Source organism: Rhea pennata, chromosome 18 (assembly GCF_028389875.1).
Source record: "Rhea pennata isolate bPtePen1 chromosome 18, bPtePen1.pri, whole genome shotgun sequence".
NCBI lineage: Eukaryota > Metazoa > Chordata > Aves > Rheiformes > Rheidae > Rhea > Rhea pennata.
The window spans coordinates 12,106,853-12,173,731 of NC_084680.1; the positions used below are offsets into that span (position 1 = coordinate 12,106,853).

A 66,879-nucleotide genomic window follows, 5' to 3' on the forward strand; every position below is an offset into this window, starting at 1 on the left:
ATAACCAAAGGAGAGCTACAGGCGAGGCAGATAGTTCAGATTCAATAATTACACTCGGAGATGCAATCTGGAAGCGCGTACAGGTACGCGTTATCATTGCTTTCAGTGCAACTTCTAAGCCAAATCCTGCTGAATTGGTTCTCCCCAGGCGCTGGCAGCCTTTTGCTGGTATCCCGCGCCAGACGGTGTCCCGAGAAGTCCCTGTCGCTACTCAGAAAAGGACCCTCTGGGACCCAGATCTCGCCCGTTCCCATGCAGACGGGAGCCGGCAGCAGCGGGGCTGCCAGCAGCAGCAATACTCCGCCTGTGGCACGCTGGCCACGAAGTCTCCTAAATCACTATCTGCATTTTAAAACTGCGGATAGAACAGAACCGTTCTCACAGAAAATGGGCACTTTACTGTGAACAGGCTGAATTCGTGTTGCTGTGGTAAATTTTGTAATTTTCTTAATCTTAGTTTTTGCATCATAGCTGAAGCATGAATGGCAGCTTTATCTAACCAAGATAATGGCATGAGAGGTTTATTTTTAATATGAAAATATTTACCTCCCTCGACGATTTTTCTGCTATGCTTTTCTTGAAATTAATATGCTGAACGAAGTCTTTTTTTAAAAAAAGAAGGGTAAAAATTATCACTATGTTGCATGAACTTTCTTTTTTCCTAAGAGAAGGGTAAAAATTTCTCCTTTTATTGAACGAGAAGCGGGTAACCGAGAATTTGAAACATCATGTGATGCAGCTGTGAGCACGATCGCATATTGCACAGCCCGTCTCGGCTTCAGAGCGATTTAACGTTGGGGGAGGGAGGGGAAAAAAAAAAAAAAAAAAAAAGAAGGAGGCTTAGAGCACGATCCTGTAAAAACTCACGCGGCCGCTCAGCGCCGCCGATGGTGCGGCCGCTCCGCCGGGGCGCGGCGCCCAGGTGGGTCCCGCGGTGAGGGGCGGCGGCGGCGGTGGTGGCGGGTTCGCTCCCGGCCGGGGGGGGGGGGGGGCGCGGAAATTAGTAACGATACGGGGAAAAATAAGGAGAAACGGTAAGTGCAAAAAATAAAATACGGGGGAAATCGAGAAAACACGGGGAAAGCACGGGAAATAATCGCGGGAGGGTGGGGAGAGAGGCAGAGCGCGGGGGGCGCGCGCGTGCGGGGGGCGGCGGTGCCGGTGCCGGTGCCGGGCCGAGCGCGGTGCCGGTGCCGGTGCCGGTGCCGGTGCGCGTCGCCCCGCGGCCCCGCCCGTCGCTCCCCCCCTCCCGCCCCGCGGCGGCGGCGGGGCCGGGCCCGCCGGGGCCGCCTGTCTGCGGCGCTCGGCGCTGCTGGGCGAGGTCAGGGAAAGTCCATGTGAGGAGCCGCTGGAATCACTTCCTGCCGCCGCCGCCGCCGCCGGGCCCCGCCGCCGCCGGGCCCCGCCGCGCCGCGCCGCCGCCAGGCCCCGGGGCCGCCGCCGCCGCCGCCGCCGCGCGCCCCTGGGGCAGCGCGCCCGCAGGTAAGCGCGGCCCGGGGGGGCCCCGCCGCCGCCGCCGCCGCCGCCGCCGCCGCGCTGCCCTCCCCTCCCCTCCCCTCGGGCCCCGGCGGCGCGGCTGCCCGCAGGCCCCGGCCGAGGAAACCCCTGGCGGGGCAAGCGCCGGGCCGGGGCGAAGCTGCGCCGCGGCCGCGGCCGGGGGCTCGTCCTGGCGGCCCGCTCCGCGGAGCGCCCGCCCGCCTAGTTTCTGCTGTCCTCCCGGGGCGTGTTCGCCTAGCAAAACGGACGTGAAAATCGCGTTATTATTAGCAGCACCTTTCGGAGAGGCCGCAGTGCTTGCTTGCTTTATTTATTTTAATGGCTAGACGCGTACCCGGGCTGATACTTTCCCTCCCAGGGGAGGAAAAATCTGCTGCTCAAAGGGGAGATCTTAAAGAACAAACGCACAAAAAAAAAAAAAAAAAAAAAAAACCCACCGCCCCAACTAAACGCCTAAATTCCGAGTTTAGCAACGCCGGGCGGGCTGGGACGGGCGCTGCTCCCCCCGCGCTCTGCCGGCAGTGCCCGGTGCGGGGTCAGCGACGCCGGCTGCTCCTCTGCGCCCTGATGCAGAAGTGTGGAAAAATTTGGGTCCGCTGCCGGGCTGTTGTTGGATAAGTGCCTCCCTACATGCTGGCGTGCTACAGTTCATACTGCAGTATGCAGCATGCTGTAGTTAAAGTACGTTTGCTGTGCTCAAGGACTTCTCCAAACATCTTCCCTGCTGTAGGGAAATAAAATGACAGCAGTACGTTGTGTACTGCGCCACGCGAGGCTCGCCCGTACGTATCAGCAGCGAAGTACAGGATCACTTAAAGCGAAGTCTCCATTACATGCTGCTTCATTAATTTGAATATTCGCTTGTGCGTTTCCTCCTTTGGAGAGGCATTTGCGAGATTGCGGGCAGCCTGATGTGCTCCCAGCTTGCCAAATGCCGGGCTCCTGTCCTGGGTAATTGATGCTCTGGCATGCTGTTTTACCTTTTCCAACTAAAATATTAAACAGTAGTAGGAGTCGAAATCGGTAAACAAACCTGAATTATTGCTGTCCGCTCAGGGGCATATTGGCTGCTCAAAGTTAATATTCTCCTGCATGAAGAAGAGGTTTTGCTAGAGCAAAACGTGCCGGCTGCGGCTGGGGGAGGTGCACGTCCTCTGTGCCTGCGCCGAAGGAGCCGGGGAGCCTGCCCTGCTCAAGAGCATCGTATTCAGGCATAGCTAAAAACAAAGTGCGCGCCTTATTAATCCTCTGAAAGCCTGCTATTAAATAAAACTTTCCAACTAAAAGGGATAAAGCCGAACCTTTCCTTATTAGCTGAATTAATGCTGTTCAGCCAGCCTAGGACAATAAGTGCATGACCTCGAGGCGCGGATAATGGAGGTAATGATAGTTTGATCCAAAGTAAGCTGCAAATATAAAATAATTAGGGATATTGTTGTCCTTATTCTGAGAATAAATGTCATTCCATAGACCACTGAAGATGGATATAACTGTTGTAGTTCTCTTTTCCTGAGGAGATTTTATAATTAAGGCTTCATGGGAGTAAATTGCAGTTTTTTAACATTAAAGGGGAAGAATGGATTTATAAAACCTAAAATTTCTCAGAAAAGAAAAAAATAAACCTTCCAAAACTCACTAAAATAGCGCAAGTGGTCGAATGAAAATCGGGTCTCAGTAAGCACAGGCAGAGCAGGGCTGCACGTGGCTCCAAGGGGCCCGTTTTGGTTGATGGAGTAACTGGTACATTGGGCAGCTCTGCAAACCCCGCGACGCCTTGGGCTGCGGGTCCCGGAAAGCGTTGCCTTGGCGGTTTTGCTTTCTTTTGCGCCAAACTTCCCACGATTAGCGCAGGGCTGGTCGTTCCTCGGGAGCCTTTGCTTTCCGCCTCTCTTGCTCCAGCGCTGCCTTACGGGGTGGAGTTGTAAACGCAGCAAATACAGGATATTTTCAGCAAAAGCCAGAGCAGCAGCGGCCGGGTGGTTTCCGCTGGCCTGGCGTCGGGGTGACCTCGCGCTCTCGAGCTCGGAGCAGCCGGCGCGCGGGGCCCGCGTTGCTCTCGCGGCGGGTGGAGGTGAAGACCTCCGCGCCGGGTCCTTCGTCGCCTTCGTGGTGGCCCTCGGTAGACCTGGGTGTCGAGGTGTCCTCCGGCTTCTCCAAGGCAGGACGGCGGGTGCGTTGCCGTCTGGCTCCCGTCCCAGCTTCGCAGCGTGCCCGCGTCCCGCCGCGCTGCGGTGGTCTGGCCCGTCCCCGCTCCCCTGGCGGGCGGCTGCTGGGCCCGGGGGGCGGCGGGGGGCGATCTCCCTTTGGGTGGGCCGGTGCCCGCGAGCGGTCGGCTCCCCTTCGGGCAGCGGGTGTCGTGCCGGCGTCGAGCTCTCCCCGGCTGCTGCGGTGCTTCCCTCCAACGCGCTTTGACAACAGCTGCGTACGCTGCTCCGGCAAAGAGAAGTCCTCTCTACTTGGCGATGAGCGAGCCCTTCTGCAAAGCGCAGGTACGTCCTTTCCGGAGGAGGTTTCAGTCGAAACGAGGAGTGGAAGTGCCAAGCGATGAGGCAGTGTTTGCGGCGGTGCCAGCAGGCGCGAGGCGAGGAGTGCCAAGACACGTCGCGCGCGAGTCTGCTCGGCTCCGTGTTTGCAGCCCCGGAGAGCCTTGGGTTGGCTTCAGAGAAGCCTCCAGACTTGTGTGCGCTTCGCCGGCTCGGGATGCAAACCATCTCCGCTTGCAATGGAAATATTTATTTTAGACCGTCTTATTATAAAGTCAGATTTCCCTGCCAGGCCTTCTGGAGGGTTTGCGCTGTGCTCTGTACCTCTGCAGATAGCAGCCTTGCTTGAAAGCCGCCTTTATTCACATCGTGGCACTTCAGCTGCTCGCTGGCTCTCCGATACGCCGGGCGGGGGGGGGCCTAAAGGCTTGCACGGGGCCGTCGGCTTGGGGATAAACACAGCAAAACAGCCGGGCAAAACGATGGGGCGGCTCGCGGGCGGCTCGCTCCCTACAGTGCCCGCGTTTGAAAATCCCCAGGCCTGACAAAACGGGGTTAGAAAGAGCCTCCGCCGGGGCTTTGTGTCTGCCCGGGTTTCAGGAGCCGAAGCAGCTCTTTGGCGGGACTGTCAGCGGGGGAACGGATGGGCCGTGCTGGGCTGGAGTGCCAGAGCCGTCGCGATGCTAAAGCGCGGGGGACAGCGGTACTGCAAGGCAAGGCTGCGCTTTCATAGTTGTATCTATGTTTTTTTTATATTTCTTTGAATTTAGTTGAATGAAATTAAAGAAATAAAATATAAGCAGTCGAGTGGGGGGAATTAAGTGAAATCCTAAGTTCCCCGAGTACCTCAAGGCCAGTGCGAGCATCGCCGGTTGCTGCCGTTTGCCCCGGCCACTTTCCGCTGCCGCTGGAGTTCAGACAAACTAGTTTTGACGGGAACACCTACGGGGGGTGGTGCTGAGGGTAGTGATTTTTATTCCTTATTTATTTTATTTTAACCAGGCCTACATAGAAATTGAGAAATAGGTTGAGCATGCTAAAGAGGGTGAGGCTGCTGGCTTTCTCTACCTGACTTTATTTGCAAAGTGACGGGGATTTTGACAGGCTTTGTGTCTTTTTTAGCAAATCAAGTGTCATGCCAGGTTTGCCTGTGGATGAGATCATTTGCAAAATATGTTTCCCAGCTTGCTTCAGGCATAATTCATTGTGTCAACTGCAATTGCTCATTTGCTAGGAACTGTGATTCATTAGCAATTTTTTTTTAAGTTCAACTTGTTTTTAAGCAAATGTTTGGAGGCAGAACGGAAATTTAAAAGAAAATACTAAATCCTACAGTGTGCATACTCACAAATGTTGCTTGGGGGGGAGGGTGTTAAAAAGGCAGGGTGACCGGGGCGGGGGGGCGCTGAGCGGTCGGCGGCGCCCGGGGGCGGAGGAGCTCGCTCGGGCCAAACCGGGCGACGTCGGGGTCGCTCTGACCCGTCGCCTGCGCGATGCGGATGAAAGCAGCGCTCGGGCGTGTGTTTGGCGCTCGGCGTGTTCGCAGGCCGCCGCAAGCGTTTTTATTCGGGCTCTTCCAAGGGCCGCAGATCAGCCTTTTAACAACAATTTATACGTCAAGTACTCTTTTGTGTGTGTGTGCATTGCGTTTCCTATCGAGACGAATGCTTCAGCACAGTTTTCCCCCCTGTGCAATGGTTGTCTGCAAAGCACTTTTTTTCTGTTTTATTACCATTCCCCCCCCCGCCCCGAGGGTTTGTGCATCACCGTCGTCTTGCCCCGAGGAGCGCCGGGGCCGCTGGCGCGGTTCCCACGCTGCCCGCCGCCCTGGGCAGGAGCCGCCGGAGCCGGAGCGGAGCGGAGGGAAGGGAGGCGACTCCGTCGGGGTGGCCATATATAGGCATCGGGGCGAGATGAAATCCGCGCTCGCCCCGTCCTCCCCGCGGCGATAAAGCCAAGGAAGAGGAAGGACGAGCTGGGTGGCGGCGGGGGTCCTCGCCGTGCTGGGACGGACGCTGGCGCGGCTCGGCTCCCAAAGCGGAGGGAGCCGCTTGTCCCGGCGTCGAGGCTCCCGTCGCGGCCGGGACGGGATGCCCGGAGCCGGGGCCGGCCGCTTCCCGCGACGCCTCCTCGCCGGGCACCCTCCGGCGTTGCGGCCGCCGGCCCCGCTCTCGCCTGGTCGAAGCCCCGCTCGCCTCGCAGAGCTCGTTTCTAGCGTGCGTGTGTCGGGGGGGTTAAATCGCTCCGACTCCGTCTCGCCCCTTCTGACGGCTCTGGATGGGCCGTGGAGCAAAACCCGACGGTTTTGGCGTCGGTTCTGTATCCTCAGCATCGCGGGCCGGGGACAGCAGCGAAAGCCTCCTCCGACTCTGCTGCTGCAGTGTATCGCTCTAACTAAACTAGGTGAATTGCCAGGCCTGAAGCGAGCTTTTTTTGGTAAATCTGCCCGGGTTACGCTCTCAGGACCCCCCCAGCGCGTGCGTGGGGGCGGGAGAGCCGGCGTGCAGCTGTAGCGCGGCGTGTTTGACATTCCTGCGCTTGCTGTGACGGTAACACGGCTTTCTGCGTTTCACTCATTTCCCATTACCGCACTAAGTTCCATCAGTTAATTTTTCTATGTCAGTATTTTTGTTGTCAGCAGTTTTTTTTCCCCCCTTTATTTTATTTTTTTTTTGAAGCATATAAAACTATCGGTGCGAAAGAAGATTAAAAAGATACATTACAATTAAAATGTTAATGAAAGCTGCATCATACAACTTTTGAGGCTTTTTTTTTTTTTTTTGGTCTTATGTCCATTAACTCGGTGATTCTTATTCTATACTGACCCCTGCTGAGGGAGCGGTGCTATAATTGGATTTAGAAAAGGCGGGGGGGGGGGGGGGGAGAAAAGGGAGGGCGAGAAGCTTTCTGGAAAGCCGAGGTCGGAGGCTTTACGCGCGGGCGCCCGCGGCCGGGGAGCAGGGAGGCGGCAGCTGCGCCGACCCGCGAGCCCGCTCCGGCCCGGCGCGGGCGGAGGAGCGCCGCGCGCCAGGGCGAGCCGCGAGCCGTCGCGTAGGGTGCTTGCGAGGCCCTTGGACGAAGCGGTGGGAGGACGGCAAGCAGCGATTTCCCACTATGGCTTCTTGTTTTTCCACATCTCTCCAAAATAGTATTTCTAGAGCCTAAGTGATCTTTTTAACAGGTTTTCTGCAGCTTACCCAATACTTGGATTAGGTAACTGGTAACGTGCCAGCGATGTAGATACGTGCAAGAGCAAGGTTTCGTGCCCCCAGGTAAAACCCAAAGTTTGAGGCCTGCAAGGTTAACCTGCGTTTGGCAGTGGGCTGGAAAGCCGCCGCAGAAGACAGAAGGAGAGAGCAGCAGGGTATGGCGTTGCGTTTGAGCTGCGTGCGCCTCGCTGTGCTGGAGCTGCGTGACGATCCCCCGGGTGAGGTATCTGGTGGCCTCCAGAAGAGGGAGATCCCATGGGCACGCTGGCCAGGAAGCTCACCGAGCTGGATCTGCAAGCAACACACAGCGTAAGAAGCTCAACCAAATCCGGTGAAGAGCGTAGAGATGACCGCCAAGGAAGGAGGTGGGAGCAATGGCGCTGGTACTGCGTGCTCCTCTTCCCCCCCCGGGCATTGCCGCTTCCCTTGTTCTCTCTCCAATCTCCCAAAACGGTGGTGGACATCTGCAGGCAGAGAGCAAAGAAATCACTGCTTGAAATTCCCACCTGATTTCCGTAGTGTGTGCTGGCAGTTGTAGGCCAAATACAAGGGGGAATAACAAAGCAGCCTGAAACGTTCCCAAACGTGTGTGTCTGGCATGGCAAGTAAGTGGAACTTCCAGTAAGGTAAACTTCTGTGTAGCAAACCTAAAAAGAAGCACGCAAGAATAAATATCTGGGTGTTGCAATAAAATCTGAAAATCTTGGAAGAGTCACTTCAGGCAAGCTCATAACTGGTAAAACATTGTAAAAATTCATGTTGGGCTCAATCCACGTGCGGTGCTTGGGTTATGGCATTGAGGGCAGTTCTGGTTTATTCCAGGGTCAGGGCAGAGAGAGCTAGAGGTGCCTCCTTGCTGACGGAGGTGTCTTGGCTCCGATCCGGCTTGCAGAGCCGCCGCTGGTGGTGGTGACCCTTCCGCCCGCAGACCGCAGTGCCGATTCCAGCATGCAGTTGGCTTTGACACTCTGGCTTGGTATTGCTGAGGTTTCTGGTCCCCTGTCCTCAAGGATTGCCGAAACGGCTTTGGAAGACCTTTATTCTCCTGCCGCGCTCTGCAGCGGGCACCGCCGTGCAGAAGCGGCGTGGGAGCCGAGCGCGTCGCCTGCTACGAGTCTGTCCCAGCTGTGAGTAACGTCAGCTTATATCTTGCCGTCTACAGTGCGTTTATTAGGGTTGGTCCCTCTCCCCGTGCTTGGCCAGGCTGCCCGATGGGCCTTGCTTTTGGCTTTGAAAAGTGTCCCTGTGCGTTTTTGGGGGAGGTGGTGGCACTTCTGAAGCAAGCAGCTGCAAAGTAACTGAGCCACTGGATACTTTCATGAGTATTGCAATCAAATTCAGGATGTTTCCTTACTTACCTTCTCCTTAAAATCCCAAAGCGGCTGTCTCGTAGTTTGTGTGTGGCCTGGAGGGAGAGGAGGGCTTTAATCTTTCTCCCACAACACTTGCTGACTGATCTGGATTAGGCGGAAGAAACCGTGCGGAAGGGAGGCCTTAGCTTCTCGCACTTTGGAGGAACTCTGAAGCTCGTGCCTGTGGCGCAGGAAGGGAATACATGTTTGAGAAGATGCGGAAGAGCTAAGTGACAAAATCGCTACACGTCCTCTGAGGCAGCGAGCGCACATACTTTGCAGCTAAACGTTGCTGGCAGCAATTGCATTGCGCCGATCGCTCTCTGCCTGCAGGTAGACCAGGAACTGCTTGGTTTCTTCCTGGCCTGCAGATCTTACTGAGACCACTAATTCTTTACCAAACACCATTGGATACGTTTTTTTTTTTATTATTTTCCACTCCAGTGCAGCCTGCAAGAAGCAGCGCGCTGGCTGGGGCTCGGCCAGGCCAGCCAGGCTCTGCGTAATGACTTTATGGCAGGAGCTCTGCTGGCTCACTGCAGCTCTTGCCCAAGCGATGAGAAAAGCTCTCCCGCAGGCTATCAGATATCGCGTGTCTGACACCTTGATGAGGCTCCTGATCTGCATCCAGAACAGAAGCTGCTGCTTGCCACGTCTGGGGTCGGCCCCCGTGGCTGTGCGCGGCCCAGCCTGGCACCAGCATGGCAGTGGACGTTATTCTTTGGCTTGGCCACCAGCAAAATAGGGGAAACTATTTGTTAAAGTCGTGATTTATCTGTATCACCTTGAAATACAACCCTACCACCACCAGAAGGTGTTTTTCCTCAGATTCATATGGCAATTTATAGACAGTTCAATTGCATTTATTCACAAAGCAACACAAATTAATGCTGAGCGTCCATCCAAGAGGAACCACGCTGCTAGAGCCTTCTTCGCCTGTACAGCCCAGCCACGTGCTTTTGAGGTGGTTTGGATGCCTGACTGCAGGACTTGGGTGTCTGTCCATCTCCCCCACCCTCCAGCCTCCCAGTGATGTTTCTCTCTCTGTCTCCTGAATGTTACATAAAATACAACATGCAGCATTGACTATAGAAATACTGGGTTCAGCAGCCTGGGCTTGAGGCATTTCCAGCACCTTGTCATCTACCAAGTTCACATGCAGAAGACATGCCATGTTTGCATGGACTTTGGCTAAAATATGGTGTCCAGGGGCTACTGTGTTGGGCACGCAGGAGATAGGGATGCGCCTGGAGAATCGCCTTTGGCAGTGCCACCCACCAGCAGGATATGGCAATTCTGGGAGGAAAGGGAGAGGTATTTACTTGGAATTGTTGAAGAAGTCGTATTTTTGCACTGTTGCAGGTGTCACTGAGTTTCCCTGGCCAGGCAGTGCTCCACAGCGTTTGTGTAATCATGGAAAGGGGTCGGTTTTCATTTTGTACTCAGAGGCTTGAGATGGGCAAATGCATTGACCACACTGCTGTTTGTGGAGACCCTTGCACCAATTGTTTTTCTGTAGATGCATCAGGAAATGTTTGAAGTCCTCATGCTGGCTGCTTTCACATCCTTGTGTTGCATTCTTCACCTCTAGCTTTCATTTAATGGCTGCTTGACCAGGCTCTGTTAAAGAAATTTTGCAACTGCAGAAGAATCTTGTACCTCGTCTCCAAAGCAGATGTGAGGGTGCTGCTGGTTGGTTCAGCATCTGTATTTCTGGCAGTGAGATGGCAGAGTTTGGGAAGACATTCAAGGAAGCCTGTTATGGGACAAAGGAACCATCCAAAACTTGTTTAAAGGTATGAAAAGAAGATCATGGGATAGAGAATTGCTGGAGGATGAGCCTGAGCACCTGCAGGTCCCCGTCAGGCGTGCCGGGATTTTGCAGGACACCGTGAAACGCTTGGCCAGGCAGCATGCTGAGCAGCATGATGATGGGAGAGATGTGGCCCCAGGGCCAGAGCATTTATAGTACGACCTGTTGTGCGAAGGCTCAGTGCCTCGAGGCTCTGCAAGGTCCAAGCGTGTACAACGTTGCCGATAACCAGCATCGCCAAAAAATAAACGTCTGCAAAAACGTTCCCCTGAGAAGTTCCTAGCCTGTGTGCGGTCCGAGAACTTGCAACGCTGGTTCTTCCCCTGCCAGTGCTGGTGAACGTAGCCGAACAAATTCGACGAGTTGCCAGAAGACGAGAGAAAGAGCCGCAGGCCTCAGCTGGGATGTCTGTACTGAGTGCGGCCGGCGAACGGGGGCAGCTGGCCACGCGGAGCTGCGCGGAGGTGGAAGATGCTCTGTTCTCCGTGCCTCGACTGCACGGATCTGGTATTGGAAACTTAGACTTGGCTTTGTAGGTGGGAAGGGGGAAAAAATCTCAAAATTGAGTTATAGCCTGTTGTAGGTGTCGTGGGGGTGGGCAGTGCTGGCCGGACTACGCGTATTGCCCGCTCTGATGCTGAGGGTGGCACGGGCAGGGGCTGGGGAGGCCGAACCTCCCGGGCATCCCGCGGCCTCCTCCCAGACCCTGAAACACGCCTCTAACCGCGGGAGCGACACGTCTGAACGGCGTGCAGGAGCTTTCGCGGCGTAGCTGCAGCGCGTGGCTTCTGAGTGGTCCCGCTGTCTCGTGCCAGGCTGCGTCCTGAGCGCCTGCCCGAGTTTCTTTCACGGTTTTGTTCTGGTTTGGGAAAGGTAAGCTCAGTTTTGAACCGCCTTGTCTGTGGTTACCAAGTCTCAGTCGCATATTAAGCGTTTAATGCCCGGCGCGTCGGCTTCCCGCCGCGTCCCCGTTTCGGTGCGGGCTGAGGGGCGCAGCCTCTGCCCGCGTCTCGCGGGACGTTACCCCGTCCGGCGCCCGTCCCGGGGCGCTTCTCCGCGCCGCCGGCTCCCGGCCCAGCGGGGCGTTAGCGGTGGGCTGGGGTCGGCAGCGCCTGGCTGCCTGCGAGGGCTCCCGCGGAGGGTTTCTTCTGCCGCCGGTCCTGGCCCGTCTAATTGTGTTACATCGTAATTTCTTGGTGCTTGCTTAACTCGTGCTGCGCATCAGAAGCTCTTGTGAAACCCAATGTGCCGGAGCACCAGCACAGGAAAAAGCTCTGCCTTCTGCGAAGCCAGACTGTTGCAGTGTAATTTGTTTTGTAAGATTTTTGAAAGCCAATGTTGCAATATGTAACAGTAGAATAGTGGGAAGATGGTCAGGTGGTTCCTAGGACTTCAACAGACAGATTTCATGTCTGTGTGTTTTTGCAACACCTTTCTATAAAGGGAAACATAATTTAAAATATGATTACTTAGTGTTGTAACAGTCTTCTCAAACGTTTTTGCATTATGCAGAGATCATTATCAGAGGCTGATATTAACTTGCAAAGAATATTATGCAAATCATTCTCCTGTTCTTCTAAAAAGAAATTTCCTTCATAATGCAAAGCGTGACATAAAAAAATTGTGCAGAAGCTTTTGGCAAAATTACATTCAGAAGATGTAACAGTTTTTCTGCTTACTAGCACAATCTATTTGTGCCTTTCTACTGGATTTTCTCAACTCAAGCTGATAAAGTATGAATTTTAAAATAAGGCTTGGGTGGGGGAGCAATATTGTAATCCCTGGGTTCAGGAGCAGACAGGGAGAGTTTTCATTTTTAGGTCATTGTTTCAAATCTGTACTAATAGTCACTATAAGCTCTGTTTAATTTTCATCACTTTTTGAAGGATTTGGTGGTTTTCTACCAGACTTGCGAGGGGCAGATGCCCACGGCACCACTGTACCCGTGGGCAGCAGTGTGCACGCAGCTGGACCGATGTTTTACAGATGCTTTAGGTACAGTCTAAATTTTATCAGTTTAGAGTTGTTCCTTCTAACACAGAAACCAGACTCTGCTAAAATTGAGAGGATCGGTTTAGGTATCAGAGTTTGCTGTTATTATAGATAGATTGATTGTTTAAAATAGACCTTAGTAAATGTTGTAACTGGCTTAAATTACTGAAATATTTACAGGTTTGCAGTACAAGTTGAAGAGGCTCATTCACTGCAGAACCCAATTTTTTTAGGCACTTAAGATAGTTTTTCAAAACTGTAGCCTTTGCGCTGGAATTTCTTTAGGCATTTCGCAACATAAATATGATTGAGAAAGGTCAGTGATACTCGGCTATTCAGATATATATTGAATTACAGCATCATGTGAAGGCAGAGATAGTTTTCACTAGCATGGGAAATTTTCGGACTGTTTTATATGTCTGGTTAGATAACTTGACAATTTAAAAATCAAACCAAATTGGGTAAATAAGCTGGAGGTCATAGTTAGCGTTCATCAAGCGGCCGAGGCTGGATGCCCGGGCGCTGGCTCGCTCCACCGCCGGGCGCCCGGCAGGTGCCGGCGTTTCTGCCACGGCAGCGCCTTTACCTGTTGCCTCGGACAGTGGATTTCCCTTTTTCCCCCTGTTTTGCCCCGGCCTCGCCGCGCACGAGGGATGCGGGAGGCGGCGGCAGGCTGCGTTTGGCCGGGAGCGTTCCTTTCGGGGCTCGGAGCTGCTCCTGCCGCAGGCGAGCCCAGCCTCGGCGCGAAAGGCAGCGTGTGAAGAGGGTTTCAGCTGATTTTGTGGCGTTTCTTCGGAGAGCGTTTGCAGCACTAATCGGCCCGATCCTCGTCTGCCTTTTCCCCCATTTCCCAGTTAACTCGCTATTCGAGCGTGCCTGTGAACGGCGTCTTTTATCCACTGCTGCTCCCCTCTAGGTTTTGAATTCCCGCATGCCGCGCTGCAGCCACGTTTCCATCATTGCGCATTCAAAAAAGCAGAACAGAGGCTAACGTGATTTTTTTTCCCCCTATCTTTTAGTATCTGGAGGAGGAAAACCCTTCCCCAACAGAGCCAGCGTTGCAATAGGCTATGTAAATTATGAGCAAGAAAAATAACTGTTCGTACCCCGGGTAATTTGTGAGTATGTGTAATAAAAGGTGTCTGGGAAGTGAATTATAGTGATGTTTAGCACCGGCCGTGCTAGAGGGAATTGCAGGATGGCCCTTGTGCAAGTGTGGTGTTAGTTCAGTGAACACTTCTTGTGCATCTCTGAATTTTGTCTTTAGGAGAATTCTTCGCATGGTGAAATTCAGTGCATCTGGGTGGAAGCTTGAGCCAGCCTGTCGGGCAGGAGCCAGCGGGGCCGCTGGGGCCACGGGAACGGGCTCTTTCCCGGGTTTTGGGCAGTGGGGCCGGGCCGACCGGCTCCCTGCGCGGCGCCGGCACCGCGAGCTGCGCCAAGCACGCTTCGCTTAGAAACGGCCCCAAATTAAAGACCAGGCTTAAGCCCGAAGAAACCAAAGCAGATATTGCAACCTTGAAGAATCTTGTCCGACTTAAAAGATTTAATTAAAATTCCGGCTTGATTGATGGCATTTTGTTTTGATATGAGCGTCTTCATTTCTTTTGAAAAAGAATTAAATGAAACCCTTGGTATGTGTGGGTTTTTTTTTTTTTTTTTTTTTTTTATTTTTGCATATTTATTCTCGAACTTGACGCATTAGAAAATAATTGAGTAAAACAAAATCCACCAGGCTTCAAATTACCTCTAGCTTAATGTTTTATTTAAAAGGTTTGCTAACTGCCATTCTTTGTAATGAATTGGGTCATGCAGCTCCAAAGAGTGCCGTGGGTTTTCGTTCTGATTTTATTTATTTATTTATTTATTTACGTTGCACCATGAGGCTGCCGGGCCGCGGCGCCTCCTTGTCTTCCCAGCTCGCGGGATCTCCGCTCGCTCTCAGTGTCGCTAGCACGAAGGAATAGACCGGGTTTGGAGGGCTGGATTTGGGTGTTTTCTGTAATAACTTTAAAGTGCAATTTTGAAAATTCAGCGTCCTGCCGTCGCAGATCCCTGTGAACGTTTGCGGCAGGGGAGACCTTGCACAGCCGAGCGGAGGTTGTGGAGGTGTAAGTACGAGTCTCCAGGCTCGTATGGGCTTTGGTTTGAATCCAAGCTAAATTTTCCAAAAAAATCAATGCAGAAGTTATCCAAAAGGAGTTAATTTTGTTTAATAACTTATGTGAAAACCTTTTGCCTGTTGAGAACGCAGTAGCAGCACCGACGACTTCAAAGATGTCTTTTTTTGTGGTAGGGTGAATTAATTAATTAAAATTGGCATTTAGCAGATCTTCATTTAAGTAATCCATGTAATCGTGACTTTATAATTTTATATTTCTAAGTTCTTTTTGCGAAGGAAAGATGGCTAATTCTTATCCGTAAAGAAAAATTAGAGCATGTTGATTTGCAGCTAAATACGTATTAAAGTTGGAATTCCATTGCTCGCCCGAAGAGACCATCCGTATACCTATTTATTGAAGGTATTATGTAGGCTAAGCACATTTTTGACATGCAGGTTACTTGGTTTAGAAGTGGCGTGATACGATCCAGCGACCACCTGCTCTGCGTGAGGTTGGCGCCCACTGGGCTCCCGCGTAATTATGAACTGGATTTTGAGGGAAAATAATTTTAAAGAAGAGAGAAGAAAAGGAAAAACAAGGAAGCAGGTGGAATTTTAGGGCCAGCGTGTGAGCTACTGAGCTCGGAGAAACAGAGAGGAGGCCGAGTGAAAAACTCGGTTGTTTTCTCAGCTGGACGTTTGACTTGCAGGTGCCCTCATGTACCCCTAAGCTTTGCTACCAGCCGCGTGTGCGGATGGACGGACGGACCCCCATGCTCCGGCGTGGAAGCCGCTGCCAGGCGGGCGCTGCAGGCCAGAGCCTGCCCGGCTGCGCCTTGGGGTGTGCAGAGCCCAGGACCCCTCTATTTCTGGAGAGCTCAAGCCCTTCTACCTGGCACCTCCACCATACCCGCCAGCACCTCCAGGTCTTCAGCACGGCGCAGCCTGGGCTTCCCGAGAGGTCCCCACGCTTCACCTCCGCTCACCTCGCTGAGATGTGTAAGCCCTTCCAATGCAGCAGGGAAGCTCCTGCGTCGTGTAGTGAGCTCAGGGTGGCTGATATGGTTTTTTTTAAAAAAAAAAAAAAAAGACGTGATGGAGCCTTTGATACCAGGAGAAACAATTAATTGCAACTGTTATAATTTTTTCTGCTGCTTTGAGAAGCTCAAATTATTCCTTGCATTGTCTTTAGTTGCTCGTTTGGTTGACTAATATGTTCCTCTCTGCTTTAGTGAAAATAACATGTGAGTAAGCAGAATGCCCAAATTCTGAACGATGTCTTGTGGTGATTTCTTAATTTCCTGAGTGAGCACAGGGTTCTTGGGGTTTCATTCCTGTGCCAGAAAGACTATTTGCTCATACAAAGTTCTTCATTGTAATAGGAAAAAAATCAATTTGATTACTTTCATGTCAGCATGCATGTCTAATGGCTTAGAAGTTATTGCGGCCATAAAATATACAGTATCATTTCTCTCTCACTCTGAAATTTGACAGGATTAATATAGTCAGCATGAAATCTTAGTCATAAAGTCGACCATAAGTGATGGTAAAATTAGCTGCTGAAATCGTCTGCTTATGGAAAGCATCTTCTGTTTTTCCTTCTGGGAAAAAATATCAAGGGAATGGCATGTGAATTAGAATGGTCGTTTTCTGCATTTCAGACGCTCCTACAAATACGTGCGTTTCATCTCTCTCCCTGCTACGGAGGAAGACAGCAAGTGCTTTTAAGCCCTGTGCTGCACAGAATAGCCCGGAGTACGATGGGTCTCTGCAGAGATTTAGCCCCTGAAAGGAGCGGTGGTGGCGATGGTCTCATTCCAGCTGAAGTCTGTTGTATCCAGTACTGCAGTGCTGTTGAGATCTTGATTGCTCCGCATCCCACCCGCCCTCTGTAAATAATTCTGTGTACGAGCCTAAGTGAGGTCAGCAGGCAGAAAAAGACATTTCCGCCTTCGGAGGTGAGACCATACTTTGGGTTAGAAAAGGGGGTTGTGGTGAGGCCCTTTGAAAGAATTCCTTGTTTAGCAGCACGTGATGTTTCCCCCATTCGAGGGTGGAGTGGATGGTGCACCAATCTATCTCATGCAGCGCAAACCCCCCCCCCCTTTTTTTTTGTTTGGTTATGGTTCGTTTTGGTTGAAAATTTGTTTTCTTCTGAGGATGAGTGTTGTGATGAGGTTGGAGGGAGTTGAGGTCTAGGTGAGTTGAAGTCTACCAATGGTCTTCACCCCATGTGTTGGCAGGCACGGGGCTTGGGGTTGCTTTGCCAGCTGGCAAAGACACCCTGCTGCCCTCTGCTCAGTCACTTCTACTCTCCATATGGCCTCCCCTGGAAATGGGACAGCCACCAGCACAGGGCTGATGATGCAGAAGAACTACTCCATAGAAAGCCACCTTGCTCTTCACCAAGTTGAGGAATCTCTTCCGGAAGGTGGATTTCCTCCTGGACTTGGCTCCAGCAGAGGAGCCGGGTGCCAGGCTGGTAGATGGCCATATCAGACACTCCTTTGCATCCACCTTCAAAATTGCTCTTGGAAGTGAAGATAAACCGCCTAGGTTGCATGGAGAGGGGCATGTTTGCTGACGTGATCCTTCACTAGCCCAGCCTTAAAATTCCTTGCTGGAGGTTTTGCCTCATTGTGCCTCGTTCGGTGCGTTGTGCAAGGTGCTCCGTAGCTCGTCCTCCTGCGGATAAAGCTGGTCCCAGAAAGGGGGAAGAAGCTGGTGTTGGTATCTCCGCTATCAACAGTAAGATCAGAGCAGAGTCCACGCTCCGAGTCAGAGCCCTGCTCCTCGACCTGCCGTGCTGCTCTCGCCTGTTGTCTCCCCCCTTGGCGGACGGTTGTTAGACGTTGCTCTCTGGTCGCTGGTCTTCGGGGCGTCGCGGGTCGAGATGAGACTTCGTCGCGGGTCGAGATGCGCCGTGCTCGTGGGGCGCGCGCCGTGGCCGTGCGCGACCGGCTGGGCCTTGTCGGGGAGAAGATCTGACCTGGGGGAAGAGGGTTCGGCGTCGGCCCGTGCCGCGGAGGAGCTGCGACCGGCACGCGTGCCAGCGGCAGCGGTGGCCTCGCGCCTGTCGCCGGAGGGCTCGCGCGGGCGGCCGCCGGCCCAAGGCCTGCGCGGGGAGCGGCGTTCCTCCGTGCTCGTCGGAGGAGCAGCGACAGACTAAAAGCTTTCCGAGCTGCCCAATGTCCTTCCTAAAGGCCGCGGTGACGGCGCTTTGGGCGGCCTGTCCTCTGGAGGAGCCATCGCTGGTCCTCGAGGCCTGCTGAGGAACCTCTGCCAGGCGCCGCGCGGGCGGCAGAGCGCGTGCCGCCGCCGGGCTCGGGGCGGGGGGGAAAGCACGAGCTCTGTTTTCACCCTGCGGGCCAGGTCTCTGTCCTCCTCGCACCTTTTGGGGGCCCTCGGAGGAGAAACGAGGGGTCGGGACCGCCGTGAGGAGTCACTGAGACCCGCCGGCTCGAAGCCCGGTTGATTTTTTTTTTTTTTTTTTTCCCCCCTACTTGAAGCGTGTGGGCAGACGCGCTACGTTGACGCGTCCGTCAGACCCCCCCGCCGCGCGGACGAGACTCCCCTCGGTCGCCGTGGCGGAAGGAGCGGGACACCGCGGAAGCGTTAATTAGAGAAACGCCCGCGAGATTCCCCAAAGGGACCTGCGCTGCAGCACGTGTAAAACACGCGGTGTCTCTAACCTCCGTCTGCCGCGCGCCGCTTTGCCTTTTTAAAGAAGAAAAATGGCTGTGGGACTGTTTGAAATGTAGCTGCTATAACTCTTAAGTTTTAACAATAGATTACCATTAGTATCAGCCTTATATAATGCACACCTCATTATTGCTTACTCGGAATAATTTTGCAGCCTCCGTACAGAACCTTGGAACTTTATTTGCTGAGTATAAAATATGCAGAAATGCATGAATAGTTTTAAGACTTGGTAGCCTAAACTAATACAGTGTGGTTTTTTTTTTTTTTTTTTTTCTGAACCGTGATTGAAGTCAAATTAACATATTTACCTTCAGTGCTCCCAGGAGTAGCATTAAAAAATTCAAGAGGTGATTCAGAATAGTCTCCGATTTACTATGTTTAAAACAGGATTTCATTTCTCAATAAAACCCTGCAAACACTTGACTCCCTTTTGAGTCTGCAGCCGGTTTCCTCCCTGCGCAGGTCCTTGGACTTATCAGCCCATGGGAGCTGAGTTATTGCCACTGCATTCCCCAAAGGAAGCTTTTTGTTTTATTTTATTGTTTTTCAGGATGGGGGAGAGGGGAAATTAAGGACAGAGAATGAGAGAGGGAATAAATCATAGTAAGTAACAAGAAACCTTAGCTGCTTTTTAAATCAGAGGAAAGGAAAGGTCTCAAAACGTGTTTTTGCCCAGCGGCCTGCGCCGCCAGTTTGGTGCGTGGCGTTGGCTGCGTTTCCCGGCTCTGCTGGGGTTTGCGTGGATGCGATAACCCTTTCCGGGGGGGATCTGTGAGCCTTGCTTTTATTTTATTTTATTTTTTTGGTGGTGGTGTTTTTTTTTTTTATTATTATATTTCCTGGGGAAAAAAGTTGTGCAAGTGCAGGTAGGAGCCGATGCAGGGGGCTGAAATGGGAACAGGTTGCCTGTTTTCGGTGCTAGCTTTATCCTTCCCGGCCGTGCCCTGACGGCATCCCGCCTCTCCCGGGATTTGTGTCTGAAGCCGGAAAAGTCTCCCCGAGCTCAGGTCCCCCAAAAGCCAAGTCCAGCGGTGCAAATTTGTGCCCAAGAGCTCCAGGGGGTTTCCGAGATTCTGCCGTCACCTTCTCCGTAGGCTGCTCCGAGGAAGCGCCGTCAGGCCGCTCCCGGGAAAGCTGCAGGAATATCGGAGTTCCTAACGGATAGCTTTCTGCAGAGAGGGCCTGTCTAATACGCCCCGTGCTCAGCTGCTGTGAGTTAGTTTTCTTCTGCTGGAACAACCCTGGTAAGGGCCACCTGAAGATTTTGTTTACCGTGGGCTGGAGATACCGCAGTGACTTTTTTTTCCATGCCGGCTCCTAGATTAGGAAGTTATTTCAGCAGATGCTGTTTCCTAAGAAATGGGTTAATGCTCAGTGGTCAGGATGGTGTGGCAAAAAGAAAGCTTATTTGTGTGAGGTTTTTTGGCTAATTGCCTTGTAAGTATTACAGAGTGTTGCAGCAAATTTCCTGGATTTCGCAATGTGATGGTTCTTGTCTAACTGGCAAGGAAGATTTTTTTTAAAAAAATAAAATAAATGGAGGAAAAAAAGGCAAATCACTTGCCTTATTGCTGCAAAAAGCAGAAGGACTTTGTTTCTGCAGTGAAAAGGCTCCAGGTATCCATGCAAGGCCTCCATTAACCCCATTGAGGTACTTGCAACCTGTGTAAAACTTCAAAATCTTTTAACTGATTAAAGGCAACCAGGAGCCCGGCCGTGCTGCGGGACGGAGGGCACAAAATTGCGCTTGAAGGGGGGCAGGGAGAGGGGAGCTCGTGCTTCCCCGCGCTGTCGGCTCGGAGAGCCGGTCTCCCCCAAATAATAGCAGCGGCGGGGGGATCCGCCAGCTCCGGCGAGGCCGGGGGCCGCTTGCCGGGGACGCGCGGTGGCCCGGCTGCGGGCTGGCGGCCAGTGCTGGTCCTTACGCTGCTGTTTAACCTGCAAATTAGATTCCATCTGAGAAGCAGCATAAAACAGGAATAAATGGCCTTGGCTTCATCAACTAAGCGTTTAAATATTTTCCCAGGCAGGAAAAAAACATTTGCTTTTCATGCAAAACATATAAATCTTGGAGGAGTTCCCAAAGTTACGTGTTTAGCTGTTCAGATTGGTGCGTTTGTAGAATAGGAGAACTGTTTATTCCCCTGCATAATTATTTTTCTTTTTAAAAGGAAGTTCACATGTTGGTGAGGAAGACATTTTAAGTGAGTGCTGGGTATGAACTCTGGCGAAGGCAGTCAGGTTTAATGCTGATTGCTTCACTTTGCTTTATGGCTATTGGAAACACAGCACCTTCTCTCCTCATCCCCTCCCACAAGAAGTAACCACAATTGCTGCTTTTACTGCTCTTTCTTGGACATTTCCCGCTTGTTTTGCGAATTTTATTGAAACCTATCTGGTTGCTAGGGTTTTTTTGGTTTTTGTTTTTTAATCCCATCAAGATTTAATAGCTTTTATTGGAATGTATTCAGTGCGACGGTGTCTTTGCATGGTTACAGTTCCAGATGTTGCGTTACAGCGCACGCTCTCCCCTCCTTCCCAAAGTCACTGGTGCAAAGGATGCTGCAGCTGAATCCTCTGTTATATATTACAACTGGTGCATCAGCACGTGGCAGCCGTTTTCTAACAGCAAAATGGATTAGGTCCATCACCGAAGAGCCTCCCTGGTGGGAAACGGCTCACGCTTCGGAGCCGGGGCGCCGTGCGTGCTCCAAGGCGGGGGACGCGGGCTGGGGTGGAGGACGCCCCGTGGGAAACAGCCCCGCGGGCCCGGAGATGGGCAACGCGCTGGGGTGGGGGGGACCTGGGCGATGGCAGCAGCTCTGCGGAGCTGCTCGAGCCGAGAGCGAGCCGGATTTTGGCCCCAAGCGCAAGCGCGATGAGCTTGGTGGCCTCGGGGCGTCGAGGGGAGGTGCAGCAGGGTGCGATTCCTTGTGCTTTCCGTGCCGCGGGGGCCGGGTGGAGCGAGCTGCGCTCGGAGGAGGCTTCGCAGCGCGGAGGAGACCGCTGCGGCGCCCGCTTCCCGGCGTCTCCCTACGAGCGCTTTGCGCGTGTCTTTGCTGGCGTTGATAATAACCCTTCGAGGAGCACAGGCATTCAATTTATTTGCGTTCTCTTAACACCTCCCTGTTTCCTGACAGCCGTCACCCTGCGCAGCCCGGCCGCGAGGCAGCGGCAGCGCTGCAGCGGCGGCTGCCGCCGCTCCTTGTAATCCGGGCGCGAATCAAAGCAACTTTTTACAAAACAAGATTCTCTCGCTGTTGCAAAAGAGCTTTGGGGAAATCTGGGTTTTGCGGTTAAGGATCTTACTCTGATGCACAAGGAAAATTATGTGCAGCTTTTATTTGGCCCAAAGGATTCTTACAACATTATCCGTATTTCCTTTAATTTGTGGGATTTCTAGTAAATGGGCTTAAAAATAGGTCCGGGCAAAATGCCAGGGTACATATGAACGGCGAAAAAGCTTTGCACACTCGGAGCAGCTCGCTTTCACTTCTCTCTGAGTGCAGGCTATATTAACTGGAAAAAGGGGAGTAAATACTCACCTTCTGGAGCTAAATTTAATTCTCCAGAATTCTCTACAGGTAAATATTACAGAAAAGACGAGTTAACTCTTTAACAGAACAAATCCCATTTTGACAATATTTGAGTTGAACTGGGACTAAGTCTCAAAAGGAAGTGGGAGCAAATTTCGGGATAGTCGTAATACAAGAGCTTGGGGCAACCGAGAGGGAAAAATGTGGTCGAAGTCTGTGAGCTCGTGAGACTAAGGCCCTGGCAGCCCGGCGCACAAACAGGAGCAGATCATGCGAGTGAGATTATATAGACATATATTTTTTTCCCTTTTAGCTGTTCATTCTCAGAAGTCTCTTTAAGCCTTTTATAAGGCCAGAAAATCTAATACAGAAGGGTGTGTTGCTTGGGTCCTGTTTTCAGCAGATTGCTGTGTTCCCCTCAGTAATATTTAGTGTTTTCGTTCTTCAGTACCAGACTTGGTTCAAGTGGCTTAAAAATGCCCCTGTCCCCAGGGTCGGGTGCCGGGGAAGGCCGTCGGCCCCCGGGAAGGGTGCCGGCGCGGGCGCAGCGGCACGCCAGCCTCTGGGGCACGTCGCCTCTCCCGCTTCCGAAAACGTGCGCGGCTGGCGGCCGCTTTTGTCCTACTTTCTGAAATTTTGCTAAATTGACTTTTAATTAAATCTTTGCACACCGATCCGGAAAAGCGTGTTTCGAGCGCCCGGGACGCTGGGCTCTGCTGCCGCTAGCAGCCCCTCGGGATGGGCCCGGGGGGAAGGTTGGGGCATCTTCAGAGCCCGAGATTCTTGGAAGTTGAATCTGCAAAATTGCAACATCCAGAGACTTGAGTAGTCCAGGAAGCTTTAACCGTGCAGCCCGGCTCGCCGGGACTTTTCTGCAGAAGGCAGGTGAATTTACTCGAGTTTTTCTTACAAAATGGCTTTTAATTTTTTAACCTTCTGCGTACGGATGTGCGAGAAGCTCCTCTGGGGCAGACGCTGCTGGGTGGCCCGAGGCCTCGCCGGCGGCCGGCACGACCCGTTTTCCCGCGGGACATCATGCCCTGCGCCCTTCGGCGGCTGCAGCACGGGCGCAGCGCCTCCCTTCCAGCTGATCCTTCGAATTCCCCTCTTTCGCCCAGGATTCCCGGGCTGCCTCGCCGTGCACGGCCCCGATGCACCGGCCTGCGGCCGCGCAGACTTCGGCCCTTGGAAAGCCTTTGCCTGAGGAAATGCAGCAGCAGCAGCAGCAGCTAATAACTGAGTCCAGGCTCGTTGCTGCCAGAATTATGGCTCGGACCTGCTGGCGCCTCTCTTAAAACAGTATCATCCCTACTACACATGCAGATGAGCCTCTTTGATTTTTCTTTTAAAAAATAATTGGTTTGGGTTATTCTTTTTTCCTTTAAGATTTTAACTGAGAGACAGCGAATTTAATATTTTCTGTGTCTTGGATGTGTTGTGATTTACATTTGATTTTAGGCATAATTAGCAATGCAAGTGGAGCGCTTTGTGTTTTACCTCTGCTTCAACTATTTATGGCATGCTATGCAAATGAAGCGAGCTATGAATATTAAAGATTAGAGTATGTTACAAAGTATCACTGTCTTTAATGAGTTCAGTAATGGGCACAGGCTTTGCACACACTTTAATATGGACGTGGTTTATGTTGTGCACTGCCTTCACCGCTCTGCAGCGATTTATTCCGGGTTTGGTTGCATCCCGGGAGAGTGGGGCCATTATTTAAAACGTATCGAGCCCCGGATCAGCTGCACTAGGTAGGTGCTATTTGCAAACGTGCCCGTGACAAACGCCGCTGCAGCCAGCGAGGGGTGTTGATGGATTATTGCACAGAGGCTGTTTCAGTCCTGGTATAGGTCAATCCGCTTCATCTGCTGCAGCGTCGTAGATGGATCTGAGAATATGAAAGTGCTCGTCGACCTTTCAAGGTGCTTTGCAGCGCTGCAAAGGAATCTTAAACGCGGGACTGCTCTGTGCAAAATCGTGGAGAGCAGAGGGGATGAATTTAGCCCTTCCTCACCGATTAGGCTAATTTACATAGAATTACGTTGCGTTTGTTGATGCATCCGGAGTCACTGGACAAACCGTCTCATCCGCTGGCAGGCCCTGGGCGGACAGCGGCGACTCCCAGGCTCGGGACTTTCTGGCCGCGTGGATCCGAACAGCCCAGTTCTCGTGCTTTTATCCCTGAAAGAGCATCACCGTTAGGACGGAAACGTGATTTTTGGGGGGCCGCGAGGGGCTGTGGAGCCGGGGAGCGCGGTGCTGCGGGGCTCGGTGGCGGGCGAAGCGCGCCCTGGGCAGCGTGCTTGTCAAACTGGAGAGATTTAAATTACAAATTTTGATGAGGAAGATCGTCAGCGGTATTCAAAATAGTGCTTAGAGCCATGAAATGTTGCCGAGCGGTGCTGTAGCGGTTGGAAAGTTTGGCACGCGGGAAACTTGGCCCAGAAGTTGCCGCTTGGGGTTGGTTTTTCTTTTTTTTTCTTTTTTTTTTTTTTTTTTCCCCACCCCTCCCTTTAAAACTGGATTCATCTGTATGCAAGGACCCTGCAGGCTGCGAGACAGCATGGGGCTCGCGCTGCCCTCCCTCCTCACTTAGCGAGCATTAATTTGATAACTGATTATGCTTTATAAACGAAAAAAAAAAAAACCTCCAACAGCCCAGCCGAGGTTTAGAGCGCGGCCGGGCTGTGGGCCGGCGGGGGCGTTTCGCCGGAGCCCGGTTTGGCCGCGGCGCTGGAGAGGCCGGAGGGGAAAAGCCGGCGCCGCGCTGCAGCCCCTGCCCGTCCTGGCGGCCCCGGGGCAGCGGAGTTTTCCCTCGGGGGCACCGCTGATTTTGTGGACTCCGTGCCCGCGCCTGGTTTTTCTATTGCCAGACCTGCTTTTTCGGAAGGGTCTCCGTTTCGAGGGCGCCTGCCGCGGCGCAGCGCCGGGCGCAGCCCAAACCCAGCCCCGCTGCCGCCGCGTCTGCTCCGTGCGTCCGCGGTTTTGCTCCTCGAGCGGAGCCGTCGGGTTTTGCAGAGCGCGCTGTGTGCTGCCGGCTGCCTCTCCGCAGACCTGAAACCGCAGAGTTAAATCCCTGCAGCACGCAGCTCGCCCGGCGCGAGCTTCTGTTTCCATTAAGGATCAAGCTCGGCTGCGGCTGCAGCCTCACTTTATAGAGTATTAAATGTTTAATGTCTTCCTTTGCCAAAACTTTTTGGCAGTGCTGCTCTCTAGCACTGAAATTCCCACCAAAAAGTGGAGATCCTGATAACTTCACACAAACAGCTGCTGTGGAAGGGTTAATTATATTATGCCTAGTCTTTTTTTTGTTTGTTTTTTTTTTTAAGCAGGGAGAATAAACTGCAGCCAAAAGTAAGAAGTCATTAATTTTGAGACAGAGATGTAAGCAAAGTTTCCTTCCCCTATGCAGTTTGGTGACGGTAGGCTATGCAGTAATTGAAAAGTAAAGGCAATTGAATTACAGGCTCCTGTCCAAAGCCAGCGCGCGAGAGCCTTTTTTTTTTTTTTTTTTTTTTTTTTTTTCCTACAACCTCCATTGCATCAGAACTAGGCAGGATTCCTGATGTTCTCATGTGTGTTAATGCTGACTCACAGACTAACTTGCACAAGAAAAAAAAACACACAGGCAGCTCCACCATACTAGGTAATGAGCTCTAGCAAGAAGCCGCGTCTGATGTTTTGTAAGCTCTTTTAATTGACCTTTTAAGACATTTACTTATTTTAAGGCTTTCTGTTCCGTGGTGCTACAACGGGAGAACTGAGTCATGCATGTTATATACTGCTAGCAGTGCTGTTGTATAGGAGGAGCGAGGAGAATACGCTTTGGCATGACACTTGTCTTTTTGATGTGCTCTGGCTGTGAATTAACGTCTGTAGAGGAATGCAGGAAATGCACATTTTTGCAAAAGGCATGGTAATGGTATGCTGGGTTCTGTCTGAGGGGTCTGGTGCCTGCAACTTAGTCTCCGTCTCGAGGAGCTTTTCTTAGACTCTAAATCGTGCAAAATAATTGTATTCTATGCCTTTATGTCTCTGCTTTACCCTTTTTCTTGTAGCTATCTGCAAAAAAAAAAAAAAAAAATTAAGTGTGGTGTTTTCTGCATTTGCTTGTCCTTGCTTTGACAGCTCTTAAAATCAGCAGTGGATAAGGAAACGAAAAATAATCCAACTGTAGTGGAAATGCCGGGCTTTGCCGGCCTCGTGTTACTGTACTTTTGGGGGCAGAATCGCAGAGCCGAGGCGGTGACCTCGAGCACGGCGAGGCTGCGAGTGACTCACCTTGCAGCACCACGGAAGCGCAACGCCCGGGCGGCCGCCGCTGCCCGAGCGCCGGCGATCCCGGGGGAGCAGCTCCGGGCACCGGCGCCCCGGGCAGGCTCTGTGCCCGCCCGGCCGCGCTGCCTTGCCGGCATTAATTGCATTGGGTTTTCCACCTTTTTCCTGCTTCCTCCGAGCCAGTGCGTGCCTGTGTGTGTGTGCGTCTGATTCTTCACTTTCCGGGCTAACTTTCAGAATCGCAACCCAAATGTGCCTTGCTTGGATGTTACTGATTAATTATTTGCAAATTCTGCTTCTACTATCTTAATAAACCAGGAATAATCTCATTCACTAGTTGCCACTGGCTGCTATACTAAAAATAGGCTGTATTAGCGTTGCTTACTGCTTGCCACTTGCAGCATTAAGGAAAAAAAAAATACTTTGGAGCTGGAGAAACAAATGCTGCAGAGCACAAAACGAGCCTCGATATGACTGTCATCTGATTACCAAACTTAACCTTGTTTTCTTTCTCCTGCCAAAGCCTAGCACTAAACTGTACAGGCATTCGCGGCATTTCGCATCGGTGATCCAATCCCTTTCCCCTTCCCCTCCCTGCTCTGTTTTCACCCCAAACAGGGACTTCTAATGCATGCAGAGGGGATTTTTTTTTCTCCCTTTTTTTTTCTTTTCTTTCCTGCTTTGGCGGGGGGGCTCGCGGAGGTTTTCCTTCCCGGCGCAGGGCGTCCTCTGCAAACGGCCGCCCCTCAAGCCTATTATAACCTTCCTATCAAAACCGCCCGGCGCGGGGACGGCGCTGCTCCGCCGCGGGGGCTCTGGGGCGGATTCGGGGCGCCGGCGGAGGCTCCCGCGCCGCCCGCTCCCGCCCCGCGTTTGCAGGAGACGGGGAGGTTTCCCCGAGCCGCCGGGGCCCGCGAGGGCTGGACTTCGCAGCCGCCGTCTCGCTTTGCTTCCCAGGCGTCCAGCCTGACTTCTAGGAAACTTGTGACACGGACCCTCTTCAATTTTTAGTATTTTTTGTCGAGTCACCGAGCCTCTCTGTGTTGGCTAAGGAAAAGACAATTTAAATAAATTATCTAATTATTTCTGATTACTCCTGGGGGAGCTCGGATGCCAGCATCTTATCCTAAGTCATGCTTTTTTTTTTCTTTGTTGTTGTCTAGCCCAGACCTTTGACACATTTGCACACAAAAACAGTGTAAAAAAAACAAACAAACTTACTTTATGTTTTTTTTTTCCCAAAAGCATTTGGACACAAAAACTGAAGATTCTCAAACTCTCCTTATTCTCTAAGTCTGGCAGGTATATCAAATAATAGCTAAATTTTTAATGGCCGTCATGTGACAAAGGCTGTGACTTTCCAAAAAACATGCATAAATTTACAAATTGGCCTAATGTGTCTAAAAGCTCAGGAAAGAGGCTTTCCTTAAAAAAAGAAAATGATGTTTTGTTTGACTTGTCCCCTAGCTGACATAACTGGAGGTTTTGTTTGGTTTTTGGTCTTTTCAACCCGCTTTTGCTCGGCCCTTGCCCGGCGGGAGCCGGCGGGCAGAGCCGCGAGGCTCCCGCGGCCTCGGGACGTCCCCGGCAGCTCGGCTGCTGGGACGGGCGTGCGAAGCCAAGGCCGTTTTCCTTGCAGCACAGTGTTTCCCCCATGCCGAAGGAATTGAAGCCATTTCAAACCACTCCGGAGTAGTTTGGTGCTCCGTTTGGAAGAGCGCGTGTGCTAGAGGAGCTTTTGAAGTTGGACGTATCCGAGGTTATTACTGGCACGATGTAGTGCCAGTAGTGTGTTGTTGCTGTTGTTTTTAAGGGTGTGAGGTCTGACGGCGAACTGGTTCTCCCTGTCTTTCAGGACTACTTTATTTTACTTCTCAACCTTTTTTTTTTTTTTTCCTGGTCATTTGGAAAGGAGAGGAGAGGGACAAGCAATCAGCAGTCTTGGCTAAAGGTTTATTTAAATGGCTCGTGCTTTTGAAGTCTCACTGGTACTGATGGGACTGCGTTCCTCAGTAGTGTTTGCAGACCAAGACCTCACGTGGCATCATGGGCGTTGCAGTCGCTCCTTCTACTCCTCCACTGCGAGCGCGTTGCAGGACCTTTCTCCTCCAGAAAAACTAGAGGTTTAGGCTGTCAGCTAGGGAAATGCGAACGCTCCCTTGCTAGCTACCCCTCCTGGCTTGCAGGTAGGAGCTACGGAAACCTGCAGCAATGGGAGAAAAGGCCAAGCGGGGATGGGAATGATGCCGTTCCAAGGGTGGATCCCGCGGGATCGCCACGGCTGGGGTTGGAGCCGGTGCAGAGCGAACCCCGAGCAGGGCCAGGCTGCCCGTTGCTTGCAAAGTCTTCTCCAGTGACACGCGCTCTGCCGCTTCGCGGTAAGGCTGGAATGAAACCTGCCCGTGACTTGCTAGGTGAGGAGCTCCTCGCGTTGCTCCTCGCAGACGTAAACGCGTCTCAAACCAGGGCAACTTTGATTTCTGTAGCGAGATGTGGGCTCTTCCAGGCCTGGCTGGTTTGTTTATAGAGAAAATTCTGTGCGCTATTAGTAATTCGCGTCTATTTTAAGCGAGCTTGTTCTGTGCTGCCAGTTCTGACTCTTCTGAGCCAGCCCGGGGGAGGTGGCCTCCGTCCGCCCCGGGTGGCTCGGGGCGAGCTGCCTCGCGCCCCGCACGTTTGGAAAACTTGGCCTCAGATTACGGTTACAGACAGTTTAACTTTGGTCAAATGCCTGCCGGGAGACCTCGCGCTGGTGCTGCTCTCGCCCGCGGCTCTTCTGCAGACCTGCGCTCCTTAGCTCTTCCGATCGCGCCGCCCTCTCCAGAGAGGCGGAGGACTGGGACCGAGTAGGAGAAAAGTCCCATCTGGTGCCTCCCCGGCCTCTCATCCATCTCTAAGGGAGCTTGCACTGAAAGAGAGGACGGAGAGGTCCTCCTGGCGGAGGCTTCCTCGCGAGGCGGCCAAGCGGCGAGGCCTCCTGCCCCGTGGGGTTGCCCTCTGCGTGAGGTTCTGCTCCGCACGGCGGTGACGCTCTGGAGAACCTCAGCGCCGGGACCTCCTCCTGCCGGCCGCGGCGGGTGGGACGAGAGGAGGAAGTGTAGAATGCAGCTTATTGTTTTTCAGGGATTTTTAGGGAAAATGAGGAATAAATCTCGGTTTGCCAGAGAAGGCTCCTCTCCTTTTAAAACGGAGGTTGGCGCTGCCACAGTTGGAGAACATCAAGGTCTTGGCTGTCGTGTTGTCTTCTCTAAACTCCCTGCAGAAATGTTTTCTGATCTCCATCATCTCGCTGTGCCTCGGTCGCCTCCTCGGCCGCAGACAGCGGTCTCCTCCGCCTCGCGCTGCGGTTGGATTAGTCTGCTGAACGCTCGCGACCTGCTCCGAGATCCTCGGCCGGGAGGCTCGCGGCTCTGCCGAGCGGCGTGAGGAGGTCGCAGCTCCTCGGGGACGTCGCGAGACCGTGGCGGTGCCTTTGGCTGGAGAAGCGGGGCAAGGCCGGGGCGCTCCCAGCCCCGCGGCCGCCGGGGCGGCAGCAGTTCGCTTTGATCCTGCGGAGTCAAACTTAACGCGCCAAGTATATGTGGTATATTATATACGCGCGAGCGGTAGGACCTGGGGTGGGGAAGGGACTGGTAAGGAGGGGCAGAGCAGAAGCACCACGGGCCGCCCGCCGCGGCCGCTGCCGTCCCAGGGCCGTTGGCTTTCCCGCGCCCCGCGCTTCGCCCGCGCGCCCCTGGCCCAGCGGAGCGACTGCAGGGCAATAACCGAAATTAAAAAAAAAAAAGGCCCCGGGCGAGAGAGGAGAGAGCGCAGCGAGGCCCCACCCTCCTTCCCAGCAGAAAGCGCCCGGCGCGCTCGCTAAGCGCCGAGGTAATTTAAAAAAAGATCCGAATCCAGGAGACAATGTGACTGGGATTTCGTTACTTAAGCAAATGGATTTGCTTTTAGTGGATTCGGCCACAGCCTGAAAGAAGCTTTTTCCCCCAAGGGGTAAACGTTTTATTTATTTATTTATTGTTTTTTATTTATTTATTCGCTCGCCACCCCCCCCCCGGCCGGGGGGCCGCCGTGCCGGTGCCGTGCCGTGCCGTGCCGTGCCGTGCCGTGCCGCGGGAGCGGGGGGCTCGGCGCCGCGCCGCTCCCCAGCCCGCTCCGAAGAGTTGACACGCTCTGAGGCTCGGGGCTGTGCGAGGTGGCAGGGGAGGCAGTTTACGGCGTAATTCATATGCAAAACCGGGCGATAAATTTAAAACCTGTCGCAGTTGCCGTGGCACCACGAAGCATTTCATCCGCGTACAGTACAGTATTTCTGCCATCTTTGTTTGCATTGCAGTGACTCATCAAAAGTCTGTCTTGTACCAACACTGGGAGCATTCCTCTGGCACTGATATTCCTCTGTTTTTAAAGCTTCGCTTCGAAACTGGCATTTACTTCAGGTCCCTAATCAAAGGGCTCTATTCATTGCCGCGAGCAGCCTGAATGTTAATCTGCATCCGGCCTATTCATTTGGATGCTATGCACTGCCGTGGAGATTTGACTTGGTAAAAGCTTGAGCTACAGCAGATACAAACGCAGGGTTTGATACTATTTTTTTTTTTTTTTCCTCCCCCCCCCCCCCCCCCCCCCCAGCTCCGTCCCCGAGCGATCTGCGCGGCCGCATCCAGCGCGGCGGCCGGGGCGACAAGGGGGGCGGCGGCGGGGCTCTGCGGCGGCCGCGCTCGGAGGTACGGCCGCGCCGCGGGGACCGCGGAGAAGTTCCTCCTCGCGCCGAGGGGTGCCTCTTGCTTGCCTTTTTTTTTTTTTTTTTTCCTTTTTTTTTTTTTTTTTTCCTTCTCCTTCTTCCCACGGGGCAGATACAATGAAAGTGGCTCGGAGTGTGCTCGCTTTTCTTCCTGTTACCCCGTGGCCTTGCAGATAGGACTTTTTTTTTTTCTTTTTTTTTTTTTTTTTTCCTTTTCCCCAGCACTGGGAACAGAGCAGCTCTTTGTGGGTTATTATTTTCTTTTCAAAGGATATTCTTTCTTTTTTTTTAATCATTCTCAGATAAACTTATTTTCTATTTTGTTCTGATGAGCCTTCAGTGCTACTTAAAAAATAGTTTTTAAGCAGTTGTGCTGAAGGCAAAGAAGATTTTCAGCCTCCTTGATTCTCGGATGGAGCTTTCGGGGCGGGGGGGCGGGGAGGGCTCGGGCTGCGGCTTATGTTTTGGTGAGCGTGCAGTGATTCGCTTCCCGGGAGTTTGAGGGCATGAGATGCGCTGCAATTAACTCGCTCAGCCTCGCGCAGGATTTGTGCATTAGTTCTGCTTTAAAGCTTTTTCTTTTTTTTTTTTTTTTTTTTTTTGGTGTGTAAAAGCAGCAGTCGCGCTCGTGGCGAAGAGGTACACGCGTCCTGAGATCGCGGACCCGGGCGGGGGGGGGGGGGGGGGTGGGCTGCGACCCGGCGTCGAGCTCGGTCGGTCGGACGGGGCTGGGGGGGGGTCCCCGCCGGCGGCGGGGGGCGGCCGGCTCGCCGCAGCGCCCTTGCCCCGCTGGGCGGGGGACGAGCCGCGTCCCGCCGGGGCCGAGGAGCTCGGCGGTGGAGCCGCTGCCTCCCCCCGGGCGCCGCCGCGAAGGTTTCCCTCCGAGAGCGCCTTTCCGCCGGAGCTGCTGCTCGGGCCGCGCGCTGTAGTTGTTCGGGGCAAAACGGCACGCTGCTTTGGAAACGCCTTTTTCCGTAGTTTCGGCGTAGCTGGGTGCTGCGCCGCTTCTTGCATAACGCCGCCGAAGGTCTGCCTGGCTGCTCGGCGGGTGCCGCGCTGCTCCCTCCGCTCCCCTCGCTGTTCATATTTCCCTGCTTAAAGTAAACCCCAGCGGGAATAAATCAGCAGTGTTTATTTAAACAAACCACAACTTTAGGAAAATATTTGAGTTTTGAAATATCCTTTGCCCTCCACCAATCGCATTTTTAGCGGTGTTTAGAAACGCCGATATGTAATTTTGTAAGCAGCTGCCCTCGTACCGCAGCTCGGAGGGTCCGAGCCTGTGATATACTGCTAGGTTGGCCCATTTGTTTCTGCGCGTTTCCGTGGATTGCTTAAAAATGCTGTTCCTCTCTCCCTGCCTTCTCCGTCTTTCAGATGTGCCCTACTTTGGATATCCCTGCGTTGAATGTCTAAGGAGCTCCAGCTACTCCTGAGCCATGTCGCAGATGTTGCACATAGAGATACCCAACTTCGGGAACACCGTCTTGGGCTGCCTCAACGAGCAGCGCCTGCTGGGGCTCTACTGCGACGTCTCCATCGTGGTCAAGGGCCAGGCCTTCAAGGCGCACCGGGCGGTGCTGGCCGCCAGCAGCCTCTACTTCCGAGACTTGTTCAGCGGCAACAGCAAAAATGCCTTCGAGCTGCCGGGGACCGTGCCGCCGGCGTGCTTCCAGCAGATCCTCTCCTTCTGCTACACCGGGAAGCTCACCATGGCGGCGAGCGAGCAGCTGGTGGTGATGTACACCGCCGGCTTCCTGCAGATCCAGCACATCGTGGAGAAGGGGACGGACCTGATGTTCAAAGTGAGCTCCCCGCACTGTGACTCGCAAACGGCCATGATCGAAGACCCCAGCTCGGAGCCGCAGAGCCCCTGCACCCAGCTGCAGGCCGCCTCGGCGCCCTACGTCATGTCCCCCTCCATGCCCATCCCGCTCCTGACCCGCGTGAAGCACGAGAGCCTCGAGCTGCAGGCCACCGCCGGCCTCCCCGCCAAGCGGCCGCTGGAGGCCGGCGCCCGGGACGCCGCCGGCGGCCCCGGCCCCGCCGCCGGCCCGCTCAAGCTCTCGCGCGTCTCCTACTACGGCGTGCCCAACCTGGCCACCCTGCTGCCCACCGTGCAGCAGGTGCAGTACTCGCAGGGCGAGCGCACCAGCCCCGGCGCCAGCAGCCTCCCCACCACCGACAGCCCCACCTCCTACCACAACGAGGAGGACGAGGAGGACGACGAAGCCTACGACACCATGGTGGAGGAGCAGTACGGGCAGATGTACATCAAGTCCTCGGGAGGATACTCCGGTAACGCGCGCGCCCTGCCCTCCGCTTCTCCGCTCTCCGTTACGGTTTTGCTGCGGCCCTTTCCGCCCGGCAGAGTTAATTTGGGGCTGTTCGTCGGGTTTTTCTCTTCCGGGGCTTTGTTTGGTGTTTTGCCCGGTTTATCGCCCAAAGCGTTGGGCGGTGCCTGCGGGGGGGCTGGTGGCCGCCGGAGGAGCCCGGCGCGGCTCGGGCAGCCCGCGGCCGCTGTGCCGCCGCTCGCGCGGGCGGTCGCCGCGCTGGAGACCCCCCCCCGGGATCCCCTCCGGGCCCCGGAGTCCTCGGGCCGGTCTCGGAGCCTCCCTCCCTCCCGATACCGCCGGATCGTTCCCGCAGCGGGTGCGGTTTAGGAGCAGCCGCGAAAAAAAACCACGCGTGGCCTTCAGCCGGGCGCGCGCGGGCCAGGCGAGAAGACCTTTAGCTTCGGTCTTCTCGAGGCGGACGGGGGAAGAAATATTTCCCGCGGGCTCCTTCGCGCCCCGCTCTGCCCCGCCGGCCCGGCCGCGCCGCGTCTCCGCCTCCGGAGCCCTGCGTGGTGCTCGCGGCGGGGCGGCGTTTGAATAACCCAGGTAGAGCACGAGGCTTCCTGGAAAACAGGGTGCACAGAAAAAAAAAAAGAGAGATTTTTTTTTAAAAGTTAAAAAAAAAAAAAAAAAAAAAAAAAAAAAAAAGGGGGAAACCGAAGCTATTCCAGTATGGTTGGGACTCGTGCTAAAGCTAACGGTGCTTTAATTGCTGGGGATAAACCGTGCCCTCGAAAGGTGCCGAGCACGGAGCGGTAAGACGGCAGCGGGAGCGCGAGCTAATCCCGCTGCTGGCGCTCCGGCCGGGCCGCCCGGCGGACAAAAGCCCGGGGCGGGCACGGGGGGGCCTTTAAAATAGTGATCGCCAGGGTTTCCAGGGGCCCCGGCGCAAAAACAAAAACAGAGCGCGAGAGCGGCGCTGCGAGCCCGATCGGGGCCAGGATTGGGGCGGGGAGGCTCTTTTTTTCCTCCCCCCCCCCCCCCTTTTTTTTGTTTCTTTTTTTTTTTTTCCCCCTCCTCCTTCACCTCCCCTTCTCCCTGCCGGTGCCGCTGAGCCGGGGGGGCTGCGGGTCCGTCTGTCCGGCCGCAGCGGGACGCTGGCAGCTGATGCTCGCCGCTGCCCCGCGCCCCCGGAGGCGCTTCCAGCGGGCGACGGAGTCTCCTTTAATTTCGGTCGTCCCGTTTTTTTTTTTTTTTTTTATAAACCGCTCCAAGGAGAAACTAAGTAAAATTAAATTAAAAGCACGCCGAGTCGCCGGGGCTGGGCCTTGGTGAGCTTGGCCGAGGGCTCGGAGGGTGTTTGGGGGAACCGGCATGGTTTCCAGCGTTTCCTTCGAGGAGCACGTGACTCGAGAAAGTAGGAAAAAACTCCTGTTTTCCTCGCGGCTAATCGCAGCGCCCGGGGCCGCGGCTGAGGCGGGTTTCGGCAGCGCTCGCGGCTGCTCGGCGTTCTCCAGCCTGCGGCCGCGCTCCCGTCGCGCAGCTCGCTGCTTAGCAGATGCATTTAATTTAATTTTGACAGGCACAAGTGGAGTTGCACAGGGGTCCGTCTTCCTCCGCTGCCGGTGGCACGCTCGTTTCCAAGGGTGGGGGGGGAGGAAAAAAAACTTTATGCAGCAAATTGCTGGTGTAGAAAGGACTTGAAAGTTATGAAATACCAAGCTGACAAGAGCACGGCTCATTAAAAATTCATCTAAAATAGCCAATATTTTGACATCCGCGCTGCAGACGAGTCCTGCTGCAGACAGCACGTGCAAGCAAAGAGCTAGCACTATTTTTTATCAGCATTATTTTTTTTTTTTTTAGGAAATTAAATGCCAGCTTGGCCAGAGGAGCGGGGGTATCAGCCAGAGTAGTTTTTGCAGGCAGACGCGCCCGCTTTCGCGTTGGGTGCCCGCTCCCGGGCCGGAGCGGAGCCCGCAGGTGAGCCGCGCTCCCGCGGGTCTCCCGCGGCGCCTGGCCTTTTTTGGCCTTAAGCGGCTAGTTCCCCCTTTCCCCACGGTGAAACACAGATGTTTAATTTTAGACTGGCAGATGTTTCGCTCCTGGCTGGGATCCGAAGCAAAGGCAAGATAGGGGTATTTATAAACCAGTAATATTTTCCCTGTACTAATTCCAGATTACCTCCCTGTATAAATAGGTCACAAATCAAATCTCTGCGTTGCGGTGCGTTGTTATAAACGTACTATTTGCAAAATGTAAACTGTTCTGGTTGGGGCTGCCGAGCACATCCCCGGCTCCGCGCGTGCGGCAGGCGGGCGGGCGGCCGTGCACGTGTGCGGGCGTGCGCGTGGGCGGCCTTGCACGTGGGTGGGCGTGTGCGTGGGTGGCCATGCACATGGGTGGCCGTGCGTGTGCGCAGGCGTGCGTGTGGGTGGCCATGTGCGTGGGCAGGCATGCATGCGGGTGGCCTCGCACGTGGGCAGCCGTGCGCATGTGCCGGCGTGCGCATGTGCAGGTGTGCGCGTGGGTGGCCTTGCACGTGGGAGGGTGTGCGCGTGTGCAAGTGTGCGCGCGGGCAGCCCTGTACGTGGGTGGGCGTGCGTGCAGGCGTCCTTGCACATGGGTGGCTGTGCGCGTAGGTGGCCATGCACGTGGGTGGGCGTGCATGTGCAAGTGTGCGCGTGGGCAGCCTTGTACGTGGGTGGGCGTGCGTGCAGGCGTCCTTGCACATGGGTGGCTGTGCGCGTAGGTGGCCATGCACGTGGGTGGGCGTGCGCGTGGGTGGGCGTGCGTGTGCAAGTGTGCGCGCGGGCAGCCTTGTACGTGGGTGGGCGTGCGTGCAGGCGTCCTTGCACGTGGGTGGCCGTGCACGTGGGTGGCCGTGCGTGTGTGCAGGCGTGCACATGGGTGGCCTTGTGCGTGTGCAGGCGTGCGCACGTGCAGGCATGCACCCCGGGGCCGGGCAGGCTGCCGCCGGGGGCCGGTTTTGCGCCGGTTCCGCTGCAGGCGGAAAGCGGGCTGAGCGGGGGCGTCGTGGCCGCGAAGCCGCCGCGCGTCGTGGCCAGCGCCGCTCCCGCCGCGTCTCGCACCCCCGGCCCCTACCCGAAGCCGGTCACGCCGACGGTGCGCGAGACGAGGACGCTGCACGACCGCCCCGCGCGCCCGGAGCCTCGGCGCTGCCCGCCCCGGAGCGCCAGCTGCAGCAGCCGCGTAATTTTCAGATCAAAGTATATACACTTGCATTAAAAAAAAATATATATCGGCGTTTGACTCGTAGCTCTCTCTGCTGGCTTTTTAATGCTTTCCTGCCCGTGTCCCCGGTAGCCGGTGGGCGGCGTTGAACAGTCGTGCACACTGCGTGCCCCGGCCTTGGGAGCAGGGCAGCAGCAGCCCTCTGAAGATGCACGTTAATTGGGAGAGGAGCGAATCCTATCCTGTTCTTTGGAGCGTAAAGGCCAAACAGACTTGCTTTCTTTGAAAACACGGGGGCAAAGTGTCTCTTGTGTGCTGCTGCTTTACGTAACCGTTCTGCGTGCAGCGATTAATATCCCTTGAATTGGAAAGGCCTGAGCCTCCGGTAGTTCTTGCTCCGTATCGTTGCATTTGTACTCATGCCTTAAGCAAAACAAATTGCAAAAATGATTCGCGCCCGTGTTTAACGAGAGATTTATAGACAGCAGGCCAGCAGGGCGGCTGTAACCAAAATATAATAGCGGATTCAGTTAGGCTTGCTGGTCTTTAGCCCAAGTTTTAGTTTGTCTCGTGAAGTATTTGTCTTCAAAGATGAAATGTTAACTTCTCTATGGCCCCACATGTATAAAAAGAAATATCTTCAAAAGAAAAGAATTTTTTCCAGGCGGAGCTGTCACTGGCTCTTCTCAGTGCGGGTGCCGTACGTCGGTATTGTTTTCCTGAAAAGCTGCTTTTCTTTCAGGAAACAGACTTGACACCAAATTCTTTGAAATTTCCCTAGGAAGTTAGCTTTAGTACAGAAGTTGTTCTGGTCTTTCTCTTGCAAGCTTCGTTATTGCTACATCAGGGTCTGTTTTGCTCCAAATTTGGGTTTTATTGAGTGTTTGCACGGGACAAGCAGTAAAGCGGGCAGGTTTGTCCTTGTCCACCATGGCTGTTTGTTGGTCCTGTGCTGTAGATGTTTAATTTCTTCGGTTCCAGTCGTTTTGATAAAGAAGCGGAAGGACGTGGACAGGGCTGAGGATTGAGATGGGGCCAGCTGAACTCAGATTATTGCCAAATATGAAGTTTTGGGCTAGAAAACATCCCTCAGCTTCTTGAGCCCCACAGCTCCATGGTGCTTAGCCGTATTGCGAGGTGCCCTGAAACCTACGGCCAGAAAACTCGGTGCAAGCGTGAAGGATAACGCAACTATTACTAATACTGTGTGAGGTCCACGTTGGCTTTGCCTCCTTTGGCTGCTGCGTTTTGTCCGGAAAAACCATCCGAAGACACGTCTGTGTGATCAGAGCAGTGACTAATCTCCATTTCGGTCTCCAGTCTAAATTCTTTTTGGTTCAGAACGTATAAATATTAGATAAGGAGTAGTGCGGACCCACCGCTTGTCACTTGTACTGTGAAATGCATCATTTGGCGTACTGGCTGCAACTGTTCAAGAGTGCTTTCCCTGGAGGCGTGCAGCCTTTATACCTTTAAAAAAAGAATGACTGGAGACCTTTAAAATAACTCTTTGAGTATCAGCACCAGCGTGCTCAACTTCTAGTCATTCTCTTTTAACGGCTTAATGTCTGCCAGCTTTTTAAGTGCTGATGAATGGACCACTTCCCCTGCCAAGCTCGCCTGCAATTAACCCAGGCCATATGAAATAATATGGCCTAATCTTGGTCTCTGTCTGCGACCTTTCGGTTCAGAAACATGCATTTAGCACAAAACGCCGCTGCCAAGCGTTGCCATCCGTGTACCCCTAATAGCATGGTTCACCATTCGTTCGTTGCCTCCATTAGAGACCTTGGACATCCCGGTCTGGCTCCTGCGACTGATAGGCAGAGCGGCAGGTCGTGCATGGCCTGTGTGATTTGAACTTTTAGTTCAGTCTATGTGTAATAGAGAAGCAGGCGGAGGACCCTAACTGGTGAAGAGGTGTCCTCCAACAGCGCCTTCTCCTCTCCCCACCCAAGGTTCACGTCTGTTTTGCAATGGCCTTTGTACACTTATAGCCTGCTTTTGTGAACACGTTTTGCTGAAGCCAAAAGGTCTCTGAGGGAGAGCAGAGTAGGCTGTTTGTTAGTCTTTTTTGTCCCTGTGTTGATACCATTTCTAGTGCCCCTCTGCTTTTGATGAGTTTAAGCCGGGAAATATTAGTGTCTAATTTGACATCCTCTGCTTCGCGCTGTTTGAGAGCGCCAGAAATGTCACAGGTCTTTTAGGTGCTTCCGCTGTGTGAGCACGAGATCCCCAGACGCAGAGCATCCGAGCGCTGGGAGGCGCTTCCTGGAAGAGCTCCTGCCTGGGGGAATGTTAAAATGGGACTCCGCTTTGCCTGGGTGGTCAGGTTGTGATGGCAGGAGAAATTAGTTTAAAGCATCGCGTGAGCTGTTCTGCCGCCGTTGGTCCTTAACCGGTCAAGAACGCGCCAGGCGGTTTTGCTAGGGAAGAGGCATCCCGATGCTGCGGTGGCTCTCCTGAAACATTTGCTTTAAAAAGCTCTGTGCCTAGCTGCCGTTTTGCAAAATATCAGTATTCAGAGCAGCTCTAACTTTCTAGGGAAGGAGGGGAGCGATGAGGGTGGGGATGTTTCCAGCCCTGTGCCTTGCAATACGAAGTCGCGGAACAATGCAATATTGCAGGACATGTCCTAGTTAGAACACTAATCCCTTTGTAAAAGAGGCATTTCCGCTTGGTTACTGCAGCAACAAGTTTGCAAAACTTGTTATTTTATCTAGAGAATTGAAAAATGGCCTCCAGCATATCAGAATAACTACAATAAAGGACACCTTTTGAGTAGGAAACATTTGAGTTCAGAAACTCTAATTGCTTTTTTTTTTCTTTTCTTTTCTTGTATCTGTATTCATGCACAGTGAAACATTCAGTTAGATTTGATTTTTCCATGTAGCACTTGCTATGTTATCAAACCTTATTGGGGAAAAAATATCATTATAAAAAAAAAAACATCAAAATTTGTAAAAGCTCACAGTACGTACTAGTGTGGTCTGAGTCAATATACACCTGTGTCAGTCCTATTTTGCTGTGATTTGTAATTTTAGGCATGCCTGTGAACTTCCACTGTAAATGTGCTTTAGAAAGCTAATCCTCTGTATGCTCACAAAACCCAGAATTGTGCAGTGTTAGTAGTAAAACTCAGTTGTTTTAGCTTTTCAACATTAACGTTTGCTAATAGGCAGTGGCAGGCTCCATTAATGGTATGTAAGGGAGTGTTTTAAGTGAAATCACAGCTGCGTCCTAGTAGTGCAGCGTAATTTGTTTTAGAAGCCGCAGCTTAATGAAATTTTTTGGTCGGTTGGTTGGGATATCTCTCGTTATTGAGACAAAGTGCTAGCCCCCGAAAGGTGGAGCAGGGGAGGGCGTTTCGGCAGACGCGTTGCAGCTCGTGGGAGGTGGCTGGGGGTGCGGTGGTGGCCAGCTGCCCACGCTGGCCTTTCCCGGTGTACTGCGTGCCTGCAAAGCCCGGCTTTCGGCTTCAGCAGAAGGAAAACGCCGAGAGGGAAGTAGTTACGGTCCCGAAGCAGATGTTCGTCAAACCTGGGTAACGCGTTGCTTGGTTTAGAAACGCCTGTTGAGCTGGCCGGCCGGCTCTCCGGGCGCGTGGAGCAGGGTGGTTTGGGTGGTGGCCCAGGAGCGGCGTCCGACGCGCGGAGCCGCCCGTTTCCGAAAATGATCGGCTTGCACAAGGTTAAAGCGTAACTGGGTTCCAGGAGTCCCTCTTGGCGAATCCAAGCGCAGAGGCGAGGCTGCGGCCGCGGACCGAGAGGGAGAGCAGCGCGAAGAAAGGCTCCGCGCGCAAAACCCTCGAGCGGAGCCAGCGGCCCCGGCGCAGCGCGGGCGCGTCCTCGCCCGTCCGGGGTTCTAATGGTTTTCCCTTTTAATTCTTTTTAAGTTGCTCAAGAAAAGCCGGAGCAGATTCCACTAGAGAATCGTTCCTGCGTCCTCATACGACGGGATCTAGTCGCTCTCCCGGCCAGTCTCATCAGTCAGATCGGATATCGTTGTCACCCCAAGCTCTACTCGGAGGGAGATCCTGGAGAAAAGCTTGAGCTCGTCGCAGGTACTAAGGGAGTAACTTTTTCTTTGCTCGAGGATGACTAGAGATTGCTGGTATTTTCCTTCGTGAAACGTGTCCTTCCTCTTGCTTGCGCCGTTGTTGGAGTCGTACATATTGTATGCCCTTGCTGTGTCTTTTTGGATTATTCATCACTAATTATCTTGAAGGAAAAAAAAAATCTTAAATTTCTTTTAATTTGCTGATAGAAAAACATGTCATTAACAGGATTTATTCAATTGAATTAATTTAGCAAATTTAGCATTTTAATTGAATCCCTCAGCTTGTATTCTTCGTGATTGGTGTGGGCTGCATCGCAATTGTATTTTGATTTAGACACGCAGATTTGAAAAAAAAAAAAAAACGGTCCTCACATTAAAAGATTTACCCAGCAGTGCATATACAATTTGTGTCAGTGAAGAAGCTTTAAAAAAGCTTCAAAAGTTTTCTAAAAATTGGAGATGTTATTAAACTCTCAAATTTCCGTAGGAAGGCGGAATCGATTTTGGTTGGCCCTTTCATCTAGCCGTTTTTTCTTTCAGTTTGGGGTGATTTTACAATAACTGGAAAATTCGCTCCTCCTCTGGCCAGGGCGAGGTGGGAGACGGTGCTCTTTAGCTTTTGGTGACGCTGCCGGCGGGGAGCTGGCGCGGGAAGGCGATGCGCTGGCCGTGGAGGGCAGCCCGAGCACGGCGCGTGCAGCCAGTGTTTCCCTGCAACGTCCACAGCAAATTCCAGTCTGCAAAGTTATATTGTGCATCTACAGATTCCCCTCGGTTTCGTTTTGCTGCGGGAGTCCTCTCGGTTCGTACCCCACCGCGTAGCGAGCAGCTGCTTTGCCCCCCCGTGTCTCGTATCCCTTGCCGGCTGCCCACGCTGTTGAGCTTTAATTAACACCTGTAAAGCACTTGGTGCAAAAAGGACGCGTGGCAGTGCGATCAATCCACATCAGTTGTCCTTCCCTTCTGGTCACTTATGTCTTGGTGAGTAGCATAGTTTTATCTTCAGGCTCCAGAAGGAATCTTAACTTCCAGAAATACCCAGAAAGGTTTCTGAGTGATCAAGGAAAGCTTTCTTCAATGGAAAGTAGAAATAAAATGCACACGCAGTAACACAGCATAAGACCACGAGTATTTATTTTATCTGGAATATTCATTTTGTACCCATTTACATTTTATGTGAGACTTCTTAAAAACATCAAGTGGTGTGGGTTATTTTCACAGCGAGAGCTGCAAATTGGCTTGAGGCATCTCTGCTTGATTTACATTTTTCAATCTTGGGAAAAAAAAAAAAAGTAGATTAATATCTCTAACTGATAGTGGCTGCCCGGGTTATTTTTTATTTATTAAAGCGAAGTTACCCTTGGTAGCATCTAGCTTTCTCTCTGATGGCTTATCTCGTAAACGCTGCTACTGAATAAAGGCTCGGCGGCTAATTACCGTTTCAGACGTGGCGCAACCCAACGGGGGTGGTTGAACCCAGCGTCGGTGGGAGAAGACTCCTTCCGTGACAGCTCCATAAGCTCCATATTCCAAGCATCTCCTTTTGTCTCGGATTTTTCATGCCATAATTGATTCTGCAAACTTCAGCAGCTTCCTCGAAGAAAGCCTTAAACAAGCTTTGAAATGATCCTAGTAAAACTTGATGGATAGATGCTAGGAGCCGAGGGTGGCAAGAGGGAGTCAACGATCCCCTGGGGAAAGATGGGCCCGGTCAGGTCCCCAGGCGGAGCAGGCTGCCGCGGTCGGGGCCGCTGCCGCGGTCGGGGCCGTCCCTGCGGCGGGACGAGCCCAGCCGAGCTGCCCTGCCTCTCCGCGGGCGCCAGCCCGCCGGCTTTCTGTGTTCTTCAGCTCTCTCTTTATCTTCAGGATTAAGAAGGACAATCTGTGGGCTTTCCTGGAAATTCAGGAGGCAATTTCATTTCTCCAATAGACATTCTTTTAATCTTCAAGACAGTGTGTTCTGCATCCAGATATGACCCGGTATTTAATCTTAATTAAAAGCAAATACCAAAATCCTTACAACTCTTATACAACGGTACACTTGAAAAATGAAATAACCTCCCCGTGGAAGCAGATTCGGAGGCATAGAGAGGTTTGTTTTAGTAAGCTGTGTGTGAAGTAGAAGTGTTTGATAAGGAAAGGATAAGAAACCTGTAGAGCACTGAGGATCTGCTTCCAAACCTCTGCACACAAGCTGCTTTGGCTGAATTCCTTTTTCTTCCTGAGAACATCCTTTAAGCCAATATATTTTAAAGTCAGCAGTTCCTATGCAATAGAAGCGAAATTCCCAGCTCACTAGAAGTAGGAAGAGGTTGTGGGCCAGGATTTTTGGAAACAGTTAGATCTGTAGCATAAATACATACCTTCTCTGGGCTAGACAGTTTTTTTTTTTCTTTCTTCCTTTAGTTGTATGTTCTGCAGTCTTTCACTTAAGAAAAAAAAAAAAGGACAAGTGGATTGGGACTTTCTTTTCAGAAAGAATAAATAATCAGATCTGTATACATAAAAGCATAGAGCAGAGCCTTGTGCAGTGTGCCTTTTATAAAAACTCAGTCTTTCATCTCATTTCCATAGACATCTTTGCTGTATGGGTAAAATTATTGCTGCCTGGGGCTCCCCGAGACCTTGAGGGGTTGCAATAGCGGTCCTCACGAGCCTTCTCCAAAAATCCCATTAGCCTTCTGGGGCTTTTTTAACAGTACCTGAAGAACACGCTTCCTACTGCCTGCCTCGTAACTGTGGAGAAGCAGCAAGGCAGGAGGAGTTTGTTCTTGGCTCAGAGGGCAGCTGTCTGCGGTGCAGGGGTTTAATTCTGAATTCTGCATCTTCAACCGTTGCAGGTTCGGGCGTTTACATCACTCGGGGGCAGCTGATGAATTGCCACCTGTGTGCTGGGGTCAAGCATAAGGTTCTTCTGAGACGTCTTCTGGCCACTTTCTTTGATCGGTACGTCCCCTTGCCGCTTACGCTGTCTCGGGGGGGTCCACTTATTTCCTGGTATTTTAAGTCTATTAATGCACATGTCTTTTCATCCTCTATATATGCTTTACTTATATCTCTGCTTTTTCTCAGTGATGGCTTAACCAGAACAGCAAATTTTCTGATTCCTTGCCTCAAAATCATGCAACTTGGCGATTCTTCCATGAGAAACTGAAGAGAAGAGGACAGTGTCCCCTTGCAGGGCTTGGGACGGCTGCTGTCCCCCGTGTAAGGCTCTTTCTCTGCCTTTCTTGCAGGAACACGCTGGCCAACAGCTGCGGGACTGGCATCCGGTCGTCCACGAGCGACCCGAGCCGGAAGCCCCTGGACAGCAGGGTCCTCAACGCCGTGAAACGTAAGCGGGGGTTTACTGCCGCTGCGCTGGAGCAGCGGGCCGAGAGCAGGGCTGCGGGGTGAACGGGGAAGGGCAGCTTTGTTGCCTAACGCACGTGGTGAAATTGGGCTACAGGAAATTTTTTTCTTTTTTTGCATCATCAATTTTTTTATGTCTGAAGTTCTTCTTTTTTCCGTTGTTTGGCAGAATCTTGATATAAAACATTGCTGCTCCTCATTTATTTTGCCATATTTTAAAATGTTAATTTTGCAGTTAATTACTTTGTTGATAGCTGTTGGAAGGAGGAAGTCGAAGTGAGACGCTTGGCAGCTCTCCGAGCTTGCTGCTGCCGGAGCAGATCGTCTCGGTGTGCGCTGGCTTGCGTGGCCTAGCGCTCAGTCTTGCGTTCAGCTTCATGCAAGCGTAGGGAGCTGCCAAAGCCACCGGTTTACAAGAACAGAGTGTGCAGCTCAAATCCATCTCCCAACCGGCTCCTTTCGGCATGTCTCGCTGCTCCTTTTGGCCCAGCTGTGTCCTGGCTGCTGCCGGGCCGGCGAGCGCTGGGGCTTCGCGGTGCCCTGGGCTTTTGTCGTCGTTGCTCTTAAGTGGTAAATGAGCCTTCGAGAATAAAGAATTCTGCTGGCTGCTTCAAGCTTCATAACGAGGACTAATAGGCTTTTATGTTCTCATAGTCAACATTTCTGTTAGTTTTGCAATCTATTTTCTTGAATATGTTTTATAAACTTTTTTTAATAAGTAAAACGGGAGCTTTGCTGCAAATAATTTTGCACAATCTTTTTAAAAAGGTTCTGTAAAGCACGAGTAGCTTTTATTTGTAACGTTGGAGCTCTGGACAATGTTCTGCCTTTTACCAAGTCGTTCATCTAGTCTGCCCAGAGAGCATCTGAGCTCTGCGTTAGAGCTGGTGGTGTAACAGCAGCAACTATTTTAAAACCAGCAGCTCTCCTGCTGTCCTGCAGGTAAGACTGCCTGTGTTTTAATGATTAAATGGCACTCTAAGTTGTGCAAGGTCTGGGGTGTGGAGGACTAGCTGAGGGATGAATCTGTGCACAACGGTGAGTGTTTACAGAAAGCTTTTTGTTACTTCCATGAAGATAACTGTTCCCTGTGCCAGGCACAAGAGAGCGAATGGTTAAATATTGGGCTGTTGCAGGCACTCTTTTGAATACAAGGAGTGCATTATAGGGCAAAAGGTGCTTGCTGGTGGCCATGAGGAGCTCGGTGGTTTAGGAAACACTGACGGTTCAGTACAGCAAAGCCCATTTAATACATGTTTGATATGTGGTGGAAAGCACCGTGTTCTCTCACCATTTCCAGATTCTGGATAGTAAATCTTTATGTAAATATTACACTAGAAAATGAAACTTCAAGCTTTTTTTTTCTCCCCTCTTTTTAAGATTTGGAAGATAAATCTTTCCTTTCCGTAACTGTTGCTATGCTGCTGAACTGCTGGGGCCTTGCAGCCAGACTGAGATCTGCAGCACATGGAGGACAGGGATAAAACGGCACATGTTCAGTATATGGAGCCAAGATCACTAGAAGGTGCTGTTGGTGGTTGCCTGTAGTTTGTGTATGGTGGCCTCCAGAGAAAGGCCTCCCTGTTAACGGCTTGGCCTGGGGCATGTGGAGTCATGAAGGACGCTCAGCATCTTCCACCACTTTTGTAGGGCTTGACTTTGTTTTTCCAGTGCAGTATTCTCCAGTTTCCATAAATGCACTGGCATCGCAATACAGGCTTTGGGGCAGTGAGATGGTCTCCTGTGCCAAGGAAAATCTGGGAATTACTAATGTATATTACCCATTTCATTGCTGATAACAAAGAGGCCTCAGATACTCAGCAGGAGTTGAATCCAATTGCCTCCTTTGCTCTGGCTCCCAGCTTGGATGCAGTCCAGCACCGCTGCACCAGTGCTGGAGTTGGCATCACCACCATGTGCGCTGCCTGGTGTAGCTGGAGTTTCAGACTGGGCTTAGTCCTCGCTATGGTTTGAGAATAGTTTCAGAGGATGGAAAGGCTTTGTTGTCCAGGGACAGTGCCAGCAGCATGCACTGTCATGTTTCAGGGCATACAGTGTCTGCTTACTCTGAATTTTATAGAGAAATATCCTGTGGATACACTTTGGTTGATAATTATCCATCGGTGCTTGACTCTCATGGAGAAAGTGTAGCAGGAGAGTTGCTGGTCTCATCCGCTATATGTGACACCAGGTTATGTTCTCCTGGTGGGGTGTGGGAGCAGCTGTGCTGGACCAGGCCAGAGGTCTGTGGCGTGTTGTTTAGTCCTGTAGTGGCCAACACGCGGAGTGGGACGTGCAGGGGATAGTCTGGGACGTGCAGGGGATAGTCCTTCAGGTGCAGTCTGCACCTCCTGGCAGAGGGCTGTTCTGAGATTCCCTCTTCTCAGAGTCGTGCCTGCACTGCCCTATTTTTAAGAGCCATTAGGGGATCTACTTTTGAGGAGTTTGTGTTGACCTTTTCTCCGCCCATTTATTCTTTCAGCCCTGACAACTTCCTGGGTTCAGTGGTTCCCCAAAAGTGGGTGGTCATTCTCCAGCCTCCTTCCCCGAGATTTTTAGGATTTCACCTTGTATCCTTCCCAGTTGTTTCGCTCTCAAGCTGCAAGTGCCTTTGTGAGGGCTCTGCCGCGCTTGTGAACCCCTGCTTGATAGCCGCTGCGTGTATGATAAGCGTGTCGTGGCACGTTTCTAGGATGGGACAAAGGCTGTAATCGCTCGGCCGTCTTTGTGTTGCTTCCTCTGAATCCTCAGTGGTAATTATCCCTGTCTTTGCAGTGTATTGTCAGAATTTTGCCCCAAGCTTTAAGGAAAGCGAGATGAATGTTATAGCAGCCGACATGTGCACCAACGCCCGCCGAGTCCGCAAGCGCTGGCTTCCGAAGATTAAGTCCATGCTGCCGGAAGGGATGGAGATGTACCGCACGGTCATGGGCTCCAGCACAAACAGTGTCCCCCTGGATCCCGAGTTCCAGCCCAACACTGCTCAGGTCTTTGAGCAGCGCATCTATGCAGAACGGAGGAGCGAGTCAGGAACTATAGTAGCTCTGAGAACTAACACGGTAAACGTGGATCTAAGCAACGGCTCCAACCAGTCCTTTGAACAGAGTGAGGATGCCGAAGGGGCTGGCTCTGTTATACAGGAGGCAGCCGCCACGGATGCGATGGCGTCGGATACCCAAAGCACTCCACAACCTTTCGAACAAGGTTCGGGCTCCACTAGCCGGCCGGAAACTCCAGTGAGAAGACAAGATGGTACTTACGGAGGGACTTTATAAAGAGAGCAAACGTTTTGTGACCTATAAGGGATCTGTAATACTAAAGCTGCTTGCATGCATTACTAATACAAAACAAAAATGTGATCAAGCCACTTACCTACTGAACTGCTACTGTTGCCTGAAAAAAATGTGATTTTTATTCTGCTTGTATTTAAAATTTATGAAGGAAATAATCGCATTCGTTATACTGTAAACGACTAGGTCTGTGGCGACCTACTTAAAAAAAAAAAATATTGGGCTTCTTTTTTGATATTCCTGAGGTTAGTCTATAAGATTGTAGCTTTTTTCCTTTTTTTTTTCCTTTTCTTTTTCTTTTTTCTCTTTTTTTTTAAAGAAGGGGAGGAGAAAAGCTAGACACCCCCCCAACCACCACCACCCTCTCATCACCACCCCATCCATTACTCAGCTCAGAAGTAAAGCCATCGTTAACCTTTTCCTCTAAAGAGCGTTTTACCGTCACTTAACAGGAAAGCAAGATGTGTTAGGGTGCGAGTGGTTTGCCTGGCGATGTTTTTCTCTGTAAGAACGGCTCTAGCCAAGTGGGATCGGGTGGGGGGAAATTGTTAAACGCTTCCGTTGCGGGAAGGTCGGAGGAGGAGGCGTCGCGCGGGGAGCTCTCCGGGACGCCTGGGTCCGGGCCTTGGTTTCTCCCCGTCTCCCTTAGAGCTTCTCCTCTTCAGTTTGCTGCTGCTCGCTTGGCGCACGCCGCAGGGCCCCCGCGGCCGGCGGTGCCCCCGCGACCGCTTCGAGCGTAACCCGTGCAAAAAACATAATAAATAAATAAACAGTTTAGCCTCGTGCCCTTCTACGAAGGGGTGTCGGGGAGGAGGAAGGCTTTAGCGGCTCGTCCTCCAGACAGGCTCTTCTTGGGGGGGGGGGAGAAAAAAAAAAAGAAAAAAAAAAGGAAAAGGGAGAAAGCCCCGCCGCGAAGCGTCGGCGGGGGGAGCCCGGCCCGCCGCTCCTCGGCGCGTTGGCCGGCCTTGCGGGCGGGTGGCTCCGCCGGGGTGCGACGGCGGCAGCGCCCCGAAAGCCAGATGTGGCTTGTTTTTTTTCTCGTTTTTTAGAGTGTTTTTTTTTTTTTTTTTTTTAGTTATTTTTACTGTGACTAAAACGCCTGCTTCTAAGGTATTTTCAGTTTGTTCTTTCAGAAGTTTGGAGCTACGAGCGGGTGCGAAGTGCACAAAGTTGCTCAAAGGCTACTGTGGCTAATCTGTTTTTTTTTTTTCCTCCCCCCTCTTTCCCCGGTTCCCGAATTCAGCGCTTTGCTCAGGGTTTTCTTCCTTCTTTGTATTTAAATTTGAGAAAGCGGGGCGGGGAGGGGCGAGAGGGTGACCCAGCTTCTGGCCGTTGGTCTTGTCGTCTCCGATACTCGAAGCCGATCCCGCGGGGCTGCCGGAGCCGGGGGAGCCCGCGGCTCCTTCCCGCCGCAGGCGTCGCCCCCGCGGAGCCCGGGACCGCGGCGCCCGTGGGCGATATTTGCACTTTACCCGGGCGGGATGAGGAAACGCGGGCTCCCCCGGCACGGCTCGGCACGGCTCGGCACGGCTCGGCAGCCCTGCCGCCGTCCGCGTGGGTGCTCGCGGCGGCCCCCGAAGGATCCCGCGTGCTCCGGGCGCCGCCGAGCCCCGCGGTCCGCTGGACCAAGCCCCCTCCCGGCGAGGCGTCCCGCAGACCGGGGCGGCCGCAGCAGCAGCAGGACTTGAACGATGCAGAATGGCTTAGGACAGAGAACCTGGAGAGAGTCAAGTTGCACAGTGAAAAAATATATTTTTATACCTAGCACAACTTCCTGTATATTTGGGGTTTTTTTTTTCTTTCTTTCTTTCTTTCCTCTTTTTTTTTTTTTTTTGATTTGGGTTTGTTTGTTTTATTAATTATTATTACTAGGAAGGCAAACTTCTAAAATGTGAAGGGCGTTGGGTTTTTCCTTATCTGGTAGATGAGGGCAAGCATTTTGCACTAATGTTTCCTGTGTGTGGAGGATTAATGATATGTTTGAAAATGTTATGTGGATAATGATTGTATTCTTCCGAGAGAAAAAAAAAAAAAAAAAAAAAAAAGTAACCCCTTTAAAATACTGAATGTAAAGCGAGAACAGAGCAGTCCATCGATTGTATGCGGCTTTCCTGAGTGCCTTAGAATTTTTTGATCTTTTTTTTTTTTTTCCAAGGAAAACGGATTAAGCGAAATCAGATCATTAACCAACTCCTTCCTCCTCTTTGTTTACGACACTATTTTAAATTATAGAATTTGGGGCTGCTTTATAATGTGAATAGGAAACTGCATTCATCTAGGTCTGATAGTATAAAAGAAAAAAAAAATCAGAGCATCAGTATTTATGGTATGTCTGCACCTTTATTCTTATGCTTGACTAGTAGCAATATTACGTGTATATTATATATCGGGAAGTTATACCAAGCACCTTTGAAGACCGCGTGCCGGTGAGGTGCAGCCGCCGCAGAGCGCAGCGCTCGGCCCCCCGCCCCGCGTCCCGCCGGCCGGGTCCCGCGCGGCCCCGCGCCGCCGCGGCTCGCCGCCCTCGCTTTTACTGCTAAGGTTTCGTCCGGATTGCGCGTTTTTGTGGAAATAGCTTGCCGCGAGCGGAGAGGGGCGTGCGGCCCCGCTCCGCCTCTCCCGGCAGCAAATTCGAAACGCAAAATTGAGAGTTCGTAGCCGTCTCGGGCTTCGTTCCCGCCGCGTGAATGTGCCGTCGTGTCAGCGAGCGCGCGCGCTGCCGGCGCGGGGGGCTCGAGAAGCGAGGGTCTTCGCAGACACAAAACCACCCCGGCGGTAACTGCCCCGGCGGCGCTGAAGTCGAAAGCACTCAAATTGGAAAACCCTCACACTTTCTTCCACTGTTAAGCATTTTGCACACAATCGTGATTTTTATGTCAAAAAGAAAAGCCAAAACTTGCAATACTATTTTTAGCAGACAAAAAAAAATAAATAAATAAATAAATAAAAAAACAACCAAGTATAAATGTATAAATATTTTTGACTTGAACATTTGGATGGCACTTGATTCAAATAGAACATTAATCCTTTGGACAGAATGTTTGGGAAAAAGGACTTAAAGTACAAGGTTGTTTTTAAAACGTCTTCATAGGGTATTAAGTAGTACTGTAATTCATGACTGTTAAAAATACTTTCTGTGCTGTAAGAAGAATCTCACAGTACCACTGAATTATGTTTCTCAACTGTCTCAGCCACGAAAGATGCTAGCTTTTTTTTATCGTGCATTATTCACTAGTATTTATGTGCTCTTACTCTGTATAGTTAAGACTGTTATTTTGTAGCCATGGCTGACACAATATATCAGTAACTTAAAAAAAAAAAAAAAAAAAAAAAAAGGATTAAGACCCCCCCCCCAGTTGGAACTGTGCTCATAGCTGTTTTCATATGATGAAAAATCCATTAAAAAAAAAAAAAACAAACCCGATGTGATCATTAATTGTAAAACGCTTTGTAAAATTCACATTTACAAAATAATAAAGTAAATTACAATTCAGAGCTTCTCTCTGCTGCGTTTCCTTTCGCCGGGTGCCCCTCTGCGCCCGCCCTCGGCATCGCCGCCCCCGCGGGAGCCGGGACATGCGGGGCTGCAATTCCGCTCTCCGTAATTTCCACCTTATTTTTTTTCCCCCCTCAACCCAATTGGCCATAAAATTGCTGAGAAGCTGCATTTCCTTCGCTTATCAAAAGGGGGGGAAAAAAAGAAAAGTGCCCCAAACCACAAGCATTTGGGGTTTCATTTAATCTCATCTTGCTGAAAGGCAAAAAAAAAGAAAAGCCCAGAAACTTGGATGCTCATGTACAACACATACTGCTGTGTTATATAAACCATTTCAAACTGATTTATTCTAAATGAGTTGTTATAATCAGAATTTTCCTTATGAGCAGCTTTCTTGCAAACGTCAGTATTTCAGGAAAAAAACCATCATGCGACTGCTCCAATATTTCAAACTGATTACTTATAAACACCACTGCTAAAATTAGGTCTTTGGTGTGCGGTATTGTCAGAGTGGGTGCATTATGATCTGCAGGGCGCATAAAAAGATAAATGAGTTATTTAACCAAGTAAGCGGCGTTGCCGTAGAAATGTGGAGAGGGAGAGCGTGGCGCGGGAGGAGGGAACGGCCTTTTAAGACGGCGATACGACGTCCCCTCCGTCACCGCCGGGGTCTCCACGGGCCGACGCGGCCGGAATAAACCCCGGCGGCGCGGTGGGTGCGGAGCGCCCGCCCGCCCCGGGCGAGCTCCCGCCGCCGCCGGCAGCCTGCCCGGGCCGGGCCGCCGGCTCCGAGCCCGGGGTCGGTCTTCGCCGCGAGCAGCCCGGCGGCGGCTCCCTCCCGGGCGGCGTCGCTCCCGTTCCGCCTGCTTCGGGATCCTTACGGGCAAGCGCTTGCCCTCTGCGCCGGCTCCCGCTGGCGTGCAGAACCACGGCGGATTTGGGGCTTTTGCAATAAATAAATAAATAAATAAATAATTTTTTTCCCGCAGGGAACCGGGAGGCTGCGGCGGATTGCACCGCCCAGGAGGGACCGATGGCCCCAGGAGCGAGTCAGGGCGCCGCGAAGCCGCCGGCATGGCCGGGCTCCCGCGCCGCGGCTGGCGCTGGGGCTGGGACTGGCGCTGGGGCTGGCACTGGCTGGTGGGCACCGGGCGGGCGCTGGGGCTGGCGCTGGGGCTGGTGCTGGCGCTGGCGCTGGCCGGCGGGCACCGGGCGGGCGCTGGGGCTGGGGCTGGTGCTGGCGCTGGCCGGCGGGCACAGGGCGGGCGCTGGGGCTGGTGGTGGCGCTGGCCGGCGGGCACTGGGCGGGCGCTGGGGCTGGGGCTGGCGCTGGCGCTGGCTGGTGGGCACAGGGCGGGCGCTGGGGCTGGGGCTGGCACTGGCGCTGGCGCTGGCGCTGGGCCTGGCGCTGGGGCTGGGGCTGGCTGGTGGGCACCGGGCGGGTGCTGGGGCTGGTGCTGCCGCTGGGCCTGGCGCTGGGGCTGGGGCTGGCTGGTGGGCACCGGGCGGGCGCCTGCCGTCGCCCCGCACGCGCCGCGCAGGGCTGAGATTTATGCTGGAGGGGAGCGTTGAGCAGATGCTGTAAATCACCGGGGCGCCCGCCCGCTGCCGCCGCGGCTGAGGAACACTTCGGGGGGTTTCTTATTTATAGGCAGCTTTTGCACCGAGCCGCTTTGTAATAGACTGCGGAGCAGCGCTCCAGCCCCGGCGCGCTGATACGTGTCGGCAGGATGGAAAACACAAACAGAGGGTGAAGGGTGGGAACCGCTGCGGCTGGCGGCGCGCGCCGCGGTGCCCCGGCCGTCGGCGGGCCCTGGCCGTGCTGCAACGGGGTAGCTGGAGGCATAATAAAACCAGGAATAACCCCGCCGCGGCTCGTGGCTCGAGGTGGAGGAGGAGGCGCCGGGCCGGCTCCGCCGCAGCGCCCCTCCGCCCGCCGGGGCTCTGCTCGCCCTGGGGCAGAAATTAGATCAATCTAACCCCATGCAAGGACAAAACGGAAAAGGAAAGCAGAAATGCAGAGCCACAAACCGAGAAGAGAGATAAATCCGGGAGGGGAATGTAATCTCACTCGCCGGGCCCAACCAGAAGTTACAACACATAAATTATTGCACCTAAAAGCTTCTATAATTTAACTTCTATTTGATTCACCATAAAGTAGCACAATGCCTTCTGCATCTAGCCGTTTGATTATACATTTGTACCAAGACACAGCTTATGCTTAAAATAACATTACTGGAATAGAGATGGACAAGAGAATTCATTTGAACGGAAATCAATTTGATTAGAAAAGTAAATTACCCAGAGTATATGAGCAGCATATTGCGGCTCTGAATAATAATAATAAAAAATCGGTGGCAGGAAAGGATCTTAAATGTTTTCATGAAACAAGCGCAGTCTGGGCAATGGCAGACGGGCACGAGCAGAGCCGGGGCCGCGCTCGGCGCTGCCGGCACCCGCGCGGGCAGAGCTGCCCCGCACCCCCGGCTCCGCGCCGAGCCCGAGGCCGGTCGCGGCCGAGCTTGCGCGTGCCCGGGGGGTCGCGCGTGCCCGAAGGAGCTGCGCGCGGCCGCGCGTGCCCGGGGGGTCGTGCGTGCCCGAAGGAGCTGCGCGCGGCCGCGCGTGCCCGGGGGGTCGCGCGTGCCCGAAGGAGCTGCGCGCGGCCGCGCGTGCCCCGAGGGTCGTGCGTGCCCGAAGGAGCTGCGCGCGGCCGCGTGTGCCCGTGGGGTCGTGCGTGCCCGAAGGAGCTGCGCGCGGCCGCGTGTGCCCGTGGGGTCGTGCGTGCCCGAAGGAGCTGCGCGCGGCCGCGCGTGCCCCGAGGGTCGTGCGTGCCCGAAGGAGCTGCGCGCGGCCGCGCGTGCCCGGGGGGTCGTGCGTGCCCGAAGGAGCTGCGCGCGGCCGCGCGTGCCCCGAGGGTCGTGCGTGCCCGAAGGAGCTGCGCGCGGCCGCGCGTGCCCCGAGGGTCGCGCGTGCCCGAAGGAGCTGCGCGCGGCCGCGCGTGCCCGGGGGGTCGCGCGTGCCCGAAGGAGCTGCGCGCGGCCGCGCGTGCCCCGAGGGTCGCGCGTGCCCGAAGGAGCTGCGCGCGGCCGCGCGTGCCCCGAGGGTCGCGCGTGCCCGAAGGAGCTGCGCGCGGCCGCGCGTGCCCCGAGGGTCGTGCGTGCCCGAAGGAGCTGCGCGCGGCCGCGCGTGCCCCGAGGGTCGTGCGTGCCCGAAGGAGCTGCGCGCGGCCGCGCGTGCCCCGGGGGTCGTGCGTGCCCGAAGGAGCTGCGCGCGGCCGCGCGTGCCCCGAGGGTCGCGCGTGCCCGAAGGAGCTGCGCGCGGCCGCGCGTGCCCCGAGGGTCGCGCGTGCCCGAAGGAGCTGCGCGCGGCCGCGCGTGCCCCGAGGGTCGCGCGTGCCCGAAGGAGCTGCGCGCGGCCGCGCGTGCCCGGGGGGTCGTGCGTGCCCGAAGGAGCTGCGCGCGGCCGCGTGTGCCCGGGGGGTCGTGCGTGCCCGAAGGAGCTGCGCGCGGCCGCGTGTGCCCGGGGGGTCGTGCGTGCCCGAAGGAGCTGCGCGCGGCCGCGCGTGCCCCGAGGGTCGTGCGTGCCCGAAGGAGCTGCGCGCGGCCGCGCGTGCCCCGAGGGTCGTGCGTGCCCGAAGGAGCTGCGCGCGGCCGCGCGTGCCCGGAGGGTCGTGCGTGCCCGAAGGAGCTGCGCGCGGCCGCGTGTGCCCGTGGGGTCGTGCGTGCCCGAAGGAGCTGCGCGCGGCCGCGCGTGCCCCGGGGGTCGTGCGTGCCCGAAGGAGCTGCGCGCGGCCGCGCGTGCCCGGGGGTCGTGCGTGCCCGAAGGAGCTGCGCGCGGCCGCGCGTGCCCGGGGGGTCGTGCGTGCCCGAAGGAGCTGCGCGCGGCCGCGCGTGCCCCGAGGGTCGTGCGTGCCCGAAGGAGCTGCGCGCGGCCGCGCGTGCCCCGAGGGTCGTGCGTGCCCGAAGGAGCTGCGCGCGGCCGCGCGTGCCCGTGGGGTCGTGCGTGCCCGAAGGAGCTGCGCGCGGCCGCGCGTGCCCGGGGGGTCGTGCGTGCCCGAAGGAGCTGCGCGCGGCCGCGCGTGCCCGTGGGGTCGTGCGTGCCCGAAGGAGCTGCACGCGGCCGCGCGTGCCCGGAGGGTCGTGCGTGCCCGAAGGAGCTGCGCGCGGCCGCGCGTGCCCGGGGGGTCGTGCGTGCCCGAAGGAGCTGCGCGCGGCCGCGCGTGCCCCGAGGGTCGTGCGTGCCCGAAGGAGCTGCGCGCGGCCGCGCGTGCCCCGAGGGTCGTGCGTGCCCGAAGGAGCTGCGCGCGGCCGCGCGTGCCCCGAGGGTCGTGCGTGCCCGAAGGAGCTGCGCGCGGCCGCGCGTGCCCGGGGGGTCGTGCGTGCCCGAAGGAGCTGCGCGCGGCCGCGCGTGCCCCGAGGGTCGTGCGTGCCCGAAGGAGCTGCGCGCGGCCGCGCGTGCCCCGAGGGTCGTGCGTGCCCGAAGGAGCTGCGCGCGGCCGCGCGTGCCCCGAGGGTCGTGCGTGCCCGAAGGAGCTGCGTGCGGCCGCGCGTGCCCCGAGGGTCGTGCGTGCCCGAAGGAGCTGCGCGCGGCCGCGCGTGCCCGAGGGTCGGGCGTGCCCGAAGGAGCTGCGCGCGGCCGCGCGTGCCCCGAGGGTCGTGCGTGCCCGAAGGAGCTGCGCGCGGCCGCGCGTGCCCGAGGGTCGTGCGTGCCCGAAGGAGCTGCGCGCGGCCGCGCGTGCCCGGGGGTCGTGCGTGCCCGAAGGAGCTGCGCGCGGCCGCGCGTGCCCGTGGGGTCGTGCGTGCCCGAAGGAGCTGCGCGCGGCCGCGCGTGCCCCGAGGGTCGTGCGTGCCCGAAGGAGCTGCGCGCGGCCGCGTGTGCCCGTGGGGTCGTGCGTGCCCGAAGGAGCTGCGCGCAGCCGCGCGTGCCCCGAGGGTCGTGCGTGCCCGAAGGAGCTGCGCGCGGCCGCGCGTGCCCCGAGGGTCGTGCGTGCCCGAAGGAGCTGTGCGCGGCCGCGTGTGCCCGTGGGGTCGTGCGTGCCCGAAGGAGCTGCGCGCGGCCGCGCGTGCCCGGGGGGTCGTGCGTGCCCGAAGGAGCTGCGCGCGGCCGCGCGTGCCCCGGGGGGTCGTGCGTGCCCGAAGGAGCTGCGCGCGGCCGCGCGTGCCCGGGGGGTCGTGCGTGCCCGAAGGAGCTGCGCGCGGCCGCGCGTGCCCCGAGGGTCGTGCGTGCCCGAAGGAGCTGCGCGCGGCCGCGCGTGCCCGGGGGGTCGTGCGTGCCCGAAGGAGCTGCGCGCGGCCGCGCGTGCCCCGGGGGTCGTGCGTGCCCGAAGGAGCTGCGCGCGGCCGCGCGTGCCCCGAGGGTCGTGCGTGCCCGAAGGAGCTGCGCGCGGCCGCACGTGCCCCGAGGGTCGTGCGTGCCCGAAGGAGCTGCGCGCGGCCGCGCGTGCCCCGAGGGTCGTGCGTGCCCGAAGGAGCTGCGCGCGGCCGCGCGTGCCCCGAGGGTCGTGCGTGCCCGAAGGAGCTGCGCGCGGCCGCGCGTGCCCCGAGGGTAGTGCGTGCCCGAAGGAGCTGCGCGCGGCCGCGCGTGCCCGGAGGGTCGTGCGTGCCCGAAGGAGCTGCGCGCGGCCGCGCGTGCCCCGAGGGTCGTGCGTGCCCGAAGGAGCTGCGCGCGGCCGCGCGTGCCCCGAGGGTCGTGCGTGCCCGAAGGAGCTGCGCGCGGCCGCGCGTGCCCCGAGGGTCGCGCGTGCCCGAAGGAGCTGCGCGCGGCCGTGCGTGCCCGGGGGGTCGTGCGTGCCCGAAGGAGCTGCGCGCGGCCGCGCGTGCCCCGAGGGTCGTGCGTGCCCGAAGGAGCTGCGAGTGGCCGCGCGTGCCCGGGGGGTCGTGCGTGCCCGAAGAAGCTGCGCGCGGCCGCGCGTGCCCGGGGGGTCGTGCGTGCCCGAAGGAGCTGTGCGCGGCCGCGCGTGCCCGGAGGGTCGTGCGTGCCCGAAGGAGCTGCGCGCGGCCGCGCGTGCCCGGGGGGTCGTGCGTGCCCGAAGGAGCTGTGCGCGGCCGCGCGTGCCCGGGGGGTCGTGCGTGCCCGAAGGAGCTGCGCGCGGCCGCGCGTGCCCGGGGGGTCGTGCGTGCCCGAAGGAGCTGTGCGCGGCCGCGCGTGCCCGGGGGTCGTGCGTGCCCGAAGGAGCTGCGCGCGGCCGCGCGTGCCCGGGGGTCGTGCGTGCCCGAAGGAGCTGCGCGCGGCCGCGCGTGCCCGGAGGGTCGTGCGTGCCCGAAGGAGCTGCGCGCGGCCGCGCGTGCCCCGAGGGTCGCGCGTGCCCGAAGGAGCTGTACGCGGCCGCGCGTGCCCGGAGGGTCGTGCGTGCCCGAAGGAGCTGCGCACGGCCGCGCGTGCCCCGAGGGTCGTGCGTGCCCGAAGGAGCTGCGCGCGGCCGCGCGTGCCCCGAGGGTAGTGCGTGCCCGAAGGAGCTGCGCGCGGCCGCGCGTGCCCCGAGGGTCGTGCGTGCCCGAAGGAGCTGCGCGCGGCCGCGCGTGCCCCGAGGGTCGTGCGTGCCCGAAGGAGCTGCGCGCGGCCGCGCGTGCCCGGGGGGTCGTGCGTGCCCGAAGGAGCTGCGCGCGGCCGCGCGTGCCCCGAGGGTCGTGCGTGCCCGAAGGAGCTGCGCGCGGCCGCGCGTGCCCGGGGGTCGTGCGTGCCCGAAGGAGCTGCGCGCGGCCGCGCGTGCCCCGAGGGTCATGCGTGCCCGAAGGAGCTGCGCGCGGCCGCGCGTGCCCGTGGGGTCGTGCGTGCCCGAAGGAGCTGCGTGCGGCCGCGCGTGCCCGTGGGGTCGTGCGTGCCCGAAGGAGCTGCGCGCGGCCGCGCGTGCCCGGGGGGTCGTGCGTGCCCGAAGGAGCTGCGCGCGGCCGCGCGTGCCCGGGGGGTCGTGCGTGCCCGAAGGAGCTGCGCGCGGCCGCGCGTGCCCGGGGGGTCGTGCGTGCCCGAAGGAGCTGCGCGCGGCCGCGCGTGCCCGTGGGGTCGTGCGTGCCCGAAGGAGCTGCGCGCGGCCGCGCGTGCCCGGGGGGTCGTGCGTGCCCGAAGGAGCTGCGCGCGGCCGCGCGTGCCCGGGGGGTCGTGCGTGCCCGAAGGAGCTGCGCGCGGCCGCGCGTGCCCGGGGGGTCGTGCGTGCCCGAAGGAGCTGCGCGCGGCCGCGCGTGCCCCGAGGGTCATGCGTGCCCGAAGGAGCTGCGCGCGGCCGCGTGTGCCCGTGGGGTCGTGCGTGCCCGAAGGAGCTGCGCGCGGCCGCGCGTGCCCCGGGGGTCGTGCGTGCCCGAAGGAGCTGCGCGCGGCCGCGCGTGCCCCGAGGGTAGTGCGTGCCCGAAGGAGCTGCGCGCGGCCGCGCGTGCCCCGAGGGTCGTGCGTGCCCGAAGGAGCTGCGCGCGGCCGCGCGTGCCCCGAGGGTCGTGCGTGCCCGAAGGAGCTGCGCGCGGCCGCGCGTGCCCCGAGGGTCATGCGTGCCCGAAGGAGCTGCGCGCGGCCGCGTGTGCCCGTGGGGTCGTGCGTGCCCGAAGGAGCTGCGCGCGGCCGCGCGTGCCCCGAGGGTCGTGCGTGCCCGAAGGAGCTGTGCGCGGCCGCGCGTGCCCCGAGGGTCATGCGTGCCCGAAGGAGCTGCGCGCGGCCGCGTGTGCCCGTGGGGTCGTGCGTGCCCGAAGGAGCTGCGCGCGGCCGCGCGTGCCCCGAGGGTCGTGCGTGCCCGAAGGAGCTGCGCGCGGCCGCGCGTGCCCCGAGGGTCATGCGTGCCCGAAGGAGCTGCGCGCGGCCGCGTGTGCCCGTGGGGTCGTGCGTGCCCGAAGGAGCTGCGCGCGGCCGCGCGTGCCCCGAGGGTCGTGCGTGCCCGAAGGAGCTGCGCGCGGCCGCGCGTGCCCGGAGGGTCGTGCGTGCCCGAAGGAGCTGCGCGCGGCCGCGCGTGCCCCGAGGGTCGTGCGTGCCCGAAGGAGCTGCGCGCGGCCGCGCGTGCCCGGGGGGTCGTGCGTGCCCGAAGGAGCTGCGCGCGGCCGCGCGTGCCCCGGGGGGTCGTGCGTGCCCGAAGGAGCTGCGCGCGGCCGCGCGTGCCCCGAGGGTCGTGCGTGCCCGAAGGAGCTGCGCGCGGCCGCGCGTGCCCCGAGGGTCGTGCGTGCCCGAAGGAGCTGCGCGCGGCCGCGCGTGCCCCGGGGGTCGTGCGTGCCCGAAGGAGCTGCGCGCGGCCGCGCGTGCCCGGAGGGTCGTGCGTGCCCGAAGGAGCTGCGCGCGGCCGCGCGTGCCCGAGGGTCGCGCGTGCCCGAAGGAGCTGCGCGCGGCCGCGCGTGCCCGGGGGGTCGTGCGTGCCCGAAGGAGCTGCGCGCGGCCGCGCGTGCCCGAGGGTCGCGCGTGCCCGAAGGAGCTGCGCGCGGCCGCGCGTGCCCCGAGGGTCGTGCGTGCCCGAAGGAGCTGCGCGCGGCCGCGCGTGCCCCGAGGGTCGTGCGTGCCCGAAGGAGCTGTGCGCGGCCGCGCGTGCCCGGAGGGTCGTGCGTGCCCGAAGGAGCTGCGCGCGGCCGCGCGTGCCCCGAGGGTCGCGCGTGCCCGAAGGAGCTGCGCGCGGCCGCGCGTGCCCCGAGGGTCGTGCGTGCCCGAAGGAGCTGCGCGCGGCCGCGCGTGCCCGGGGGGTCGTGCGTGCCCGAAGGAGCTGCGCGCGGCCGCGCGTGCCCCGAGGGTCGTGCGTGCCCGAAGGAGCTGCGCGCGGCCGCGCGTGCCCGGGGGGTCGCGCGTGCCCGAAGGAGCTGCGCGCGGCCGCGCGTGCCCCGAGGGTCGTGCGTGCCCGAAGGAGCTGCGCGCGGCCGCGCGTGCCCGGGGGGTCGTGCGTGCCCGAAGGAGCTGCGCGCGGCCGCGCGTGCCCCGAGGGTCGTGCGTGCCCGAAGGAGCTGCGCGCGGCCGCGCGTGCCCCGAGGGTCGCGCGTGCCCGAAGGAGCTGCGCGCGGCCGCGCGTGCCCCGAGGGTCGTGCGTGCCCGAAGGAGCTGCGCGCAGCCGCGCGTGCCCCGAGGGTCGTGCGTGCCCGAAGGAGCTGCGCGCGGCCGCGTGTGCCCGTGGGGTCGTGCGTGCCCGAAGGAGCTGCGCGCGGCCGCGCGTGCCCGGGGGGTCGTGCGTGCCCGAAGGAGCTGCGCGCGGCCGCGCGTGCCCGGGGGGTCGTGCGTGCCCGAAGGAGCTGCGCGCGGCCGCGCGTGCCCGGGGGGTCGTGCGTGCCCGAAGGAGCTGCGCGCGGCCGCGCGTGCCCCGAGGGTCGTGCGTGCCCGAAGGAGCTGCGCGCGGCCGCGCGTGCCCCGAGGGTCGTGCGTGCCCGAAGGAGCTGCGCGCGGCCGCGCGTGCCCGGGGGGGTCGTGCGTGCCCGTAGGAGCTGCGCGCGGCCGCGCGTGCCCGGGGGGGTCGTGCGTGCCCGAAGGAGCTGCGCGCGGCCGCGCGTGCCCTGGGGTCGTGCATGCCCGGCGGGGCCGTGCACCGCGGCCCGGAGCGGTGCCTCCGGGCTCCGTGGGCAGGGAGGAAGGAGCTCCAGCACGGAGTTTAGCAGAGCAATTACCGCAGCGGGCGAGCAGTAAATCCCGTCGCCCTGTGCCCGCGGGGACCGCTGCTCGTCCGCCACGGCGAGCCGCCTCCGCCACGGCCTCCGGCGCGGAGCCGCCCGTGCGCAGCGCCGCGGCCGAGACGCCCTCGAGCGTAAGCCCCGGCGGGCGCTGCCGGCTGCAGCGCAGTAAGATGGCTGAGTTGCGCGGTTTGCTGAGCTGTGATATTTTATAAATAATCAATTGGTATTTAATCCCCGTGTGATAACTGTCTTATTAAATCTAAATTTAATGTGTATTTGGGAAACCCTAATTTAAAGTGTTACTGCATGCACCATCTGGCGTGCTCTCTAAATACAAATGCAATAACATAATTCAGAATTACATCATAAAAGTAAGTTATAAGAGATTAAAATGCACAACTACGTTCTTCAGTCAAGGCAGCTTTTATGCCTTTTCTCCTGCTTTAGACACAAATCACACCCAAAACATCTCTACCCTGATTAAGTGATTTTTCTGTAGGGATGTTTTTTTTTTTAATGGCAAACAAGAATGCTCAGGAAGGAGGTTGGAGCAGATCGTGAGCCGGCACCGGCCGCCGCGGAAGGCGCGAAGCCCCGGAGTCGCCCGCGGCGGGAGGCGGCCGGGCCCGCGGAGACGCTGCCCTGCTGCCCGAACGGCCCGTCGCCCCGGTTCTCCCCGCCGCGGCTCCGTCCCAGGCCGGCGCGGGTGGGACGGCACGACCCCCCGGACCAGCTGCTATTTAAAAAAACAGTCAAATATAAACCAGTTAGGCGCATCAATGGTCTTTTATAATGGCAGTAAATCTAATATCTTTGCAAAAACCCCCTATTTTCTCCCTACATTGAATGAAACATGAGATTCCTTAATAGAGAGGGAAATTAAAATCTAGTTTTATTGCAGTTCCTGTAACTGGTATCTAAGCTATTAATAATCAATCCATTCTTGCTTAAAAGCTAACATTTATCACGGCAGCTAAGATGAGCTGACGGGCACTGGGGGGAAAGTACAATTGACTGCAATTACACTTTGAAAAATGTTATCTGTGCCACTGACCACTGGGGATAAATGATGGGATTTCATTTGTTTCTGTGAGAAAGAAGCCTGAGATTCTTTTCCCCAACTTTTTTTTCTTTTTGTGCCGATAGACAGTTTCAGTGCTGAGCTGATCGGTGCCGCCGTGCATCAGGTGGGTGCAAACTCGCAAGGGCCTCCTCGTTCCCTCCTAGGGACACCACATGGAGGGACATCACACCTTCCTCGTCCCCTCCTAGGGACACCACATGGAGGGACATCACACCTTCCTCGTCCCCTCCTAGGGGCACCACATGGAGGGACATCACGCCTTCCTCGTCCCCTCCTAGGGACACCACATGGAGGGACATCACGCCTTCCTCGTTCCCTCCTAGGGACACCACATGGAGGGACATCACACCTTCCTCGTCCCCTCGTAGGGACACCACATGGAGGGACATCACGCCTTCCTCGTCCCCTCCTAGGGGCACCACATGGAGGGACATCACGCCTTCCTCGTCCCCTCCTAGGGACACCACATGGAGGGACATCACGCCTTCCTCGTCCCCTCCTAGGACACCACATGGAGGGACATCACACCTTCCTCGTCCCCTCGTAGGGACACCACATGGAGGGACATCACGCCTTCCTCGTCCCCTCCTAGGGGCACCACATGGAGGGACATCACACCTTCCTCGTCCCCTCCTAGGGACACCACATGGAGGGACATCACGCCTTCCTCGTCCCCTCCTAGGGGCACCACATGGAGGGACATCACACCTTCCTCGTCCCCTCGTAGGGACACCACATGGAGGGACATCACGCCTTCCTCGTCCCCTCCTAGGGGCACCACATGGAGGGACATCACGCCTTCCTCGTCCCCTCCTAGGACACCACATGGAGGGACATCACACCTTCCTCGTCCCCTCGTAGGGACACCACATGGAGGGACATCACGCCTTCCTCGTCCCCTCCTAGGGGCACCACATGGAGGGACATCACACCTTCCTCGTCCCCTCGTAGGGACACCACATGGAGGGACATCACGCCTTCCTCGTTCCCTCCTAGGGACACCACATGGAGGGACATCACACCTTCCTCGTCCCCTCCTAGGGGCACCACATGGAGGGACATCACACCTTCCTCGTCCCCTCGTAGGGACACCACATGGAGGGACATCACGCCTTCCTCGTCCCCTCCTAGGGGCACCACATGGAGGGACATCACGCCTTCCTCGTCCCCTCCTAGGACACCACATGGAGGGACATCACACCTTCCTCGTCCCCTCGTAGGGACACCACATGGAGGGACATCACACCTTCCTCGTCCCTTCCTAGGGACACCACATGGAGGGACATCACGCCTTCCTCGTTCCCTCCTAGGGACACCACATGGAGGGACATCACACCTTCCTCGTCCCCTCCTAGGGGCACCACATGGAGGGACATCACACCTTCCTCGTCCCCTCGTAGGGACACCACATGGAGGGACATCACGCCTTCCTCGTCCCCTCCTAGGGGCACCACATGGAGGGACATCACGCCTTCCTCGTCCCCTCCTAGGACACCACATGGAGGGACATCACACCTTCCTCGTCCCCTCGTAGGGACACCACATGGAGGGACATCACGCCTTCCTCGTCCCCTCCTAGGGGCACCACATGGAGGGACATCACACCTTCCTCGTCCCCTCCTAGGGACACCACATGGAGGGACATCACGCCTTCCTCGTTCCCTCCTAGGGGCACCACATGGAGGGACATCACACCTTCCTCGTCCCCTCGTAGGGACACCACAAGGAGGGACATCACGCCGTCCTCGTCCCCTCCTAGGACACCACATGGAGGGACATCACGCCGTCCTCATCCCCTCGTAGGGACACCACATGGAGGGACATCACGCCGTCCTCGTCCCCTCCTAGGACACCACATGGAGGGACATCACACCTTCCTTGTCCCCTCGTAGGGACACCACATGGAGGGACATCACGCCGTCCTCGTCCCCTCCTAGGACACCACATGGAGGGACATCACGCCTTCCTCGTCCCCTCCTAAGAACACCACATCTAGGGCCGTTGCACCTTCCCCATCACCTCCTAGGGACATCACGCCAGTGGCCACCACTTTCCTCATCCTCCCCTAGGAACATTGCTCCTTGGGCCATCACGGCTTCCTCTGCCCCACCAAGGGACGTCACACCTAGGGCCATCACGCCATCCTCTTCTCCACCCAGGTACATCATGCCTAGGGCCACGACCATCCTCATCCTCACGTAGGGACGTCATGCCTAGGGCTACCACCTCCCTCACCCCCCGAGGGCCATCGTTCCTTCCTCGCCCCCTCCTAGGGCCGTCGCGCCTCCCTCCGCAGCACCACCGGGCTGATGATGCTGCGGCCGCGGCTGAGACCCGCGGCCTTCGCCCGGCTGCTGCCCCTACGCCAGCCCCGACCTCCGGCCGCCAAAAACGCTTTGCAAAGCTTTCCCTCGACCAGCTGCAGCGGGTTCAGCAGAAGTCGCTCTCGCGCGCTCGGGGCTCCAAGACGCGATGGTCAAGGCGCTTCCCGGGCTCTTGCTCGACTGCGGCGCCAGGCACGGGGGCCCCCTCGCCCGCCGACAGCGCCGGCCCCAGCCCCACGCGTTAGTGGGTTTATCTCGGCGTTTTGCAGCGGGGAGGAAGAGGCTGGTGGAGGAACTGATTCGCCTGATTTACCGCTGTTAATGAAACACCGGACCGTACATCTCCCGCAGCAATATTACGCTCGCCGCGATAATTCTCCAGACTCCAAACTTTTCAAATGAGTTTTTGCAATTTAAAATTAATAATTGTTCTGTCTCGAACAAGGATAATTAAATGCCTGTTCATCCTCATTATTGTCAGCCCTGTGATTTGTTGTTTTCTCTGTAATAAAATTAACCGGTTTAACTAATGGGTGCCAAAACTTGATAATTAAAGCTGAGCAAATAATTTGCAACAAATAATCTACCCGCTGGATTTGGCGGCGCCTCCGGCGACCCCGGCAAAGCTCCCGGGCGAGGGCCGTTCTCCGGGAGAGGCGGGAAGCCAAGGCGGCGCGAGGAGCTCGAGAGGCGCCGGGCTCGGGGATGCTCTGCCCGGGCCCCGCGCCGCCGGGGAGCTCCCGGGGCGGCACGCGGGCGGGCGAGGAATTAGACTAACCGAATCGGTCAGGCCCAGCCCTCGACCAAGAACGGACTGTAAAATTACGGTTATTAGCCAGGTTTCATTTCAGAAGCAGTTAAAGAAGCTTTAGAAGGTGCCGCAATTAATTTTTAAGTTTATATTACCCATTATAGCACGAAGGGCCATTAACAAGGCAGTGATATTAAATTTAATGTACTTGGCAAATTGGACAGTTTGTCTCCCGCCCCGGCGCGTATCCGCGGGCGGCGAGCGGGGGGCAGCGGCGCCCGCGGCGGGGGCAAGGCGCCGGCACGGCACGGCACGGCACGGCACGGCACGGCACGGCTCGGGCTCTTTTCTGCCGCCCCCTTTTCTTCCGAGCACTGGCGGAAACCCAAGTTTTGGCCCCAACTCCGCAGCGCGGCCGGCGAACCTCAGCCGAGCACGAGGAGACTGGGGAAGGTCTCATACCTGTGACTTTAAATTAAAAAAGCAATGCGCTGTTTATTGGTTCTTCCAAGCGTCTCCGGAGCGGCAGGCTCATAAAGATCATATTACAGTACAAGCCATTATGCAAAGAGTTTACTATATATACATTTCTAAATGCTTCAGCAAACAGCAGCCTACTTACGAGCAGAGAAGGATAACTGGTTCGTTTGGGGTAACAAATGATCCTTGATTTGATTTTAAATGCAATGGCAGCAAAATTTATTTCTTATTTAATCACTTGCCAGAGCTGTTGAGGATGGGATGGTATTAAACTGCACAATGCAGCATATGACTACTGAATCAGTTGAAATAGGCATAAGAATATATTATGTTTATAGGATAGAAAGAGATTGTACAGCAATGCATATAACTAGAATGGGTATTTTTGTCATTTATACAGTAGCTTATATCATTATTTCTTCCCGCTTCCAATTTTTTAGTAATAAAAATACAGGGCATGTGATTCTCTTTGCATTACAGATAAACCATCTTGATTCTTTATTAAATATTTTTATTAATCTGAAGTACTACAAAGCATTTGAGCAGATAAATCAGGCTCCGAACAGCCATTTCCTCTCCGCTATGGCTCTATAAAGTGGATTCATTTACGAGCGCGCAATACCAGAGAAGCCGGTTTCCGTACTCATTCGCACGCTCCCGCGTAACTGAGAGGGACGAGGGGCGCCCGGCTCCCCGCAGCGCCTTTCCAGCGCGGCGCTCGCGAGGAATGCGGAGTGCCGCCGCTCTCTAAAGGTCGCCACGCTGCGCCTGAATTATTAACGCCTGCGGATGATTTCATATTTAATCTAAAGACTATTAATTACGCCGCGGAGGAGCACCGCGCCACCCGGCGAGCCCCTCTCCCAGCCCAGCGACGCAGCGCTGCCCTCCGGGCACGGCTCCGAGCGCGCCGGTCCCGCGGGGCGGCGGGGGCTCCCGGCCGGCGGCACCCCGCGCCGCGCCGCCGCTGAACGCCGATGTTTGTTTTGCCCCGGCGTATTTGCCCGATCGCTGCTACGGTGATCCGAGAGGATCATTAAAAAGTGAAATGGGCTGTTTAATGCGAGCGCTCGGCGCGCGCCGTGCGCCGCGCGTTACGAGGGTGTTTAAGCACGAGCCCAATTAAGCCCCTCGCGTCCCTGCAGAATTACCCCGCTCGCGCGAACCATTAGGCAAGCGGCAGGCTCCCCGCGCCCGGCGGCCGCGCCGGAGCCCCGCGCGCTGCTGAGACCCATTTCCACCCCGACGCGCAATTAAAATCCTATCGTGCCGGCGCCGCTAATATTTCCTGCTCTCGTTTGCAACAATTAAATTGTGACATTCTGCCAAAATGCACGAGGGAACCGGAAAACCCTCCTGATCGGCTCGGGAGAGGCGCTGCCGCCCGCCGCCGCCTGCCGCCCGGACGCCGCGGTGACGGCCGCGGTTCACACGGCGCCCGACGGCCGTCGTCGGCGCTTAGAAATTGCACGGATTTTAAAGCGCAGGCACCGGCAGACGCGGGCCGTCCTTTGCAGGCCGTCGCTGGCCGCCGGAGCCGCGCTGGGGGCGGCCGCCGAGCCCCGGGTGGAGGCCGCGCACGGACGGGGCCACCGGCAGCCCGGGAGCTTCCCGCGGCTGCTTCCGAGCTGTGCCGTGCGGGCGCCAGGCACGCGTGGGCCGGCTCCCCCCTGCGCCCGGCGAGCTCCTAACCTCTGCCGTGAGCAGCAGGAGAGCCACTCCGAGGGCGTATTTATTGCCTCAATTTAAATAAACAGCTATTCTAAATTTACAAAAATCTTTACCCTGCAACTCCGCAGAAGCTGAACCCAAGCGAAAGGTGCCCAGCTCAAGTACTAGCCCTAATAAAATGCTAATTGCAATTCGTAAATTATATTGGGATGCCTGGGACTATTGAAGAGCCTGGACGAAGTGTAGCGTTCAATTTATCCCGTGCACGCGGCCGACAGTGCTGCCAGCCTCCTCCTTGTCCCCCGGTGTTGTTTTGTCATCTCTGTACCATCACCAATTCATCACAAAGGCAACCGAACTCTCCAGCGTCCACCCACCAGGTGACTTTGTCTTTGCTACTCTATGACTTCTAAATTAAATTGTCAAAACACATTACCGAGAAAAATATTGCGAAGGGAAAGTTCTTTACCCTTTTATCCCATCTTAAGAAAGAATCAGTTTGATTTGAAGAAAACGTCTGCTTCATTTTCCTTCCTGCTATCATATTTCTTCACTTGGCAGCATCAGGAAAAGAGTCGATACCGGAGTCTTGGATGACATGATGCAGCATCCCACGGGGGTTGTCTCGATAACTCCTGAGA

General features: G+C 56.0%; 1 protein-coding gene across 1 annotated transcript; it reads left to right on the forward strand.

The window, feature by feature from the left end:
* Positions 1-1,427: 1,427 nt before the first annotated feature.
* On the forward strand, positions 1,428-50,371 carry NACC2 (NACC family member 2). The gene is made up of 6 exons (XM_062591132.1): positions 1,428-1,482; positions 32,085-33,005; positions 40,074-40,241; positions 43,078-43,183; positions 43,474-43,571; positions 46,364-50,371. The coding sequence occupies exons 2-6, from the start codon at positions 32,147-32,149 to the stop codon at positions 46,861-46,863; spliced, it is 1,731 nt and encodes a 576-aa protein (XP_062447116.1). The 5' UTR covers positions 1,428-1,482; positions 32,085-32,146; the 3' UTR covers positions 46,864-50,371.
* The last annotated feature ends 16,508 nt before the right edge of the window (positions 50,372-66,879 follow it).

Bases quoted from the DNA above. Each gene is read 5' to 3' on its own strand.
- NACC2 (XM_062591132.1), top strand. From the start codon at position 32,147: ATGTCGCAGATGTTGCACATAGAGATACCCAACTTCGGGAACACCGTC. The intron at 43,184-43,473 runs GTACGTCCCCTT...CCTTTCTTGCAG, and splicing joins CTGGCCACTTTCTTTGATCG to GAACACGCTGGCCAACAGCT. The intron at 43,572-46,363 runs GTAAGCGGGGGT...CTGTCTTTGCAG, and splicing joins GGTCCTCAACGCCGTGAAAC to TGTATTGTCAGAATTTTGCC.